The 54,009-nt window shown below is 43.3% G+C and overlaps 3 protein-coding genes across 4 annotated transcripts; 1 reads left to right on the top strand and 2 right to left on the bottom strand.

The window, feature by feature from the left end:
• Window positions 1-2,176: 2,176 nt before the first annotated feature.
• Window positions 2,177-14,113, bottom strand: CUZD1 (CUB and zona pellucida like domains 1). Its single transcript, XM_048218763.2, has 9 exons — window positions 14,032-14,113; window positions 11,667-11,817; window positions 9,514-9,728; window positions 7,991-8,141; window positions 7,440-7,657; window positions 6,780-6,952; window positions 5,345-5,736; window positions 3,975-4,243; window positions 2,177-2,518 (listed from the first exon to the last, which is right to left on the bottom strand). Exons 1-9 carry the CDS (start codon window positions 14,111-14,113, stop codon window positions 2,343-2,345), a joined length of 1,827 nt encoding a protein of 608 aa, XP_048074720.1. The 3' UTR covers window positions 2,177-2,342.
• A 3,794-nt stretch (window positions 14,114-17,907) lies between these two features.
• On the bottom strand, window positions 17,908-22,207 carry FAM24B (family with sequence similarity 24 member B). Its single transcript, XM_048219060.2, has 2 exons — window positions 19,180-22,207; window positions 17,908-18,215 (listed from the first exon to the last, which is right to left on the bottom strand). The coding sequence occupies exons 1-2, from the start codon at window positions 19,269-19,271 to the stop codon at window positions 18,029-18,031; spliced, it is 279 nt and encodes a 92-aa protein (XP_048075017.1). The 5' UTR covers window positions 19,272-22,207; the 3' UTR covers window positions 17,908-18,028.
• A 7,698-nt stretch (window positions 22,208-29,905) lies between these two features.
• LOC113249440 (ATPase PAAT-like) lies at window positions 29,906-53,657 on the top strand. 2 transcript variants are annotated; one of them, XM_026490949.4, is made up of 6 exons: window positions 29,907-30,278; window positions 30,957-31,160; window positions 32,580-32,652; window positions 34,987-35,193; window positions 40,276-40,730; window positions 52,457-53,657. In XM_026490949.4, exons 1-6 carry the CDS (start codon window positions 30,115-30,117, stop codon window positions 52,689-52,691), a joined length of 1,338 nt encoding a protein of 445 aa, XP_026346734.2. In that variant the 5' UTR covers window positions 29,907-30,114; the 3' UTR covers window positions 52,692-53,657. The 2 variants fall into 2 exon arrangements, with proteins under 2 accessions (XP_026346735.2, XP_026346734.2); XM_026490950.4 differs by lacking the exon at window positions 34,987-35,193 and having other exon boundaries at window positions 29,906-30,278.
• The last annotated feature ends 352 nt before the right edge of the window (window positions 53,658-54,009 follow it).

Here is a 54,009-nt window from a genome sequence, read left to right as displayed (position 1 = left end):
TCCCTGCTCAGCGGGGAGGCTGCCTCTCCCTCTCCCTCATGCTCTTTCTCTCTCAAATAAATAAATAAAATCTTAAAAAAAAAAAAAGCTCATGTCTCTTGAGTATAGCATAGAGTCAGAGTTGAACGCTGTGAGACAGTCTGAAAATCCTGCTCTTTTAGGAAGTGAGCATGGATCCGCTCTAGTGTGGCACCCACATCTCCCTCCGGTGGCATCAGTCATCCTTCAAGCCGCCGGGAGTGCCGGTGGCTGATGGCTCCCAGCCCCACTGCTCTGCAGGGACTCCCTCAGCTCAAGGCAACTGCCTTGTCCACGCTCACAGCCTTCAACCAGTGACTGCTCGACAGAGACACTTCGTGAGGCCGGGGCACCAAGCCCCGGTGTGGGGGCATCTCTGAAAGGCCAGCCTGGCCCAGGACTCCAGGGGGTGGGCCGGGCTTTTTGCTGCAGTCGCTCCACCGTTCACCAACCCCCTGCCCAGGCCTGCTTCCCTCCCCACTTACAGGGCTGGAGTCTAGGCACGCGCCCCAGGGATCCTTGGGCACACAAACCTCTTTCCCAGGGCTTGTCTCCCAGGACCCGACCCGTGATGGTCGGGGCCCGGTGTGGTCTGAGGAAGCAGCTTCTGAAACAGGGCTTGGGGGCCGCCCATGGGGACTCATCACCAGCAGCGAGTGGAACACAGCCCCCAACCACAGCTCATTTCCTCATTTAATCCTCGCAGTGGCAACACTGGGGGTTGGGGGGGGGGCAGCTGCTTCCTTCCCCAGTTAAAATTGTGGATGGAGATCAAGGCTGAAAGTGACCTGGCCAAGGTAACCCACCAGGGAAGTGGAGGGACTAAAACCCGGGCCACCAACTCCAGATCTGGGACCTTTACTTACTTTACTGCAGTTTCTCCCGAAGGAAACAACTTTCTGCTATATATTATTTTATACTTCTAACGCATCAGTAGAGCTCAATAGCTCCACTGCAAAGGGTCTTTCGATCCATGCTGATACCACTTCACACTGTCTACTGAGTCCCGCTAGGTGACAGTTTTCTTGGTATTAACACTGGTGCCCAGCGTGCCTCTGAGCAGCCCCCAGGCCCGGCCACCCTCCCAGGCTCGGTCAGTTCCTGACAGAAAGATGGCAGGTGGGCCAGGGACCAGGCAGTGTTTAAGGGCTGTCTTAGACTGAATTTGATCTGCCTGTTCTAATTACGTTCTTAAGTGCTCTCATGTTAGGTTAGAAAAGAACTTTGCAGTGGCTCCCTTTAGTCGTACGGACGAATGCCGAGGAGACGCGACTGCATGGCCACTTGGGGCAAGTGCTTGGAGGATCCACGCGGAAATATTACAAAGAAAATGGGGAAGATCTGTTTTCATTTGGAGCTGGAAACCCAGCAGGCCCCTAACAACGTGCTCGAGGAGGGTCGAGGTGCTGTCTTACTGTGGTGTACTCCCTGGGCAAACTGGGTCACCAAGCCATGTGTCTGGGAGTCTGGGAGTCCAGGAGAATGTCCTTGGGCGTTCAGAAATGTGGTTGCCTCTTTGGATGTATATAAGAACCTGAAACCATGGTGGGGTTGGGTGAGGGGGTAGAGCTGTACTGTCCAACTAAGACAGAGAATTCAATATGATGTTTGGTGCGTGTAAGAGCGGCGCACATCGAGGCCCCTGATATCGTTTAGCCACAGTAGGTAGGAAAGTGTCAGTCCGAACAGACTACTTGTCAGGATTACATTTGGCTTTGGTGTTCGACGGGAGATGGGAGAATTGTGTTTTCATTCCTTCACCTAGAAACTACACAGGAGGCTCTCCTTTTATACTTAGGTTCTCCTTTCCTGTTCTTAGATCATGAAATAGCTTTCTTCTTTCCAAAGCCCTTTTCTGAGATGGGTTTAAGTTGTGAAATGCTGAGAATGTGCACTACAGTGAGGCGTGTGAATAAACGAGACGGCAATTCTCTCTGTCACGCTTAGTTTCAGAAACTATAACCCTCGTAGATGTTTCAAAAGGTAGCATATTTGCATCTAGGAAATAAACACATCTAATGTGGAAGATTTAAGTAAAAACAACCTTCTTCTTTTCACCTAATGTTTACTGAGAATGTTTCATGCTTGTGAAAAAGGACGTTTCTAATTCACTTAATATTTTGGTGTCTTTAGTTCCTTAGCATGGACATAGGCTGGTTCGTTTCAATCACCCCTGCAAGGCGGCCTGCTCTGACCGACCGGTGACAGCAGGACCTGGGTGTCGCTGTTGTGAGGCTCTTCCTAATTTATTCACAATGTGTAGCCCTGTCGCAGCATTTCCTTTGGCATTCAGGAGAAATGTGTCTCATTGAAGGCTGAACCGCTTAGTTGATATTCTGAAGCTTCTGGTATTTGTAGTCTGCTCTCTGATTCACGAAACGCCTTGCTATGAGCGCGGCCACAATCACAACATTCAGAGCAAGCGCCATGAATGAGAACAGGTGCAGGCTGTCGAAAGGTTGATTCTGAGTTTCTTCTCTGTGTATTTGATCCTGAAATCCTGTAATTGGAAACCAGATAAAAATCATTTAAAGAAAAGTATTCACTTGGCCTTACAAAATTTTCATGAATGTGTATCTCTCCACAGCCTATGAATATTTCGCATCAATGAACGTATGATAAATAATGCCAAAGCAACGTATAGGAACACAGGAACTGCTAGCAAATATTTCAATTAGTTTATGTTTTTGTGTAATTTAAAAGACAAGATGTCCTTACATTTGTTTGTTTAAGTAGTTAATTTGTTTTCCTGGCATAAGGTGAGAAACTTATGGAACTCAAGCATCAAAGTTGAATTTATTGATTTATTGATGGTCACTATCTCCCATAGTCACCAAAATATATTTGATCAATGGAGAAACAACTAGTTTCTTCTCTTCAAACAGGAAAAGGGTACTTTTCTAATGTACATGATATTTCTATAACTTCACTCACAAATTTTCAACTAATTTAGACTAATATCCATAGATGTATCATCTTTTTAGTGACTGTTTATAAAATTACTGGATTTAATTCTTGTTGGTGTTCTTTCGTTTTTGTCATAGAAATATTTTGCCATGGGGCACCTGGGTGGCACAGCGGTTAGGCGTCTGCCTTCGGCTCAGGGCGTGATCCCGGCGATCTGGGATCGAGCCCCACATCAGGCTCTTCTGCTATGAGCCTGCTTCTCCCTCTCCCACTCCCCCTGCTTGTGTTCCCTCTCTCGCTGGCTGTCTCTATCTCTGTCAAATAAATTTAAAAAATCTTAAAAAAAAAAAAAAGAAATATTTTGCCACAAACTAGAATTCTACTCCTTCCCAACCCATTCAAATAATAATAAAGACAGAAGTCACGAGATTCTTTTATGCCAGGATCATTTTCATATGAGATAAATTCTTATAAACAGTGTTCATGTAATGATGGTCTATCAAAGCCATTCAGCCATGCCTTGTCCTCGGGCATTCGCCATCACCCTGTTATGTGACCTGGCAGGGCTCATGTTTCCATCCCTCAAAAAGAAGCAGGGCTGTGTTGAAAATACAGTATTTTCTCTGTTTTAGAAAAAAAAAATGCTTTTTTTCACCCAAAAAAGTGATTTGTACGGGATGCTGGTTCATCTGATTTTACTCATTTAGGAGTTAAAATACATTGCTTTTGATTCTGTTATCTGCCATGGTGTCTATAATAAGAAGTCAGGAATCTAAGAGAAACTGTCGTTTTTAGAAGGAGGGACATTACATTTACCCCCAAAAGCCATGTGAATAATGGTGAATTATCAGTGCATCATATACTTAAAATGTACATGGTTTTCATTTTATCAACTAATAGAAAAATTAAGCTTGTGTGCTTACCTTATTTAGGGCTTTGTGACAAATATCATAAATCTCTAAACCGTACATGCTTAAGAAGGAATACATTTGAGCAGAATTTCATGAACCATGAGGTGTTCTTAGATCATGAAACAGCTTTTTCCTTACCTGGATTTCCACTAGCACTTCGATCCTTTTTCAGACGAATAGGTCCTATGACAGAATCAGTCTTCCATTTGTATGAAGAAATGTCTCGTTTCCTCCGAGAGACACAGCCTTGGTTGCAACGAGACTGTTGGTCACTGCTATCACATATCAAAATCTTACACTGTAGATATACGGAGCCCAGACTTCTCAAGAATTTAAAGGCATCAAATTGGAATCTTCCATAGTGTCCAGATAAGGGATACACCTTACAAGTCTCATCTTGATTACATCTGGAACAGAATACGGCACATTTAGAAAATGTACAGTTCAGTCTCTTCAATGTTGATAAGACAGGATACACAGTTCTTTGAACGGTCTGATTCATGGGTCAAAAATTTCTCTAGAAAGACAATGTCTTCCATCTAAGTATTAACCAGGCCTGACCCTGCTTAGCTTCTGAGATCAGATGAGTTCAGGTGTGCGGTATGTACGAGATCACTAAATTCTACTCCTGAAACCAATATTACACTCTATGGTAACTAGAATTTAAATAAAAATTGGGAGAGAAAAAAAATTAAAAAAGAAAAAAAGAAAGACAATGTCTTTAGCTCAGACTATAGTATGCTGAGGTTAACAGATCAGATTCCTGGGTAGAATAAAGCTCTCTCCAGCAATAAAATTTCTAGTCCACATGAATTAATTAGAAAATCAATTCGGATACAGTAGAGCTCAAACACCTTACTTTATACACCTGCTATGAATGTGCCCATATGGTTGATGCAGTTAAAGTCCATCAGCTTATAGAAAAAAAAGGAAAACTTTCCTTTCAAAAAAATTACTTTAAAAAAAAATTTTTTTTTAGTAAGTAGGCTGCAAACCCAATGTGAGGCTTGAACTCACGACCCTGAGATTAAGAGTCATATGCTCTACCGACTAAGCCAGGCAAGCACCCCATCACTTTTTTTTTTTTTGAAAAATGCCGCAGAAATTTACAAATTTGCATTACGTTTGTGTTCTACAGCTGGAACAAGTGAAATAATCTTTGGGGATTTGAAAATAACCAAAATGTGGAGGAAAAAAGCAAAAATGAAAACATAAAGCCTTCTTGACAAAAAATAAATTTGTTTCTGCCAACAAATATTTTGGAAATAGACTTAAAATCTAGTGGATATGGGTTGTGGCTGTAGAAATGCTTTCATTTAAATTATTTGTAATTAGTACACAGTCACTGTATTTCGTAAAATGATTACATTTACTAAATTCCATGGTAGCAGTACTAGGAAAAAATTATACAGTATGCATACATGAATCCTGTAACCATGCACAAAATATATTACCTCGTTCAGGTCACTATTAATCCTCAGAAAAGCATGTCCCCCGGCAGTACGTACCCACTCTTGATTAGGTCATAGGTTGGAGATGCAAAGTCAGGTGTGGGAGAGGCGATGCAGGTATCCAGAAACACCACCAAATTTGGATCTGAGGTGCGCAGACTGACTTGAACGAAAAGAGTTTGGTTCAAATCCACATAATATGGTGACTCCAGTATAGGCTTTTCAAATGAATTGGATTCAAAGAGAGCCATGCTGGTGTTATATTTGCCCACTCCGCTTTGATTTTGTATTACGTCATCCTCTGTTATGTACATCATCTCCACGGTAGAATTAGATTCCATTTCACACTTCAGAATAATCTGGAGATGTTTCTGACGGGTGATCACTTCAGACGTGGGGGACGGAATAAGAATGATTATATTGGTGTAAGTCACTGAATAATCTTCTACCTGCAGAATGAGATGGAATTCAAACGTTGTATGTTAGGTCCAGTAATAGTTTGGAGCACAGACATGAATCACATCTGCAAGTTTCTTAAATCACAAGACAGCAGCTTTCATGCCAGGATACTATAAGGCTCCAATATGCTTTATTTAAGACACATTCTGGGTAGATGAGAGATAGAGCTTGGCTTAGAAAGACTTGAAGACAGAATTAGACAGAACTTTTTTCAATTATGTTAAAAAAACAATTCTGAATGCAAACTTCCAGCCCTAGAGAGACTTGAGACCCTGTAACGTAAGGCCTTTTTCCGTAAGTAGCTTTGAGTTAGTGTGGCTCATGGGGCGGTTTCCCCAGTGTCTGCAGACAGAAGTCTTGCAATAGGTTCTCCCCAGGCTACCTTCCCTAGGAACGCACAGATAATAGCCCAGGTGTTCATCTGGAGCAGAAAATAATGATTTACTTCTATCCTTATCGATTCTCTGGAGTAGCTGCCATTCTTCTCAACGAGGCTGTGGTTTAAGGACATGAGTGGAACGTTTAGGGTATACACCCTAAAGGGACCTACAGGGTGCAAATGTTCGAGATCTTGAAGTTCTAGAAAATGGAAAACAAATCAGCAACTTATGTCCTTCACGTTTAAAACAAGGATCATGTTTTTACCTTCTCCCTTTACAGGGGAAAGAAGAAGATCCTAACGATACAGCTAGGTTCTTGCTAACATGAGATCTAAGCATTTTCTATACAATATTACTGGGAGGACCCAACCCCTGCCCCACCTAGTCTAGTATGAACGTTCTTCAGTGAGTTTCCAGAGTTCTTCACCTTTTGGGAACGATAACCCCCTCCAGATACCCTGAAAATAAATGTGGTAATTTGGCATTTGTGTTTAAATGAGTGAGTGCACGCGTATGTTCACACAGCCTTACCATGCGTTAAGACATAAGGATTCGGGAGTCGGTCGTGAAAACCACCAGCAAGTACTGCACTGCTAGCATTACCCAACACTCCGTTGGCATGCGACAAAACCCAGCTCGGTGTCTCACCTTACCTTTTTGATTGTACCACATCCATCAAGAGGGATGGAAAACTCCACCACATTTGATATCTTTGGTCTGCAAGTTGGGTCATTCAGTTGTAAGTTATTCTCATTGTATTTAAACGAAGCCAGGTAGGATTTACTTATGATAGCTCTCATCCTGTCAGAGGAGCAAATTAAAGATGCTGTTCAGAAAAAAAAACAAAAAACAAACAAGGAGGATTATGTTTATGTCAGCTAGGAACTGTGGATCTTGAAAAGCTATGTGTACAGAAGACTACATAAAAACTCAAAACCCTTTTTGCCTTAAACCGTAATCCGAAGCCGGAGACAGCAGAGCAGTTGACCCAACTTCCACAATGGTCACTGTGATCTTGTCCGCAACTTGAATCTCTAAATGTACTATTTTTAATTGTGCCTTTAGAGAAGGCGTTACAGGAAACAGTCCATATTTTCTACAGAAATCTTTTTCCAGTTAATAAAAGCAGTAATTTCCTCTCGTACTAAGCAATGCACAAAACTGATTCTCAAGCTTCAGATTGTGAATATTGATTCCAAAGTATGTATGACAGGCTTGCAAATAGGGATAGCGTAGGTAGGCTAAGAATTAAGGAGCAGTTTCTATGGACACACTCTTCAGCGAGCTCAAAATAGCTAAGGAACATGACTTACTAGTGTTGATATTTTCTGCATAAATGGAAGTGTAGGAAGCAGAAAAGCCCCGGTAGGAGTTGGCGTAATCTGTCGACAGCACCACGGTCAAGGAGTCTGACGAGGACTCGAAGGTGGGCTTCGCATAGCCACACACTTGTCCAATCAGGCCAGAGGTGGTGGAAGAGCCGTCATAGACAGCAATGAAATCAAATCTGCAGTGTTCATCCGTTTCTAAGCTAGAAAAGTAGGGCCTCTGGTGAAAAAGCTTTCCAAACCAATTCAATTCTCAGCAATTCCAGTCTTAAGTGATTAAAGATTTTTCCTCACGATGGTATCTCAGGTATAGGACAAACCCGGCCCTTTGCCAGTCCCGGATGTGACCTCAGAATCTTCAGAAAAATAGATGACTTAGTTCAATGCAATAGTATTGGTGTTTTCTCTATACACCAGTTCTGCGAAAAGTGCCCAACTATGAGGGGGGTTCAGGTCATTTCTCTTCCCCAAGTTCCCCCCCGTCAGGCAGGCTCCCCACATTTCTCCCAACAGCAGAAATGGACCACAGTACTTACAAAATGTCTTTGAAGTTTAATTTTATCTTGTAACCTTTCTCCACTTGTATGTGCCACACGCAGTAAGCCAGCTCAGGATGTGGGTTTGGGTAATTGGGGCTGGTAAAAGATCCTTCCAAGGAGTCCAAGTAACCACCACAGTCTGGAATCGCTGAAAGGGATGCGAGGGTGACCAAGAATGTAAATCAAGAGAGAGACTTCATTTAGTTTCTGTGCTGTGCACGGAGCTTAATAAACAACCCCCCACCCCGCCCAAATTTTGTTCCATTGCCCTCTTTCGAATTGGTAGCACACTGAGATTCTCATCCTTCGTTATCACTGGATTTTCTGATCGCTGGTGCAGATCACTGTAAGATCTGTCCCAGCTTTAGAGACCCTCCATCACCTGGACTAAGCCACAAAAAAATGGCTTCACACTCTCAGGACTGTCATTGGAGGCTCTCCCTCACTTGGCCCCAGCCCAGCTTTCCAGCCTCATTAGCCGCCTCCATGTGACCTGCTCTTCCAGCCTGTCCTTTCTTCCCACAGCTCATCAGACCGATGGTTCCAGCAGACAGGAGTCCTCTTCCTGTGGTTCTCCCCTCTCCCTGCCCTACACTGTCCTTCCAAGTCAGCTCAGATGCAGCTGACAGGAAGCTGCCCTTGGTCCCTCCCTCCCCGTCGGGAAGCAAGCAGCTGGACCAGAGAAACACAGACAGGCAACACTGAAGGCTCTCTTTCGGGGGATGTAGAGCAGCTGAGGTCGGCTAAACCATAGGATACCTGTCAGGTAGTGGCCAGAGGTAAGGCCTGAAAAGGTGGCCTGGGTCTGGCTTTGGAGAACCTGGACTGTGCCACTCTGGAGATTTGTGTGGTTTAAGAGGAGAGTGACGTGATCGGCTCTGGGCCTCAGAAAGCAAACCAGAGTGGAGCTTTGCTCAGGAATCCACTTGCAGAATTTCTTGGCATTCTGCTTTGCGTTGCAGTGGAACCTGGGTGCTGGGAATGCGGAAGCAGGGGCACATCGGATTGCCTGACAGGTTAGGTCAGCGAGTCTCATCATCTGCTCTCCAATCTTTGTCAGAGTCACTTGGGGAACTTGTCAAACGGGAAGGTTTCTCGAGCCCTAACGCAGATCTTCTGAATCAGACCTGAGGGAGGAGTGGTCCCTGAGTGGGCATTTCAAAGGATCTCAGGGTTATTCCACAACAGGCCGCACCTGGAGGGTCTGCTTTGGTCTGTAACACAGTGCACCCCAGCGCGCAGCCATCTGATCAGCCCCTTCCATCTGCCTCACCTGGGAGCTGGTTAGAAAGGCAGTCATGGGCTCCATCCCAGAACCAGGGAAGCAGAGTCTCCGTGGGGCGGCCCAGGAATCGGATTTCACAAGCTCTCCAGGTGATTCTCAGGCACACAAGTTAGAGAACCTCTGTTCTCATCAACCGAGAACTCAGACTCGAGGTTATAAAAGCCCAAGCAAGACAGTATGTAACCTTCTATGCTCATAGGCGGCACGTGTGTGGTATGTATAAGTGAGAACTCACAGGTGCCAGGAGAGAAGAAGTAGTAGAAGATGAAGACAGTTCTTTGAATTCTCACAGAGTCGGTGACGATTTGAATCGTTAATGTATTGGAAGATGATTGAAAAACAGGAATGTAGTCATGTTTACTGCAGAATTTCCCTAGCAGAGACCCCTTGGTAGAGTTTCCTTCAAAAACTTGAATGTGTTCACTTTCACACCCTCCATCAGGATCAAGCCTGTGAACAGAACACACCGGGGTTAGAGACGAGCCACCAGGCAAGGGGGGTTCAGAGCGGAGTCCAGTTGTTCACATTGGCATCCCATTTTCCAACGCCATGGCATAGCTATTTTCATTTCAACCTCTCCAAGACCAACCACCCCCCACCTCCCTCCACATCAGACCACACACACCAATCTATAAATGCTTCAGGAAGCAGAACTGTGTTGCCAACAATTCTATAAAGTTGGGGCTGGGGGGGAGGTGGGCCTGGAATCCAAGACCCCTGTCCTTCCACTTCCCTCTCTTCCATTCCTCATGCCCATGTGGAAATCGTGGGGTGGGATCTTCTTATATAGAATTCATTCCCCTCGAGGTTTGAAATCCAAGGCTGTTGAAAGGGGAAGCAACTCCTCTTCCCTGGCCCCCTCTCTCAAGTTAAGCAAATTTAGTATCTTCCCAGATGCCCCTTCCTTCCCTCACATCCTACATCCTCATTCATAAGGACGGTCCCAGGCCCTGCGTTGGGCAGGGCAGCCCAGGATGACTGTTTTCTGCCCATTCTGACAGCGTCTCTCCAAATGCCCTCAGAATCCCGACAGAGCGCCAAGGTGCCCTAGAGGGAGAACACAAGGGTGAACACACCCCAATTCCCCCTCCGCCTCAGTCCCTCACCTGCTGTGTAACTTTGGATGAGTGGTTTACTATTTCCTTTCCTCACTCTCTCTTCCGTAAACGGGATGTCACAGCCTTCGTCTGGTGTGGGGCTTATAATATTCTGAACAGGAAGCCCCCAGCACAGGCCTGGCACAAGGGAAGCGTCTAAGAAATGTGATATGTTCATCTCCCCTCCCTCACTCTTGCCATGCCGCCGTTCTCTCTTTCTCTACAAACCAAGAATAATGTATAGGATTCTTAGTAGCCCTAGAAGTCCAGGAAATATGGAAGTCCCCCTTCTCCTTTGTTTCCTTGAGGGCCAAAGAGAAGTCCGTTCCACCTTCTGGGGCCTAGGGCCACGCGTCTCCCAGTGTCTCGCCTTGATCAGCAGGGGGAAGCAGGTACCGCTCCTGGAGGTTGTAACCTCTGCACACATGTTCTCAGGCCCAGCTGCCCCCATCTGGATCGGAATCTGGGCCCAGGGTCGAGCAATTATGCTTTCGCAAAACCCTCCATCCAGGTGCTCTGAGACTCCCCAGCTTTAGAACCACTGGGATTGGGTAAGACTTTGGGCCCTGGAGCTGGGTGGCTTGGATTCCAGTCCTCTCCCACCTGTATTAGTCTGTGACTTTGGACACATTAAATGACTTCTCTGGGATTTCTTACCCACCGAGTGGGATTAGATTGCATAACCCCAGAGGGCTGTTGAGAGGTTTAATGGAGGAAGCTCTCCTGGAGCCCTGAGGCAGGCTCCTGGTGCAGGGCCCTGTGCTCGGCTTGGCCTCACCTGCCATGACCTGGGCACTTAGAGAAAACAGCTGTGAGTCTATATTGATTTCAAAATGAAAAGTTAAAGAAAAAACCCCCGATGGCCTAGTTCCCACCCCCAGGGATTCCGATCTAATTCTATGGTATTCAGCCTGGGAATCTAGGTTTTGGGAAACGCCCTGCTGATTAGAATGCATAGCAAAGTCTGGGACTCCAAGTTTAGTGTTTTAGGGCCTGGAATCTGGAACTAGACTAGCTGGGTACTGATGCTGGTCATTCTACTTACTATGTAACCTGAGACAAGTTCTCCACCTCCCTGTGCCTGTGATAACCATACCAACCCCACAGGACCTCTGTGACCAGAGCCAGGGGCCCAGTCATCAGTCAGTGACTATCAGCCATTATCATCATCATCATCGTTGTGGTCATGGGAGTTACCATTACCTTAGGACCTGCTAATTTTTTCCGACACAGACTCCCTGGTGTGGCCAGAGTTCAACCACCCTCATTAGAAAGGTAAGCCTCTACTTACTGGAAATGGGAAAAGATGAGTCTGATGCTTTTGTTTTCTGGTCTTTCTAGTGTCCAGGTACAGTCCTCGTTGGGATTGAGTTGCAGGATTAGGGCCCTGTGGGCATCAGATTGGCTGGAGCCTCCCACGCTGGCCTGGCAGCTTGATTTGCCTGGGAGAGATCACAGTTGACATTGACGAAAGTCAGCTGCCCCTGGCCTTCTCCTCCAGGGATTAGGAATCTACCCCCACATGTAATATCCATACAAGCGTGGATGTAATTGTGATGGTATTTAGCTCATTTCAAAGTAAGCCGTCAGTCATTGATTTGCTCCTCTTAGAGCCCTTGGGGAGAAGATATTTATGATTTCTCTATATATGGTTCATAAAAAATAAAGACTATAGGGGCACCTGGATGGCTCACTTGGTTAAACACCTGCCTTCAACTCAGGTCAGGATCCCGGGGTCCTAGGATCTAGCCCTGCTCAGTGGGGAGCCTGCTTCTCCTTCTCCCTCTGCCTGCCACTCCCCTTACGTGTGCTCTTTCTCTCTCTCTTACTCTGTGTCAAATGAATAAACAGAATCTTTTTTAAAAAATTAAATAAGTAAAGACTATATTAGGGCTTAAAGAAAGATGGTTTTAAAAAGCTTTATATCTACAATATATAAAGTACTCTTATAACTCAACAATTAAAAGACAATCCAATAAAAAATAAACAACAAAAATAGATGTTTCTCCAAAGAACACATAAAGGCCAATAAACACATGAAGAGCTACTCAACATCATTAGTCATCGGGGAAATAAAATTCAAAACCACAGTGAGATACGACTTTACACTGTTTAGGATATGAAACAAAACTAGAGTCTAAAACAGAAAATAAATGAGTGTTGACAAGGATGTGGAGAAATAGGAACCCTCCCGCAAAGCTCATGGAACGTAAAACGGGACCGCTGCTAGGAAAATCGTCTGACAATTCCTCAAAAGATTAAACAGGGAGTTACCATAACCCAGCAGCTCCACTTCTAGGCATATTTCCAAAAGGAATGAAAACATCTGTTCACACGAAGTTACACTAATGTGTATTTGCAGCAGCACCAGCCAAATAACAAACAAGCGGAAACAACCCAAATGGGCATCAACTGATGAATAAATAAAATGGGGTCTATTCAATGCAGGATGATTCAGTAATGAAAAGGAATGAAGTCCCGATGTATGGTACAGCGTGGATGAACCTTGTAGATACTATGCTGAGTGAAAGACCACAGATTAGAGGATTTCATTCGTAGGAAATGTGCAGATTGGGGAAATCTATAGAGACAGAAAGTAGATTAATGGTTGCCTTCGGCTGAGAACATTGGGGAAAACGGGGAAAAAAGCATTAGTAAATGCTAATGGGTATGGAGCTTGTTTTTGGGGGGTGATGAAAATGTTCTCAAATTACATAAAGGTGATTTTTGCACAATTCTGTGTGTATACTAAAAATCAGTAAATTTTACATTTTAGAAGAATGGATTTTATAGCATGTGAATTATATCCTAATAAAGCCGTTACTAAAGAAAAGGAGGAGGAGGAAGAGGGGGAGGGGCAGCAGCAGCTATAATGGAATGTGAACAAGAAAATCAAATACTTCATAATGGAACCCAGCGAATGGTTAAAAACTCCACTTAGAAGCAAAAAGATTTCATTTTCCTTTTTTTCTGTGAGTGATGAGTCATGTCCTCATAACCCTAGTCTCTTATTTATTTTCCCCTAACGATAACTACTATTATGTTTATTAGCAAAAAAATCAGAAAACAAAGAAAAAAGTATAAGCCCACCCATCCAGAAAAAAATCACCATTAAAAATTTCTTGTAAAAACTTCCAGACCTTTCCTTTCTTCATCTACTTCCAGATTTTTAAAGATGTTCCAATGTATGTATTTTAAACAAAAACACAATCATATTGTACAAATTTCAGGTAAACTTTTCTCTTAAAGTAGATCCTGGGCACCTTTCTCAGGATTTGTAAGAAATCGCCGAAGTATATACTTTTGTATGCCTTTAAAACTTACAGAAAAAATGAGGGAAATTTACATTGCTTTTTACAATTATGTAAATGCACAGTGTGTTTGTGTGCATTTTTACAATTATTTCCTAAATATTTAATGCTCAGTAGTAAAATTACCAGATAGAATTCTTTACCCTTTTACATTTTTATGTATATTGTCCTATAGGCCTGAAGAAACCTTAGTGCTAATTCAAGATCACATCAACAGCATACAAATGAACGTTCCCTGTATTTAAGGCCATTGGCAGATATTAAAGCTTCAAAAACTTTCGGCGGAGGCCTCTTGAAAGGAGGTCTCCCTATTTTGATAGGAAACCACGGGTTCAATTTTTTTACCTTCAGACTCGGTCGAATTCAACTCTGCCAAACACGGCACTATCAAAAGGGCCAAGAGGACGCGTCTTCTCACAGCCCCCATCCTTGTCAGGGGAAGAACAGCCTGAAGGGTGAGCAGGCTTTTATACCTCCCAGGGCTCCATATCTGGTTCCAGAGCTTTCTGGAGACCTTCAGGGAATGCGTCCGTTTGACCATGCGAGGGCCAGATTTACGTGGGAACGGGGCAGCTGTGTGCCCGACTTATTATCAGCAACCCCTAACAGCGAGTGTTCGCTCCCCCAACTCATTCCTGGAACGTTGCAGAAAGTTCCCACGTGAAGCTCTTCGTAGGGGATCTCCAACCCGCGGCACAGTAAGCACCGAACAATTCTTCCTGGCGCTGACTTGGCGTCGAGCCTTGTCCCTCCTGTTTCTGCAGATCGTGAAGCGGGTAGCACTACTGGTATCTTAAGCCTTCACTGCTCTTCTCTAAAAATTGAAGACTTTGGATTCTAAAGGCAGATGGTATGGCACCTGGGCAAACTCTGGGTCCAGCAGGGTTGCTCAGATCCCCTGTCTGGGTGCTGACATTGAGGAGGGGGTGGCCCAGGATGGGGGGAAAAAGAAAGTGCGGGTCCAGACTCGGTTGCCAGGAATTTCACACCGTTATGCCCAGAGAGCCTGGAGCAGGGGAATTAAAGTCCCCGAGGCACTGTGTTTTACAGATGACAGAAAGGAATCCTGGTGTCCGAGGTGAGACCAGTGCTATAGTGGCAAGGCCAGCACCCGTGACATCAGGGAGTCATGCTCACAAGAAGCTTGTACATGGGACTGTTCTCTTTTCACTCATTCATTTTTTCAAAAATATTTGTTAGTTACTGTTCTACAGTCTGGGGATTTGGAATTGAACATGAGAAACACAGTCCCTGTCCCCATGGAACTTACTCTCTAAGTGGAGGAGACAACAAACTAAAATAAATTACAAGTAATGAGAGGTACTATGAATATAAGGAAACAGGGTGATGGGATAGATTGCAGGGGGGATGCAATATTGGGGTGAAATTGAGAAAGATAAAATTTGAGCAAACAGAGAGAGGCATTCATTTGTGATCTGGGCTTAGGGGATGCATTTTAGGCAAAAGAACAGGCAAGTGCAAAGGCCCTGAGGCAGGAATCAGTTGGGCATGTCTACAAAGTGAGGAAAGGTAGGCCAGTGTGGTGGATGTGAGTTAAGGAGAGGGAAGTGGGATGTAAGGTGAGAAGAGGGAGGTAATGGCCCAATTGTGAAGTACTTATAGGTCAGATGAGGCATTTGGATTTTATTCTAAGTTCAGATGGAACTTTTTAAGCAGGAAAATGATGGCCAATATTTAAGGAAACTTCCCAGCAGCTCTGTGGAGGTAATAATGGTGGCCATAGACTGAACTTCTATCTTAAAACCCTTCCTGGGTACCCTCAACTTTCCTTGTCATTCTGACTGTCCTGCAGCCCAGAACCTTTACTTGGCTCTAGGACACTTGGGTTCCTGGGCAGGGCTGTGACCCAGGAGGATTGTTCCCAGTTAGGCCCCTGGATAAGGCATTTGGCCTCATACCAGTGCCACAGTGGCAAGGCCAGCACCTGCGACACTGGGAAGTTGTGCTCACAAGGAGCTTGGACACTCACCAAGGTACCTGGCACAGCTCCACTCGGTTCCTGTCGGCTCAGAGCCTTCTGGGAATACCCACGTGGCAGGTGGGGACTGGGTGTCCTGGTGTGAGAGTGAGCAGGGGGCAGGACTCTAGGGTAGGGACCCTTCTGATTACTAAGGGCCGCTCACCCTCAGCTGTGTCCACAGACCCCTACTCCTACCCCCACCTTCTTCCTAAAGCCCTCTCCCTGTCTCCTATAGATGTGATCTCCTTGCTCCCTGAACCACCACCATTGGAGTGAGAGCTCTGTGGTCACTGTCCTGGGAGGGGGACAGGGACTGGCAGAGGGCAAAGAACCCTGGGTTAGCAATCAGGAGACAGGCAGTTCGGGCCAGGGGCAATTTACCATGAGATCACAGGACCCCAGGGCCTGTGGAGTTGGCATGCCTTATCTTGCTTAATCCTCACCATCACCTATGCAAGCCCCCAATTTACATCAAGAAAAATGAGGCTCAGAGAGGTTAAGAAAATCCCCCAATGGCACATAGCTAATGAAAAGCAGAGCTGGATTTGAACCAAGTGTATCTGGCTCTGAAAGTCACGTTACTCACTGTCCCTACTGCCTACAAGAAGGGTGTCTCTAAGAACCCTTGCCCCCATCCTGCCTCCTCCATGCATCCTGGGATGCCTGAACTTCAGGCGTATTCCCCATGGAATTCCTGTATAGAACGTGCTTGTGCTGGGCCTCCAGGGTCTTGGGCTCTGTGCTGTCCACTGGGTGAGGTTCAGAGGGAAATGGGAGCTCACTGGCAAGGAGAAAATTGAAGCACACATGAACACCAAAGACAAGGCCAGAGCAGCAGATGGCAGAGAGGCAGAGAAAATGCTTCAGGAACTCAAGAGGGACAGGTCACTTCCAGATGGAAGGTCTCCGGGCAGGATCCAGGGAAGATGCAGCCTTGAATTTGCCTCCAGAAACTCACACTGGGGCTGGAGGACACTCAGCCACCATGGATTTTCTTGGCCATTCCAAGGGCTGCTCTGTGACAGCAGATCCCATACTCCTTCTGGCAAATTTCTCCACCACTCACGTGCTGAAACGCCCTCATCAGCCAAGCCTTCTGCTGAGAGAACTGAAACTGCTTATCGCTCTTCCCTCTGTCAGCCTAGAGGTCAAAGCTGTTTCCTTCCTTCATTCCTGTCGTCCCTTTTCTCCCCTTAGTAGCTAACCACCTGTTACTAGTTAGCCCTTTATATTAAGAACAACACGTGATGCTCACAAAGCAAGGGTTTTGTTAAGAAGAGAAGGGACAAATTGTGGTTATGGATGGGGAGCCTGTGAATGAATTAAAAGGGGTCCAGAAGGCTCAGCAGAAAGAGCAGGAACAGAAGGGGGCTGATGAGCACAAGTGGAGAGGAGTACATCCTTCTGCCTACTGCTCAGATCAAGAGAATCCTGGGCTTTGGCATTCAGCTGGAGACTCCTGCTAGCACTTAAAGACACTGGCAGCAGTCAGCAAAATCTGTGTTACGGTGACCTGAAGAGGAGGAAACCTGCTTCCGGAGACTTGGAGAATGGCAGAAGGAAAAATCTCAGGTTTTTTGAAATGTCTTTTAGACACCGTCGGGCTCAACCCCATCATATAAGGTCACCCTAAACCCAGAGATGTCCCATTTGTCTGTTCTCGCTCTACGATGACAGTCGTTCTCCTTCAGGACAGTGTCACATAATTGTCTGCGACAGAGTAGCCCGATGAGAGTGAATGGAGCCCTCACAAGGAGAAGAGCCAAGTGAACTACTCCAGCTTGGGAGTTTTTGATGAGTCTGAAACTGGAAACGCTCTAAGATCAATATATAGTTTTCTTCTGGGGTTGGAGATGTACTGGATGCTTTTATTTTCTACTCTAACTCTCCTCATCTTGCAATATAATATTGCAACATAGGTGCCCCAAGTCCCAAAGTGGCTAGTCCACAAATGTAAGTGCATTTATTTTTTTTATTTTTTTTTTAAAGATTTTATTTATTTATTTGACAGAGATAGAGACAGCCAGCGAAAGAGGGAACACAAGCAGGGGGAGTGAGAGAGGAAGAAGCAGGCTCATAGCGGAGGAGCCTGATGTGGGGCTCGATCCCATAATGCTGGGATCACGCCCTGAGCCGAAGGCAGACGCTTAACCGCTGTGCCACCCAGGCGCCCCTGTAAGTGCATTTATAACTAACAACAAACACTGGAGGCAGAAGATTATTTTCAATATTGCCTTTATTCAAAAGTACATAAATATGTTCTGTAATACATAACGTAAACACTACAAAACTTGACTTGAATAATAAAACATTCTACTAAAAAAGAAACACTGCGCATGCAGATACTTGTGCCCACCCAACTCAGAGTCCCTCATTTACGTCACAGAAGCACGGTGGCAGGTTATCGAAGTCGGCATACAAGCTACATTCGTCACAGCACTGGAGGTTGGGATAGGACCCAGCAGTGAGGGCTGCGGCCGCGGCGACCTTGTCGTCAGTGAGTATGCCTGGATTTTTTAAGGCCAAACAAAGAGGTGCCTTTGGAGGTCTTAAGAAAAGACATACACAAAGCATGGAGTTAGAATTTTTCTTCTTGGTCCATTGGTCACAATCATCAGGGGTATCTACGAAGTTTAGGCCGAGAGCCAATCAAATACGTAACAGTAGCCCAGAACGAGAGCTCTCTGCCCCTGGCCCGAGCTCCTATCTAATCCCTTCCTCTCCCAGGATTGCTAGAAATGTAGACTCAGGTCACAGCCAACAGGGGAGAGGGAACTGCAAGTGTGGATCAGCCGGCTGATCGCTGCAGGCCCAGCAGGTGCAGAGCGGGATCGCGAATGTGCCACACTTGGCCGTGCCCCGCGTTCCGGGATTTACCTTCTAGCTCACAGCTTAACTCCCCTGGGATGGGAACGGCACTGCTTCTAACGACCCATCTCTCCCAGATTGGAAGGTTCCTCTCCCCCAAAGTTAATTCTCTTTTGTCTGATCGACCCTCCCTTGTCAGGTGTCCCCCGGGATCGTCACACAGCTCCGCTTCCCCATAGTCCTACAGGCTCACCTCACTGTCCCCAAGCCCATGCACAGTGATGGAGAGAACACCGTGAGAGCTCCCCCAACTCAGCTAAGAGGAGATCAATTCAGCCTGTCCTCTGCGTGAATGTGAGGCACAGACTCACTCCCAGCCTCCCTCCAGTCTGCAGTGCCTGGGACGGAGGGACGGCCCAGCCAGTGTGCGGAGTCAACAGCTGAGGGTCCGCTCAGTGAGAGTAAGTGAAGCAAAGCAGCACAGAGCCCCCCAGCCGAGAACATTCTACTTACGAGCTCACAGCGCCGAGCCAGAAGGGGAGAAAACCAAGATTCTACACTCACCTGCCCTTACCTTTCAAACCTACCTGCTGTTCCTGACCTCACCCTGTGTAGGCACAAGGCAAGGAATGACCTTGCTCAAGCAGAGAGCCCCAGGGATCCTATTTGAGGGGGTATTTTTCACTCTTACCCACATCACTCACTTCAGTGCGTTGGCTACTTTGTAGTAAAGACAGATGACAACACCCATCAGCACAAGAATGGCCACCAGGATACCGCCAGCAATGCAGAACATAATTATCGTGTTGACTTTAGAAGACTTAGCTTTATCTAGGCAGAGAAGTGCGGGCAATGAATGTGGCGTCCCTCCCCACCCAGCCACCGCAACACCTCCACAGCTTCCTCTAGTGGAAAGAGAGTTGAATCCCAGACCACAGATTCTTGTGCGCGTATACAAATGAATCCTCCCAGGAAGGCATAGGACCCTAAACTGGACCAAAGAGAGGGAAAGGGTTTATTTATGAATGAGATGAGACTGAAACGCAGAACCCAGAGAGAAAGAAGCTGAGAATCTTTTTCTTCCTTTCGCAGGCAGTAATGTGCAGCTGTAAGTAACAAAACAGGCCTCAAACAAATGGTTTTACTCCCAAATACCTGGGCGTCCTGCAATACACTCACTTTCAGAATCAGAATTAAGTCGTCACTCTACATCAGGCTTAACAATTTCCTATAAGGATGACTAAGGGGACAACTCTTTAAAAGTGTTATGTTCAACAATGCTGAGAATATACAAATCCATTTTGTAAATAATACATGTTTCAGGAAAAGTCTTCTATTCTTCCACTGACAACTGCCATTTTTCCTCCTCAATCCTCCCAGGAAATCAAGTTTTTCTGGAATAAGCAATTTGTTTAATCTCACTCCCTGAAACTGGGGGAAAAGTGAGCAAGGATTGAAAAACGATCTACTGCCAAAACATACTTACTAGTGTCAAAGTCTTCCATGCTCGATGAAGGCTGGCAGTAAAAAAAAATGATAATTAATATAAACTTTAGGGAATAGTACATCTTATCAGGAATTTCTCAAACTTCTAATTTGAAAAAGAAAATTCTAATTATCCGTTAGGAGTAATTAAGATATAAATCTCAAGAGCTTGCTTTTAGATGCACAGACTCCACGCGAGCTACCAGAATGCACAGCCCTGTCAGCTCCAACTTCTATGCCTGTCAGACCAGAGGCTGTGTGACATCAACACTCTGGACACCAACTCCCTTTCGTGGAGTTCTGAATTCTATTCCATGTTCAGATGTATTTTAGGACCAGTAGAAATATGAGTGTCCAAATACTACTCTGTGTCATTTACTCTCAGTCTCACCTTTTCAAGTTTTGTTCCCTCAGAGAACCTTTTAAGGTTTGACTGTTAATCAAAAGCAAATCTGGGATTTCAACAAAATAAAAGGACAGTAATGTGGTGAGGCTAATATCTAAAAATTCTCATATATCTAAAAGTTCAACTATGGAAGACTGGTTAGACTCTATGTCGCAGCAACACAACAGAATAATCACATAGCTGTAGTCATTTAATAGGACTCAGATGTAGGTTCACTGACTTCAGAATATTATCAGGTTTTATGGCAAAGACAAAAAGAAATTCAAAAAGCAATATGAATAGGAGGTCTGTTATAAATCAGATTTCTATTTCTATTTCACACCTAGCAAAGCTGGTTCAATTAAATGAGGACATTATTTTAACTGTGGAGGGTTATTCCTTATTGCCCTGGCTAAACCCTGCGAGAAGTCACAAACAGCAGGGGATTGATTTATCCACAACACTAGTGGCATAAGACCTCTGAAAATTCTTTCCTCTATAAAAGCAATGAAAAATCTGGCAGAAAAACTGTCTTTTTCAGACTCTGGAAATTAAAAGTTTGCTGTAGCTCAGGAAACACTTATTTTTAAGAAAACAACTGAATCTCAGTATGAATAGCAGGCTCGTGGCATTGTTCCATCATTCACTGTCCAGCTCCATGGCAACCTTGAAAATAAAACCCAAGCTCCAATGCAGCTACCAAAGGGCAAACAGAGGCACAGCTCTTTCAAAGCCTCATTCCCGAAGAACTGTCATTATTTGACCTGTCTTCTGGTTATCTGGAAATCCTCTCTTGCAAAGCTATCTGTATTTGACCTAACTTGGAGTTCTCCTAATGCAAAAAGTCTTCCTCTAAGGGGATTTTGGCAAAAACAATTACAATTGTTTTAACTTCTTGGCTGCTTGAGGTAGTGCATAACATTTGGGGCAAATCACAGAGTAGCCAAAAAGCTTAAAGGAGAAGCTGGTAAATTAGCTGTCCATAGGAGTTTTGAAAAGCTCTGACATACTCCTGAGACTCCAGGCCATGCACGTGTGCTGTGTGCGTGTCTAAGGCTGTGAGTATCCTCAAGAGAGACACAAGATGGCCCTAAGCATCCACCTCCGACTGACCCTAAGGCTTTCTCCCAAGCCAAAAGTGAAGGCTGTGGCAGAGTTTCCAACTGCTTGGCTGATTGTTGAAGGCATGCCCCAACATGCACATAGAGCCCCTCATGAAAGACTGGGAGATCTGTTGGTTCCAGGCAGTTAAGGTCATCTTTGTCTGATCATTAGCTCATCACTAAGCTAATCAACAGAGACTTCAGTGTCAATATACAACAAAGAATACAGACTTTACAGAATTTGTTGAGAAAAGTCACTGAACAAGAACAAGCCTTGGAGAGCGGGGAGAAACTGATTTCTAGAGTTGCCATATTATATTAAATGTCTAGTTTTCAACAAAGACTCTAAGACATAAAAAAGAAAAAACAAAAGGAAAAAATGAAAGAAAGAGAAGTATGACTGATAAAAGGTAAAGGAAAGCAATTAAAAACTTTCCCTAGGAAGCGCAGACATTGGCCCTAATAAACACAGTCCTTCTTTTCTTTTCTTTCTTTCTTTTTCTTTCTTTCTCTTTCTTTCTTTCTTTCTTTCTTTCTTTCTTTCTTTCTTTCTTTCTTTCTTTTCTTTCTTTCTATTTCCTTCTGTAAGATTTTATTTATTTATTTGACAGACAGAGACAGCCAGCGAGAGAGGGAACACAAGCAGGGGGAGTGGGAGAGGAAGAAGCAGGCTCATAGCAGAGGAGCCTGATGTGGGGCTCGATCCCAGAACGCCGGGATCACGCCCTGAGCTGAAGGCAGACGCTTAACGACTGCACCACCCAGGCGCCCCATTTATTTATTTATTTTTAAAGATTTTATTTATTTGACAGAGAGACAGCCAGCGAGAGAGGAAACACAAGCAGGGGGAGTGGGAGAGGAAGAAGCAGGCTCATAGCAGAGGAGCCTGATGTGGGGCTCGATCTCAGAACCCTGGGATCACGCCCTGAGCTGAAGGCAGACACTTAACGACTGCGCCACCCAGGCGCTCCTAGACACAGTCTTTAAATCAACTATTTAAAATATTTTCAAAGGAATCTATGTCTAAAGAACTAAAAGTATGAGAATAATGTCTCCAACAGAGAACATCAATAGAGAGAAATTATTTTTTTTAAAGAGTCAAATAGAAATTTTCGGGTTGGAAAGTATAACTGAAAAAAATTCATTAGAGGAGCTTAACAGCAGATCTGAGCAGGCAGAAGAAATAATTGGTGAACTCAAAGACAGATCAATAGAGATTATCCAGTCTGAGGAACAGAAAGAAAAAAAGAATGAATAAAAATGAACTCAGAAATTCCAGTTCCACTACAACATGTAAAGAGCTTGGGAGTTGCCACCCTCAAAACAAGAAAAAAGCTGAACAAACTTGATAGTCAACATGTCTTCCTAGGTCAACCACAGCGTGGAAGTAACAGAGCAAACGAAAGTAAAGAGACAGGTGAATACAGAGAATTGCAGCTTCTCAGGAGCAGAAGCCACTGCTGGAGCCAGCAACTCTTTGGAACACTTAAATGGTAAGTGATAAACTGCTGGAGGCTGAAGGAGGACCAGCATGAGAGAAAAAACTTCCTGGGGGCCCAGGTTTTTCTAGGGGGGAGAGCCATGTTCATGAATTTTACCTCAAGGAGCTCAATGAGGTTCTTATAGTGAAGACTGCAGAAAAATCTCCTCATGCTTTGGTCTCCACACCGTAGAGGGGACCCTGCTGCTGCTGGGAGATGGTCAAAGTCCTGAATTTCCAGTAAGCCTCCTCTGATAACCAACCCCCCGGCAGTTAGGTGAATTGTGCCTCATTACCACTGGGTCAAGGTGAAAGCTCAGACTTCCCAGGATCTCCACTGACTGGGAAGGTAGGAGTGTTATCACCCGGTCTTCTCTGATACTACACTGGCAGGAAGGGGCGATTTGGAACAACTCTTTATATCACCCAGTCTTCTCTGATACTACACTGGCAGGAAGGGGTGATTTGGAACAACTCTTTATAGCCTGGTGAATGCAAGCCTAGGCTCTCCACTTCGTCCTGGCTGGAGGAAAGGCTGGGCTGGGGGTGGAGCCACAATTTTTTCTGGGATATTTGACTGGAATACAGGCTCCCTGGCTTGTGAGGCTTCTGAGGCTCCCTTTTTCTTGGGCCTTTGGCTAGAGACAGGAGGATTTTCTTGGGAGCTTTTCTGTCTGCACCCATTGGTGTTCCCAGGTTGCCGGCTTCTTCATCTCCAAGTCTGGAAATCTGAGGCAAAAACAAGACCCAGGGAGTTCACCACCATGTTCCTTGGATTTCAAGTCTCCTAGCTTGTCTGATTTCTTCCCACCACCTGTCAGGGTCTTGTGTTTGTTTTCTACATAATGTCCCGGATTTTTGGTTGCACTTGGTAGAAAGCATAATAAAAAGCACATCTGCTCCATCTTCCCAGAAGCAGAAGTCCCTCGTACAGGAGGTCCTGAAATCAATCTTCTACTTGATGGCCACAGCCACGTGCTGACCGTACTTATCTGACCCTGAGAGTAAATGCCTTCTTAAATTGTGTGTCCCAGGCACCTCACGTGTCATCCTAGACTGGGCCAAACACATTTCAACATAGTTGAAATATCTTCCAGCTTCATCTCCCACTGCACTTCCCCATGACCCATGTATTTTCATGCCTCTGAGCCTTGACTAGATGGCTCTCCCAGCCCCTCTCCTCCTCTAGCTGCTATAATATTAAGCCTGCAAGATTTCACTCAGTGCCAACTCCTCTGTAAAATCTTCACTGATTCCCATGTTAATTGCTGCTTTTCCTCTGTATCTATGCCATTTGCTTGTACCTCTCTAAAACCCTGAATTTCATTTGTCATAAGGATTTCTGATTCCTGTTCTAACTCTGAGCAAATATTTGTCTTGACTACAGGAACCTACTATGCTCACCCTCACTGAACCCAATACTCTGGAGTTGAACTTCCTGCTTTGTACCTCACTCAAAAATGGTTTATTTTTCCAAGTTTCTTTTCTATGCCCTCCATCAAAGCAGCAACTATTCTGAGGGACATGGCCTTGAATGAGCTTAGTCATGATTAAGGAGACAGGTTATGCGGTCCTTCCCTACAAAGATGACTGCTTCATTTCTTGGTTTCCTTTTATAATTGTGGTTATTTGACTGCCCTGTTTGATAAGTCTACACATTGAAAAGCTGGTTTTTTTCAAGGTGTGAGTTTCATTAGGCAGAAACTCAGGATCCCCAATATCAAACAAAGGGCCAAGCACCCATGAGGTGCTGACACATTTCGTGGGCAATGACCCGAATATGAATTTTGTCAATCTGATAACAACTTTCCTGATCCAAGCGTCTAAATTCAGACAGAGCAATAAATTTAGACGTAACAGGGGTGCCTGGGTGGCTCGGTTAGTTAAGTGACTGCCTTCAGCTCAGGTCATGATCCCAGGGTCTTGGGATTGAGTCCCACATCAGGCTCCCTGCTCAGCAGGGAGTCTGCTCCTCCCTCTCCCTCTGCCCTTCCTCCGGCTTGTGCTCTCATTCACTCTCTCAAATAAATAAAATCTTTTTTAAAAATTTCAGACATAACAGTAAACCAAGACCATCATTACTTCATTTACTGATAAGAATATTGTACACATTTCTTATAAAGCAGCAACATTAAGCTACTCACCTTAATACTCCCAACATGTGTATCTTTCTAAGTTTCATGGCAGAGGGCCAGAAGACAATGCAAAGACTAAGACTCTGTTTGACAGATGAGGAAATGGAAGCTCAGAGAGCAGAAGTGATTCCCTAGGGTCACCTAGCAAGTCACCACAGGGCAGGAACTAAGGCCTGGTTCTGTGACCTATTCCTCCAGCCCCCTCCTCACAGGGCCCTTCCACCCCCCTCAACCTTTCTGCAACCCTCTGACATGAAGTGTTGTTCCCCATTCCCAGTACCCACTAATTCTATCATACAAAGGCTTTGATTTTGGCTCTGAGCAGAAAGATATGCAAAGAAATCCAGTTGCATTTCATTTAGGGAAGGGCCTGGGGATTGATGATATTTTCATCCTAAGTGTTCATTGGAAATTCACATGTAGTGATTAGTCAAGAGTACTGAGAGTGATGGGAGGGGCCCTGTGTTCCAGATGGCAGAGTAGGCAGCACTTGTATACAGAATCTATGAGTTGAACTTTGTGGTGTGATCCAGGTTACAGGGCCATTTTCCCTGTGGCAAATTCTTAGTAATTCACATACACAAGGACTTTCACCCAGATCACCTATTGTGCCAAGTGCCCATCCTGCGACTAACACCTGGGGCAGGTGGCTGCAAACACCCTTCTACTTGTAAACTGCGTATCTAGTGGCAGAAGGCAGCCCAGATCCCAGGTTATTGGGAGTAACCCTGTGAGCCCCCCTTACTTGACCCAAGTTCCATCTCTGTCCCTCTTCCACAGCTCCTGCTCTGCTCCCAGGATTTTCATATTTACTTTCAGGCTCCTGCTCCGCTGAGGGCTTTGTTGTGGTCCTGGCAACCGCCCTGAGAAGAGTCCCGTTTTGCCTTCGAGAGGGAGGATCTTCCAAATTGAAATCCTATTCTAGCAATACACGCTACTACAGCATAGTATAGAATCTATACATGTTAGTTTAAATTCCCGGATAATCCCAACACCTGTGTCATATGTTAATACTGGTTCTAATGCTTGCTTTGTCTCCTTGGCATGAGTTTTTCTTGCCTTTTAGTGTGCACTGTAATGTTTTGTTGAAAGCCAGACATAATGTAAATGGAGATATGCAGAAGAACCGAGGTAATCACGTTGTTAGTGTGGAGTTTTATGTTAATCTGCTTAGGAGTTAGGCTCTGTTTAATGCTTGCTGTAACTATAGGTGCCAGAGGCTTCAATTTCCTCTAGTATTCTTGCTTTTGTTCCCCCTATTGTCTTTTGGTTTCCCTAGAAACTCCTTTTAAAATAGTCTGCATCCTACTCTCTTCATTGTAATCTACTGTATACCGGAGCCCTGCTGATGTGGTGGTAAGGCACTGGGGAAGGAAAGAATTGCATAATCTTAAGACTAAATCTGTCTTTAGCAGACCTGAGTCCCTTGCTTGTCACCTTCAAAAGTGTTTGTCTTTTTTTTTTTTCCCCTCCCTCTACACGTGACAGGAAGGCTAAAGGGGCTGGAGTTGTCTAACTGCTCATCCCCCTAGGTCACAAAAGCCTGGAAGTTTCCCCTGAGAGTAGTAACCTTTGTTAAGGAGAATACTGTGGAGTGTATTTCAAAATGGTTACTTTCCCCTCCCCCCCGCAGACAGCATGAGATTCTTCTCCAATCTTCACTGGGCAAATCTCGTGGGATTCCTGGAAGTAAAACCCATAAAAGTATGGGGCCTCCTAAAAGTGGGCTCCCAGGAGTATTCATCTCTCAAGCTAGTCCACACTCAGCCTCCAGCAATTCATCAACGACCATTTAAGTGTTCCTCCCAGACTACCGCCTCCAGAGGATTCTGTTCCTGGTAAGTGGATCTCCATTGGGATTTTCTGCATTTACCGATCTCTTCAGTTATCAGAGTGGCTGTTTGCCCTGTGACATCAATTATCTGGTGGATTTTTTAAAACGTCATTGATTTTCAGTTTGTTCAGCTTTGTTGTTGTTGTTGTTGTAAAGATGGTTGTGATAAATTCTAAACTCTTTTCATGCCAGAGCTGAAGCCAGAAGTGTTGTTTTTTTTTTTTTAATTAGTAATATAAACCCACATAAACAAAAGCTCTTGGAAGTATTCAGCATACGAGCGGAGCATGTAAGGGGTCCTAGGCCAAAAGTGTCTGTGAACTACTGTGTTACAATACACCATCAGTCATGATTCACACTGTAAATCCTAAATTAACAATAAATTGCTCTTTAAAATAGGCAAGCCAAAAACTTACATTGTGATACTGGTGGGAAGTTTTCAAAAACATGTTATATTCTTTATTTACAGTGGAGGGGGAAAAAAAAGCAAGAAGAAACATTTGCAATTCATGGTAACAATAATTTAGCACATTAAAATCATAGTAACCTCTGCACTACCACAACTCTTCTGGCTTTGAAAAAAGTATAAGATTGAATTTACTGATTTCTCCTTTTTCTGCTCCTTACATTGTAATAAAGTTCTGAACCCATACTGCTTTCCTTATCAATTCCATTCAACAAACTTATTCTGAACACGTCCGCCAGGTATAAAATAATTCCTGATCTCAATAATCATTCAGACGTTAGGGAACACAAATGTGAGAATCATTTTATACATTCCTGAACCACAAGAGAATTATAGTACCTGAAAATTCTTAGTCCAGAAAAAGTAGTCATTGATTCTGTAATACTGTGGAGTTCTACACTTGGTTTTCAATGATAAACAGATTCTTCCCTGCTATCCAAAAGAAAAGACACTGTAGGTAGAGAGGAAAGCTCGTGCAAAGGTAGAGGAGCCTGGGATGTACGCAAGAGTCACGAGTAGGGTGTAGGCAAAGTCACTAGAGGCTTTATATGCTGTGCTAACGATGGGCAAAGATGATGGTGGCTCAGGCACAGGAAAATCAGAGGATGGTGCACAGAATGAAAAGGAGAAGATGAAAATGGGAACTAATGACCAGTGAAGAAACTCCTGAAACTATCCGAATGAAAGATAGTGCTTGGAAACAGAAGAGGCAGAGATGGAAAAAGATAGGAAGCTTTGCCTTAAAAAAAAAATCTATCTATATAGATCGAGATCTATAGATATAGCTACCTCAAGACTTGGGGTGATTTACTAGATACATGGGAATGAAAGAAAGGGAAAGACTATAGCAGTCTAGTTTTCTGACCTGTGGCTTTCAGCTTTGTGCAAGGAAGTCAACACCCAGTTCATAGTATAATTCATCTTGTTCATTAACTTGCAGGTTGGTAATTCTGACGAAGAGTCTATGCTCCTTTGAAGAATGTCCAATAGATTAACGTGGATCTAAGTTAAGTTATGACTATAGAGGGAGGGCATACAGAGAAAACACACACACACACACACACACACACACACACACTGCTGTAGACAACTTAGAATAAGTCTGCAATACTAATCTCTCAAAACATTAAAACTAGGATACATACAATTAAGGACTTCTAACTTGCTCAATACGCTACATATCTGATCCTTTGGTGGGGTTTCTCTTTCAAACTTGGTGAATCCATCTAATACACACTCTGGATAACAGATTACTTACAAAAAAATTACATTCCAATTTTTCTAACACCACTCCACAGATTAAAAAACAATGAAACAGGTATTGTACAAGTAACTCCTGCTCTCCCAAAGTTTGCAGGACACCTTATGAAACACCAACGTTAACACAGTAAGGTTTTATTTTCATAAAAACGAAATCCTCTCCACCTTTCTTTTGGTTATCGAAAACAGGCACTACTGTAGGTCTCTGTAAAAAGCAAAGTGGAAACACTGCAACTTTTGGAAAGCAGAGGATGCTCTTCCCTTTATTTAAGCCATTTCGGCTTAGAAAAGTTTTTATAAGAACGCTCTATTTTCAGGTACGAGGGAAATCTGTATTCTCACTAGGTACATATCCTAACATAACTCATGTAAGACCTTAAGAAAAACAAAACAAAAATTATTTGGCACTGAACAACAACAAAACCAGAAAAAGAAGTCCTAAAACAAAATCAACATGAGACAGACTAAGATTTCTATTTTCTAGAGAGAAAGCACCATAAATACATGGTTGACAGCCCAAATTTGAAGAATGCTGACATTTCAATTTTATTTGAATCTAATCATCCAGTGTTTTCAAGGTGAAGTGGACAGGAAGGAGCAGAGAGGCACCAGTTATCTTCCTATCCCGAGGGGCAACTAGAAAGTTCCACCCGCTCCACTTTTCGGGACCCAAACGTTAAAAGTCCTTCAAGTCCCAGCTCACAGGCTGCTCCATCAGAGACCCGAGGCCCCGCTCCTGCTCGCTCCTGACAGGGCCAGGGGTGCGGGCCACGGCTGCGGCGGCCGCCCCTGGGGCCCCCGTCTCCCCCTCACCTCCCCTCCAGCGCCAAGGCCGCCGTCGCCGTCCCGCCCTGGCGCCAGCGGGTCACTGACACGGCCACGGCCGGCCCGCACCGCGGCCCCACTGTGACTCGGGGACAACGTGCAAACCTCCGCCTGCTACAGCCAAGCTGCCGGCAGCCACGCACCCACCGCCCGCTCGGCTGCTGTGGGCGGGAAAGCCGCGGCGTCCACTGCAGACACGGCGACGGTCGGCAGCTGGTCTTCGGGGCGCGTGCAGCCACCGCACCACTCCTACCTGACCACGGACTCTCCTCATTGGACCGACCCTCCCGGCCCGCCCGGCAACCGTCGTCTACAGCGCCGGCTAGGTCCGCGGGCCCACGTGCAAAAACCGCCCTGTTCCCGCGCGCCCGCGCCGCGCCTGCGCACAGTTCCAGCGGTGGGCCCAGCTGCCGTCGGGGCGCACGCTCCGCCCCCGAGTTCTTTCCCCCTCGCAGGTTTGGAAGCGCCTTGCTGCAGCCGGCTGGCGCGCGCACGCGTGTCTCCGGTACCTGGTTTTCTTCCCACTGGACAAGGAGCGGCGGGTCTTGCGTTTTTGAAGCCTGCCGAGCCGGAAGTCGCTCTGCGTCTTCGCCTCCCCGCTGCCCTGGCGGAAACGCAAGCCCTGGAAGAGAGGTTCCGGGCTCGGCCTGGGCTGGCGGCGGCAGAATGGAGACTGGGGCCGAGGACGCGGGACTGAGCTGCCGCCCGATGCTGGCCTCTTCCTGGGATGCCGCCTGCGGAGCCCTGACCCACAGCCTCCATCTCACCCGGGCTGACCTCGGCGCCCGGGACTTGGACTGGGAGGAAGCGCTGGCGCCTCCTGCCCCGGGGTGCGCCGGGCCGGCGGGGTCTGGGGCCGCGGCTGCGGAACGGCCGCGCTCCTGGGGGCGCCGGGAGGGCAGGCGGGGGCCGTGCGGGGAGAGGGTGTGGGCCTGGCATCCGGGAGCCCAGCTGGCGACAGGTCTGTGCGGGGACCGGCGTCGGCGGGGGTCGGAGGGCGGGGCCGGGGGCGTGAGTGTCGTGCGCGGGGCTGGCGGCCGAGGACCCGCACCTCCGCCGGGTCGGAACCGGGGTCCGCCTCCCTCTCCCCGCACAAACGAACCAGCGAAGGCCTCCTGTCACCCGTGTCCGCCTTAATAAATGTGACTGTCCAGAGTCCCCAGCAGCTTCGTTATGGAAAAGATAGGCGTTTGCCTCTGAGCGTCTTTCGTTTCCCACTCTGGTGCACGCAGTCGGTGCCCAGGGAACTTTTTCTGTTGAAATGAGAAGGGACTACAGGGGGTCGCGTCCGCATTCGAGGAAACAGGAGAGGGCAGAGCCCCGGTGTCCGGAGTGTGCATTTCCTTGGGAATCTGTATTGAGTGCTTGCTGGGTGCTTGGGAAGGTGCGGGGACCTCAGGGGTAGATGAAGAAGTGAGTTAGAAGGAGGACCCGTGGCCTAATAAGAGGGTCGTGAGCGGTGTTCGGACAAGTACACCGATGAATACGTTGGACGGTTTTCTTTGCAGCCAAGACCTGGTGGTTTTGAAGAGCAGCCTCAGCAGCCCCGGTGAAAAGCCCTGCTTCCTATACCTGCGATGTGACCCTAACGGAGGCGAAGAAATCGTTTCTGTGGGCATTTTAAGTTCAGCAAGAAATATGGAAGTATACTTAGGAGAGGAGTACTGTGGAACCAGTAGGGGCAAGACCGTTTGTGGTGACCCGGAGAACAGGTTTGTAACCTGTGAACGCGGAGGTGTTCTCGCCAAGCCGTGGGACTTTGCCAGCTTTTGTGGTATTTGTTGACTGCCTGACATTGATGCCGGGCACTCGGGGGGAGAAGATAAAAACCTACCAGCAGGAGTAGAAGTTTCTCCCTTTAAGGGATCTTTGAGAGAGTCTGAGCTTTCTCATTGTTGTTAATGTGGAAATTTCGAGCTAATTGAGGGAGGTGACTGGGTAGCGGGTCATATTAGTTAGTGGAGGACTTTGATGAGAGTTGAAGTTCTGATAAATGTTTCTAACCTGTCTTAACTCAGAGGGGTCTGTTTTCCAAAAATTAATTAGGCAATCAGTTGGAACTTTGAACACATTTTCTTGAGGAAGCCCATTAGCAATAATGCAGAAGTCCCAGACTGTCGTACCACCATATATAATCTGGTATTACACTTAAAAAAAAAATTTTTTTTTTTAATTCTTTTTCTTAGGGGGGAGGGGGTGTGGCAGAGGGAGAGAGAATCTTAAGCGTGCTCCACACCCAGTGTGGAGCCCAGGCGACTGGATCTCGCCACCCTGAGATCATGACTGGAGCAGAAATCAGGAGTCCAGCACTTTAACCGACTGAGCCACCCAGGCATCCCGAATTTTTTTTTTTTTTCTGAATTCTTTTTTTTTTTTTAAAGATTTTATTTATTTATTAGAGATAGAGACAGCCAGCGAGAGAGGGAACACAAGCAGGGGGAGTGGGAGAGGAAGAAGCAGGCTCATAGCGGAGGAGCCTGATGTGGGGCTCGATCCCATAACGCCGGGATCACGCCCTGAGCCGAAGGCAGACGCTTAACCGCTGTGCCACCCAGGCGCCCCTTTTTTTCTGAATTCTTAATCTTTCTTTATAACAGAACTCAAAATATGAACTTTTATATTCCATGTATGTTGAAAATAATGGGTATGTTTGTTGAGCTTTAAAATATGCTCTGTGGGGGTGCCTGGGTGGCATAGTCTGTTGACCGGACGGCTCTTGGTTTCCAGCTCAGGTCATGATCTCAGGGTGGGGAGATCCAGCCCCTCATCAGGCTCTGCACTCAGCCTGGAGCCTGCTTAAGAGTCTCTCTGCTTTTCGCTCTGCCCACCCCCCCCCCCGCAGGTGTGTTCATTTCTCTGTCTCTCTCTCTCTCAGATAAATAAATCTTAAAATATGCTGTGTGCTATATGATTATATGTTTGTTATCAAATTTAACTATCTTATATAGGTAGTAAGTGACAGATACAGTCTTTTTACCCAGTGCAGTTCAGTATGAAGCCACAGTTCTTTATGCCTCCCCAGGAAAACTGAATGACAGGATTTACGTGTTGTCCTGGAAAACTTCATTTTTAAATGTAACTATTAAAAGTGATAATATATGAAAATTTTAAGAAATTCTTTTTATTTTCAGTGAAAATGAAAAGATTATTTTGTACAAAAAACACCTAAAATTGGAGCCCTCCACACATGCTTGTAAAATAAAGGTAAGTAATCACTGAATTGTAACTAATTTGAAAACTACGGTTGTTTTTGTACTATATAAACATCTTCTGATGGTTGTAATGCGACATGTCCCACATGGTTCCCGGTTTTAGCTGAGAAATACTTAGTAAACATGTAAGAAGAAATTCTTCTCTAAAAAATTATTAACATTCTCCTTTTAAAATCTGAACATTTATTAGCTGTGGCAATGCCATGATGTATACTGTTGTTCTTACAGTAGTATTGTACTTTTAAGCCTTGGAAAACTGAGTTTAAAACCTTTTTATTTTTATGTAAAACTTAAGTGAAAACCACAAGCAGTTTTTGCCCAAAAATACCCACAAAGAACACAGAAGTTTCGAGCAAAGACACCACATAGTTAAAGGACTTGGGACTGGTGTCTTCAACATGAAAACTGATGTTAAATATTAATTAATTAATTGTTAATATTAAAGTGAACTTTAATGGTGTCATCAGAATCTAGGGAAAGAGTCCTGGACTGGAAATCCTAAGCCCTGACTTAAGGGAGCTTTGTTCCTGACTAGCAGGATAGCCTTGGGCAAGTTTCTTCACCTATTTGGACCTACGTTGTGAGTTATTTTAAAAGGCTGAAGACAATAAATCTTTGGATTATTTTCATCTCTAAATATTTTATCTCTGTGCTTGTTATTACTTAGAGAAGGTCACAGAACTGATTATTCCAAGATGTTCTTTTAGATAGTAAAGCCTAGTAGTGTCTAAAGTCATTTAAATGAAGTGATTCATTCATTCACCAAGTATTAGAGTTCCATTCGCTCCCAGATCCTGTACTAAGCATTTAGGAATTAGCAGTAATAAAATAAATTGCAACAAAGCCCTCACACTGCTAATATTATAGGGGGCAAGACAGATAATATGTAGATTCGATGTGTGCTATATTTAATAGACATGCTTGGGAATTAAAAAGCAGGAAAGGGATCGTAGGAGGTTGGCAGGTAGATGTATAAATTTAGTGAGAAGATTACTTAATGGTTGATGACAGTCTTATTTCTGCTACACTGAGTTTTTAGGTCATGGATCTCTATTCCCCTGTGTCTTTGTGTGATATATGGGATTATATGTCTGTTTAGGTGAATGTTTTTTGTAACTATTCTATGGAAGTACATGGGAGTGCAAACACTAGTTTCATTTAGGGGGATCTTAAGAAGACTTCTTCTGGAGCAAAACTGTATGAAAGTTAAAATAAAAATAAGAGCTACCAGTGCCTATTTTTGAGCCCTTAATCAGTGGTCAGTACTGGAAAGTTTAACAAGTAATCCTCAGAACAGCCATGTGAAACATTGTTATCACCCTCCCTCATTTTGCTCCTGATCAAGTTTAGGCATTTGCCCAAGGTCACATAGGCTGTACATTGCAGAGTCCTCATTGTATGCAGGTCTGTTTCTAAATCCTCTGCCCTTTCTGCTTCGCTACTTTGTTGTCCATATCACACAGGAAGTGTCTTTTGGTTCAAAAACATGGACAAAATGAGGCAGCATAAAGCATTGGGAAAACCACTGGGGTCAAAGCTGGAAGAACTAGGTTCAGAGCCCAGCCTTTCCTACTTGGTGTTGGACAAGTTAGAAAAATCACTCTTGAACTCATTTTTTTAATAAGTAAACAGTCAAGCTGTATTAGATCATCTTGACATTTCCTTACAGTTTTAACTTATAAAAGACTGACTTATATTTAATATTTCAGTAAGCACTTAGCATGGGCTCTAGGCAGCCTTATTTTGTATTAAATATATTTACACCGCAAGTTGCTATATGTTAAGATCTCAGATTGGTACAATTTATTTGCAGTTCCTTAAACTAAGTAAATGTTATTTCATGTTTTCCACCCGCATTTGCTGTTTTATGTATCATCTGTTAGTTTAAAAGGACTTTTTTATTTAAATACTTCTGAGCCTCATGATAAATTGGATTTTTTTTTCTGACCATGACTATGCTAGAGAAAACTTAAAAATGAAAACGTATTTAAAATTAATTTTTTGAGGGGCGCCTGGGTGGCTCAGTCGTTAAGCGTCTGCCTTCGGCTCAGGGCATGATCCCGGTGTTCTGGGATCGAGCCCCACATCAGGCTCCTCCACTGGGAGCCTGCTTCTTCCTTTCCCACTTCCCTTTGCTTGTGTTCCCTCTCTCGCTGGCTGTCTCTATCTCTGTCAAATAAATAAATAAAATCTTTAGAAAAATTTTTTTTTAAAAAGTTAATTTTTTGATTCTCAAATGCTTCAGTCTTAAGTAATAACAAGAAGTGACTGTAAATGATGATTGTTTTTAATATCATTATTTTCTGGAACTCTCGTTTTATAATAGTTGCTGTCCTTTGGTGAAAAGCTGTGTGTGTTCATCAGTAAAGTTGTGGTGCAATTGAGGCGGGTTTCAGCAAATTCTTCAACGAGCTCTCCTGCTCTAGGATCAAGGATAGACCTGCAGAGGGTCCAAACTCTCATGGAGGCCATGGGGTCAAAGCTGTCACCTGGTGCTCAGCAGTTGATGAATATGGTTAAGTTTCAGCAGCAGGTTGGTAGACATAGGTTCTGTCCAGGTACCATTAAAAATTTCCAAGTGTTGGCTTTTCATAAGGACATGTATTGGCTTAAGTTTTTTCGTTGAACTTTTCTGTTGATTTGACTGTTATCTTTATATGCTTTTGTAAAATAGCATTTTGTAGACATTCTCTTCTACAAAATACCTTACTACAGATCTTCACAATTTTCCATGAATTTACTCACTCATTTGTTTGCTCAGCAGATACTTATTAAGCACCTTCTCAGTGAATAAGACACTGTTTTGAGCATTTTAGAAGATTTTTCTCAAGAAGCTTAGAGATAAAGAGAAAATTAGAAGATGGCTGTGTAAAGGAATATTGGGAATAACAGAAGAATTTGTCTAGCTCATGAGACTTAAGCTGTTTTAAAAGAGTTTAGGCTGTTTTTAAAGCATGATCCATGGGACACCTGTATCAGAATCCTTTCCGATGTCTACAAAATGTGTATCCTGGCCACACTTTCTACCTACTCAATCTCAGAGAGTGGGATCCAGGAATCAGTATTTTAAATAAGCATAGTAGGTTAATTTTATGCACGCTGTGGTTTGAGAATAACTCAGCGCAAAGATTCTGTAAAGAAACAGATTGAAGGGGTGCCTGGGTGGCGCAGCGGTTAGGCGTCTGCCTTCGGCTCAGGGCGTGATTCCGGCGCTACGGGATCGAGCCCCACATCAGGCTCCTCTGCTATGAGCCTGCTTCTTCCTCTCCCACTCCCCCTGCTTGTGTTCCCTCTCTCGCTGGCTGTCTCTCTCACTGGCTGTCTCTGTGTCAAATAAATAAATAAAATCTTTAAAAAAAAAAAGAAAAAAGAAACAGATTGAAGATTTTAAAAAAATTTTCAAAAGCAAGAAAAGATTTTAGAAATAATCAGAAGAGATTAATGAATTAAATATTAACTAGTTCATTGACTGATTTCTATCTTTCAAAAACTTGACTTTGGGAAAAAAAGAAACATGGTAGATTATTTTGGAGGGGGGAACATGCCTTTAAACCTTAAGGTTTTATTCCTAAAATGCTACATTTTCTTTGCCATGAATTTGAATCAGTGCAGAAGTGTATTGAGTTTTCCCAGCTGTCATCCCATTCCCCAGAGGTAACTACTGATAACAGTTTGGTGTGTATCCTTCTAGAGTTTTCTGTCCACGTAGAAACAAACATAAACTGTCCCAGCCACCACTTATGGGTTAATACCATAGACACTGTGTTGTAACTTGCTTACAACCAGTAACTGCTAAGTCTTCCATGTGAGGAAATTTGGGGGACACCCTGTTCAATCTCCTTTTAAACATGCTAATGAAAGACCTCCTTCGTAGTGGGAAAGTCTTTATTTATGGAGTGTATCCTGATTGTCTAGGATTGATTATTGTTAACAAACCAGGGATCTCTAGATTTCTAAGGCATGGCTTCTTGGAAAATGCCACGTGAACCATTTAATTATCTGAGCATAAAATGGGACTGTTTCATGACCAGACCTACTTGTGTAAGTGGTTAACCACACACATTGTTTAGAGCCTTCCGGTATTAATCTGGACTGGGCCTGTACTGAAGGGGAAAAAAAGGACTTGGGGTACAAGTCCTAGACCTCTCCCCGTTTCACTTGTGCCTTGGGATTACTTTTTTTCTTGAAAGTTTTATTAAAGGTTAAACTCTGAGTCATATAGGTCTTATTTGACAATACAAACTTCTGTTTTATCACAGTAAATATTAAAGTTATTCCTCATTCCTTTGTATTTGAAATTCAGATTTGCCGGCTTTGATTGGTTTTTGCTCTAGTAATTTAGAAATAACTGAGCAGGATTTCTGTATCAAAGTACCTAACATACAGCTGTTGCTTAAAGTTATCTGAATGAAAGGATGTGCCCCATTTTCTCAAACATTAAGTTGTTCAGGATTTGTATTCTGTTACTTTTTCCTCTTTAAAATAAAAATGGCTTTATAATTTTATTTTTTTTCTGATTATTAATGGTGATACATGTTTGAGGTGTTTATAATAAGCAGTTACAGAAAATTCATACTTTTATAAATCCTCCAATATATGGAGAAATAAACTTAATTTTCCAGAAATCTGTGTGCGTATACACCTGCACATGGATGAAGTTATACACACACATAGCTATATAGTCATGTGTAAGTATATGGGCACAATTTTACGTAAATGCTTTCATAACGTACATGTTGCTCAGTAACATTTTCAGTTAACAGGATGTTACGGGCCTCTTCCTAAGCAGTAAATCTATATCTCTGTGGTTTCGTGGATATTCTGTGGTCCGTACTCAGTCCCCGATTCATGGGTATTTAAGTTTTTCAGATTTTTTTTTTTTTTGGTGGCATGACTGGCAGTACATAGAAGAAATTTGAGTATCTATTTTTGTACACTGGTTCAAATATCTCTGCAGGGTAGATTTTCTTTTTAAGGTTTTATTTATTATTTGAGAGAGAGCGCGCAAGCTGAGGGAGGGGCAGAGGGAGAAGCAGACTCCCCACTGAGCAGGGAGCCCGACCCAGCTCGATCCCAGGACCCCGAGATCGTGACCTGAGTGGAAGGCAGACGCTTCACTGACTGAGCCACCCAGGCGCCCCACGAGGGTGAATTCGTAGCAGTGGAATTACTTTGGCAAAGTCTGAGTCCTCTAAAGTATTTAATATATATTTAGTGTCCACTTTCGAAAGGATTTGATAGGACTTCAAAACAATATATGACAAGACAGTTAAAGACAAGAATTGAACAAACTCACATGAAAAGAAGCAGAAGAACAGCCACAGACACCTGGGGTTTATTCACTTCCTCTAGCGGCGTGTAGACTTACCTGTGAGTATTTCACCTGAAGAGCTCTGCAAAAAAAATGACTAAAAATCAGTGATTTTCTTACAATCAGAATATTAAGATGTGTCAGAAAAGGAAATTTTGCATAGCAAATACCTTTACATTTGGATTTTTCTATTACATTTTCTGCCTGATGAATGGTCATAATTTTGACACTGACCCTGATGCGAGTATCGTTACCGTTAATGTTTACTAGTTTTCTGCTGTACATTTTTTTTTGAGGCACATTAGAGAAATAAGTGAATTTTCCATTATGACTGAGTAAAACTTCTTTCAGCTAAAGGAGAGTCGTCTAATTCAAAATTTTGGAAATATAATTATGTATAATCCATCATTTTCAGGAATAATTTCAGGTTTAATCAAAACTTGCTTTCAGTAGAACAAGATAAATTGACAGTAGATTAAATTTCTGCTTAAAGAGGGGCGCCTGGGTGGCTCAGTCAGTTAAGTGTCAAACTCTTGGTTTCAGTTCAGGTCCTGATCTCAGGGTCATGGGATCGAACATCTCATTGGCCTCCGCGCTTAGTGGAAAATCTGCTTGATATTCTTTCTCTCCCTCTGCCCCTCTCCCCTCTTGAGTCCACCACACGCTCGCTCTCCTCTAAAGTAAATAAATCTTTTAAAAAGTATGTTTTAAAATAGTACTAAAATAAATTTCCCCACAAATAGCATTCCTCCAAAGAGCAGTTCAGTGAAAAAATTTCTCTGGGGACTTAACATTACAAAGCCCCACCCACCCACACACACATTCTTTTGTCCTCATTATTCCCCTTTTCTGCTTTATTTTTCCCTAAAGTATTTATCACCACCTCCATCCACGTGATCTTTGTCCTTCCTTTCTTCTTTCCTTTCCTTCCCTTTCTTTTTAGTCTCTCCCTGTGCTCTTAGCATGTAGGCTCCATGAGGTCAGAATTTTAATGTTTTGCTTGTTGCCATGTTCTTTTTCCAGTGCTTGAAACAGTGTCTAGCAGAGTCAATTTCTGGTAAATATTGAATAAACGAATGTTGGTTTAGCTCAGTCCAGAAATATTTTCTTAGAATATCTAGATAATTGTATGAACTGAGTTTCTTTAGCTAATCTCGAATAATACTTTTCAATCTGTCTCTCACAAACTATTATTTCTGTATTTGTTTATTTTTGTGTATGTATTATTTATGTGTTTTCAGGCCCCAACGCAGGGCCTGAACTCACAACCCTGAGATTAAGACCTGAGCCAAAATTGAGAGTCAGACGTTTAACTGACTGAGCCACCCAGGCACCCCTCTCACAAACTGTTGAACAGCAGGAACTATAGGATGATATATCCTGATAAGAATCGATAGTACAGTTCAGGGGCACCTGGCTGGCTCAGTCAGTGGACTGTGTGACTCTTGATTGCCAAGTTGTGGGTTTGAGCCCCACTTTGGGTATAGAGATTACTTATAACCTTTTTTTAAAAAAAATTGAAAGTACAGTTCCTGTTGTTTTGATTTTAGGATAGAGCCTTATACCTTAACACTGAGTTAAGCTAAAGGTTGTTTTGCTTTTCTTCTGTGAAAAAATTGAAGAGCATAACAGAGAGATATTATAGCCTTCTCTCCAAAGTAAGCCAGAATATTCTCAGAAACTAATACTGCATGAGAACTCCTATTGTCCTGGAAATTCTGAAAGAAACACAGCCAAAAGGTAGCTCATTTTGGTCATTGAAAGTGTCACAAATGTACCCAAAGTACATCTAACTTTAAATCTATGTAGCCTCCATGAAAAACTCATTGCAAAAGATATGCCTAAGTAAAATGAGTAGTTTACCATATGTGGAAAGTTGGTGAATGATAATTCTGAAAATTATCAATTACTATGCCTCAGTTGAGAGTACTCTCTTTTATTACCATAAATTAAGGAGGCCTTTGTAGTGGAGACATTAATGCTAATGCAGTTTTACTAAGCATGCTAATATTTAGTATTTCCTTTAGGAAAAACTACAGTGAGATCATTAAAAGCCTTGACTCTGGAGTTAGGGGGCCTGGGTTCACGTCCCAGTTCTGCCACTTACTAGTTGTGTTACCTTAGCCAAGTTACCTTTAGCCTTGGTCTCTTCAGCTTAAGATTGGGGTAGTAATCAGAGCCTACTTTGTATGGATGTTTTGAGGATCAAATGACAGAATGCACCTTGCTTGACTTACAGAAATTACCCCAAAAGTTAGCTGTCGTCACTGTCAGTAGTAACATGTATTTATTTGCCTTGCTTAGAATTGTGTTCCCACCGGAGAGCAGCTTCAGTCGGTTTGGGGAAATACTGGCCACAAACATATGGTCGACCTGCAGTCGTCATCTGCTTCCGGAGCCTCAGACAAGTCACCCTCCACACCTTTCCCTTTTAGAACCGGATTGACATCTGGCAACGGGACCGAAGACTTAAAAGCTTCCATTGATAAAAGTCCGCAGCCACCTGGTGGAGGAAATATTACAAACCTCAAAGAGTACAACATTGTGCCGCAAAACCATTCTCTTCTTGAGAATGACCTCAGAAATGCAGTTTCTTCTCTCCTCCCGAAGAAAGCAAGTGACAGCTCAAGTATACCTAAGTCCGAGCTGCTGCCTTTTCTCCAGAATTTATGCAGTCAGGTTAACCATCTCCGTGTGGGACACGACGCCAAGTGGCAGGAAGGCATCACTAAGGCCGGGGAAGGCGTTGTTGCTGTTGCGTAAGTATTTATTTTGAGACAAATGTGGTTTAGATGAGGTAGGTATGAGAATCAAGTGAAGGGAGGGGCGCCTGGGTGGTACAGCGGTTAAGCGTCTGCCTTCGGCTCAGGGCGTGATCCCGGTGTTATGGGATCGAGCCCCACATCAGGCTCCTCTGCTGTGAGCCTGCTTCTTCCTCTCCCAATCCCCCTGCTTGTGTTCCCTCTCTCGCTGGCTGTCTCTATCTCTGTCAAATAAATAAATAAAATCTTTAAAAAAAAAAAAAAAAAAAGAATCAAGTGAAGGGAAACAGCCTTGTCTCAATGTATATTGCCTAAAAATTTGTTTCCAGAGATAATACATTTTTCCATTAACACACTTACAGGGCATAACCATTATGCAGAGTAGAACTGGTCGCTTTGAAAGAGGTACCTAAAAGTGAAGGTTTTGAACACTTCTCAGGGATTTTGTGGAAGGGTTATAAGCATCAGATAGACGTTGGAGTAGAAAGTTATTTGTATGAGTGGAGAGGAGTTGTGGACTCATAAGCTTTACGTTTTTTGTTTTGTTTGTTTTTAAAGATTTTATTTATTTGGTAGAACACAAGCAGGCGGAGTGGCAGAGGGAGAGGGAGAAGCAGGCTCCCCCCTGAACAGGGAGCCCAGTGTGGGACTCGATCCCAGGACCCTGGGATCATGACCTGAGCTAAAGGCAGTTGCTTAACCGACTGAGCCGCCCAGGTGCTCCAGCTTTACATTGTCTTTATTTATGTTTGTAATTTTCTTTAGCTGGGTATGTTGAGCATGTCATTATAACAGAATTTCTTTGTGGATCCTGTTTGGCCTGGGCTAATTTTGGAATAACAAAAACTATATTGGGATGATAATTATAGTATGTAGGATCTTATCTCCTGACCTTATAATCAATCTCATGCTTTAGCAGCACAGGTTTGATTAAGAGACGGTTAAGAATTTAGTATGTTCCCTATCCTTTACATACATGTAGTTTGTCAAAATAGTATATTAGACTGGAATTCGGGACTCAGGTCGTAGATTTGGCTTACCCACTTTGTCTCAGTTTAATCTCCTGTAACTTAGAGTTTTCATCTGAAGATGAATAGTTTGGAACTAAACAATTTCATACCGGCCATCAGTGTCTAATTAACCTTTATAGAAGACTCCACCAAGAATAACAGAATACACATTTTTTTCAAGTACCAGTGGAAGAGTCACAAAGATAGATGATTTCTTGAGTTATAAAGTAAACTAACCAAGCACTGAAATCACACAAAGTATATTCTCTGACCATAAATGAATCCAACTAGAAATCAGCAACAAACACAACAACAACAAATTTCCAAACACTTGGCAATTCAACAACACATTTCTAAATCTGTGGTTCAGAAAGGAAGTCCCAATAGAAATTTTAAAAATACTTGGAAACGAATGAAAATACAGTAGACCAAACTGTGGGATGCAGCCACTAAACAAGTGTTGAGTGGGATATTTATAGCACTTATACATTAGAAAAGAGGAGAGATCTCGTAAAACTACAACTCAACATAGATGAAATAATCAGAATAGGCCTATATAACGATTAAAGAGGTTGAATTTGTCAATTAGAAGCCTCACAAAATGAATCCAAAGCAAGCAGAAAGAAGGAAATGACAAAGAGTGGAAATCAACAAATTTGAAAACAGGGAAACAGTAAAGAAAATCCATAAAGAAATTCAATGAAATTGATAAACTTTCAGTAAGATTGGCTAGCAAGACTGGCAAAGATGAACAGAGAGAAGACACAAATCACCAATATAAGGAATGTAACTGGAGATGCCCCTATACATCCTAAGTCCATTTTTTTTTTAATAATGATTTTTTATTATATTATGTTAGTCACCATACAGTACATCCCCAGTTTTCGATGTAAGGCTCGATGATTCATTAGTTGTGTATAACACCCAGTGCACCATGCAATATGTGCCCTCCTTACTACCCATCACCGGTCTATCCCTTTCCCCCACCCCCCTCCCCTCTGTAGCCCTCAGTTTGTTTCTCATAGTCCATAGTCTCTCATGTTTCATTCCCCTTTCTGATTACCCCCCCTTTCTTTATCCCTTTCTTCCCCTACTGATCATTCTAGTTCTTATGTTCCATAGATGAGAGAAATCATATGATAGTTGTCTTTCTCTGCTTGACTTATTTCACTAAGCATTATCTCCTCCAGTGCCGTCCATGTTGTAGCAAATGTTGAGAACTCGTTCTTTATGATTGCTGAGTAATATTCCATTGTATATATGGACCACAACTTCTTAATCCAGTCATCTGTTGAAGGGCATCTCGGCTCCTTCCACGATTTAGCTATTGTGGACATTGCTGCTATGAACATTGGGGTGCATATAGCCCTTCTCTTCACTACGTCTGTATCTTTGGGGTAAACACCCAGTAGTGCAATGGCTGGATCATAGGGTAGCTCAATTTTTAACTTTTTAAGGGACCTCCACACTGTTTTCCAGAGTGGCTGTACCAACTTGCATTCCCACCAACAATGTAGGAGAGATCCCCTTTCTCCACATCCTCTCCAACAATTGTTGTTTCTTGCCTTGTCTATTTTTGCCATTCTAACTGGCGTAAGGTGGTATCTCAGTGTGGTTTTGATTTGAATTTCCTTGATGGCTAATGATTTTGAACATTTTTTCATGTGTCTGTTAGCCATTTGTATGTCTTCATTGGAAAAGTGTCTGTTCATATCTTCTGCCCATGTTTTGATTTGTTTATTTGTTTCTCGTGTATTGAGTTTGAGAAGTTCTTTGTAGATCTTGGATACCAGTCCTTTATCTGTAGTGTCATTTGCAAATATCTTCTCCCATTCCGTGGGCTGCCTCTTAGTTTTTCTGACTGTTTCCTTGGCTGTGCAGAAACTTTTAATCTTGATGAAGTCCCATAAATTCATTTTATCTTTTGTTTCTCTTGCCTTTGGGAATGTATCATGAAAAAGGTTGCTTTGGCCGATGTCGTAGAGGTTGCTGCCTATGTTCTCCTCTAGAATTCTGATGGATTCCTGTCTCACATCGAGGTCTTTCATCCATTTGGAGTTTATTTTTGTGTATGGTGTGAGATAGTGGTCAAGTTTCATTCTTTTGCATGTAGCTGTCCAATTTTCCCAGCACCATTTAGTGAAGAGACTGTCTTTTTCCCACCGGATGTTTTTACCTGCTTTATCAAATATTAGTTGCCCAAAGAGCTGAGGGTCCATTTCTGGGCTCTCTATTCTGTTCCATTGGTCTATGTGTCTGTTTTTGTGCCAGTACCATGCTGTCTTTGTGATCACAGCTTTGTAGTACAGCTCGAAATCCGGCATTGTGATGCCCCCAGCTTTGTTTTTCCTTTTCAACAGTTCCTTGGAGATTCGGGGTCTTTTCTGGTTCCATACAAATTTAAGGACTATTTGTTCCAGTTCTTTGAAAAACGTTCTCGGTATTTTGATCGGGATAGCATTGAAAGTGTAGATTGCTCTGGGTAGCATGGACATTTTAACTATGTTAATTCTTCCGATCCATGAGCATGGAATATCTTTCTATCTTTTTATGTCTTCCTCAATGTCTTTTAAGAGTGATTTATAGTTTCTAGAATAAAGGTCCTTTACGTCTCTGGCTAAGTTAATTCCAAGGTAACGTATGGTTTTTGGTGCTATTGTAAATGGGATGGATTCCCTGATTTCTCTTTCTTCGTTCTCGTTATTCGTGTACAGAAATGCACCTGATTTCTGAGCATTGATTTTGTATCCCGCCACGTTACTGAATTGCTCTATAACTTCTAATAGTTTGGGAGTGGCTTCTTTTGGGTTTTCCATATAGAGTATCATGTCATCTGCGAAGAGAGACATTTTGACTTCTTCTTTGCCGATTTGAATACCTTTGATCCCTTTTTGTTGTCTGATTGCTGTTGCAAGGACTTCTAGTACTATGTTGAATAATAGTGGCGAGAGTGGGCATCCTTGTCGTGTTCCTGATCTTAAGGGAAAGGCTTCCAGCTTTTCCCCATTGAGAATAATATTTGCAGTAGGCTTTTCATAGATGGCTTTTATGAGATTGAGAAATGTACCTTCTATTCCTACACTCTGAAGGGTTTTAATCAGGAAAGGATGCTGTATTTTGTCAAATGCTTTTTTGGCATCGATTGAGAGGATCATATGGTTCTTGAGTCTTTTCTTGTTGATATGATGTATCACGCTGATTGATTTGCGAATATTGAACCACGCTTGCATCCCAGGTATGAATCCCACTTGATCGTGGTGGATAATCCTTTTAATGAACTGTTGGATTCTATTAGCAAGTATCTTGTTGAGGATTTTGGCGTCCATATTCATTAGGGAAATCGGTCTGTAATTCTCCTTTTTGAGGGGGTCTTTGCCTTGTTTGGGGATCAAGGTAATATTGGCCTCATAGAATGAGTTTGGTAGCTTTCCTTCTGTTTCTATTTTTTGAAATAGCTTTAGGAGAATAGGTATTATTTCTTCTTTGAATGTTTGGTAGAATTCCCCAGGAAAACCGTCCGGGCCTGGAGTTTTGTTATTTGGAAGGTTGTTTATCACTGACTCAATTTCTTCGTAATTAATTGGCCTGTTTAAGAAATCAATTTCTTCCTGTTTCAATCTTGGTAGTTTATAGGTTTCCAGGAAGGATTCCATCTCTTCCAGATTGCTTAGTTTATTGGCATATAGCTGTTGATAAAAATTTCTAATAATCCTTCCAATTTCAATGGTGTTCGTCGTGACCTCTCCTTTTTCATTCATAATTTTAATAATCTGGGTCCTTTCTCTTTTCTTTTGGATAAGTCTTGCCAGTGGTCTGTCAATTTTATTGATTCTCTCCAAGAACCAGCTTCTAGTCCTGTTGATCTACTCTACTGTACTTCTGGTTTCTGCTTGATTGATTTCAGCTTTAATTTTGGTCAACTGCTTCCTTGTGCGTGGATTAGGCCTGTCCCTCTGTTGCTGTTCCAGCTTCTTGAGGTGAGAATATAAAAACTGCATTTTAGATTTTTCTATTCTTTTGAGTGAGGCTTGGATGGCTATGTATTTCCCCCTTAGGACTGCCTTTGCAGTATCCCATAGGTTTTGGACTGTTGTATTTTCATTCTCATTGGTCTCCATAAATTGTTTAATTTGATTTTTGATTTCCTGGTTTATCGAGTCATTCCTGAGCAGGATGGCTCTTAGTCTCCAAGTGTTTGAGTTTCTTCCAAATTTTTCCTTGTGGTTGAGTTCCAATTTCAGAGCGTTGTGGTCTGAGAATATGCAGGGGATAATTTCAATCTTTTGGTATCGGCTGAGACCTGTTTTGTGTCCCAGAACATGGTCTATTCTTGAAAATGTTCCATGGGCATTAGAATAGAATGAGTATTCTTTGGTTCTGGGGTGTAGTGTTCTATATATATCTAAGGGGTCCAACTCATCGAGTATGGCATTCAAAGCCTTTGATTCTTTGCTTAGTTTTTGCCAGGGTGTTCTGTCTATTTCTGAGAGTGGAGTGTTGAGGTCCCCTACTATTAATGTATTTTTATCTATATGTCTCTTTATTCTGGTTAAGAGTTGGCTTGTGTATCTTGCTGCTCCCCTGTTGGGGGCATATATATTTATAATTGTCATATCCACTTGTTGAATACTTCCTTTAAGAATAATATAGTGCCCTTCTGCATCTCTAACTATAGTCTGTAGTTTAAAATCCAGTTTATCTGATATGAGAATTGCTACCCCAGCTTTCTTTTGAGGTCCATTTGCGTGAAAGATGGTACTCCATCCCCTTACTCTCAGTCTGAATGCATCTTTGGGTTCGAAATGAGTCTCTTGTAGACAGCAAATGGATGGGTCATTTCTTTTTATCCAATCTGCAACCCTGTGGCGTTTAAAGCAAGAATTTAAACCATTAATGTTAAGGCTGAGTACTGAGAGATATGATTTTAATTCTGCCATGTTGTCAGTAAAGTCTTTGTTTGTATTGGCTGTGACTTTCTGTTTTGTATCACTCTTGGGGCCTTTTTACTTTTATAGAACCCCCCGTAATACCTCCTGTAGGGCTGGTTTCGTGGTTACGAAATTGGCTAGTGACTGTCGATTCTGAAATGTCTTTATTTCTCCATCAATTCTGAATGACAGCCTTGCTGGATAAAGGATCCTTGGCTGCATGTTTTTCTCTCAAAGAGCTTTAAAAATGCTCCCCCAACCCTTTCTCTCATTCCAGGTCTGTGTAGACAGGTCTGACGTAATTCTGATGCCTTTGCCTTGGTACGTGAGAAATTTCTTTGCCCTGGCCGCTTTCAATACTGTATCCTTGGATCTCATATTTGCGAAATGCACTATGACGTGACGTGGCGTAGGTTTGTCGTGGTTGAGCTTGGGAGGGGTCCTCTCTGCCTCTTGGACACGAATGTTTGTTTCCCTTGCTAGATTAGGGAAGTTTTCAGCTACAATTTGTTCAAATATCTCTTCTAGACCTCTGTTTTTCTCCACCCCCTCGGGGATGCCGATGATTCTAACATTGGATCGTTTCGTTGAGTCAGTAATCTCCCGTAGCCAACATTCGTGGGCGTGGATTTTTTTAAGACCATCTTCTATTTTTATTTTTTCCTCTATTAACCCATCCTCCAATTCACTAACCCTTTCCTCTGCTTCGGTGACCCTGGCCGTCAGAGCCTCTAGTTTTGCCTGCATTTGGCTCATAGAATTTTTAATTTCTGTCAAATTCGCTCTCATTTCCGCCCTTAGGGATTCTATATTCTCAGTAACATTTTCCTTAATACTTTTTTCAAGTCTACTCATTATCTTGACCATTGTTACTCTGAATTCCATTTCTGATAATTTGGTTACATCCATATCCGTTACTTCTGTGGCAGAGGCCACTGACTCACTGTCTTTTCTTTGCTGGGTGGGGCTTCTCCTTCTTGTCATTCTGATGAGGGGAGGTTGCGGGGTTGTCCAGAGCCCAAAATTATTGAATGGGTCCCAGGCCGTGCCCCTTGTTTTATAGGGATCTTAGAGATGTGGGCTTCTTCTTTAAAGATTTTATTTATTTACTTATCTGAGAGAGGGAGACAGACAGTCAGCAAGAACGGAACAGAAGCAGGGGAGTGAGAGAGGAAGAAGCAGGCTCCCAGCGGAGGAGCCCGATGACGGACTCCTTTCCGGAATGCTGGGATCACGTCCTAAGCCGGAGACAGGCGCTCAATGACTGCGCTACCCAGGCGCCTCCGGTTGTGGGCTTCTTGATTTTTCAGCCTGCCTTCTGGGGTAGGGGCCTGCCGCACCGATACTCAGGCAACCCTGTTTGGGTAGAGTCTCCGTGTCCCCTGCGAGGGGGGATGGGGATGGGCACGCTGTGAGCCGGTGTTTCCAGGCTTTTGTTCTCTGGCGGCTTTCCCTGGCGGTTTGCTGTGCCTCTTCTGAGGGTCAGAGCAGCAGAGGCTGCATTGTCTCAGAACAGAGGGATTGCGGCCCGTTCTCCACTGATGTTCTGGCCACTTTAACTCTGTTACTGTTGGTGCTGCTCAACCCTGCAGCGTCCCGGGATGTGCGCACCAACCCGGCGTCCCTGCCCTCACTTCGAGGGCCGGCACGTCTCTGTCCTTTGTGTTTCTAACGCCGCCAGCCACCGGCCCGCCCTGCATGCTCCCAGGTCTCCCAGTCTCAGTCTATGCCCGGTGAGCACACCTCGATTCCGGAGTTTCGGGAGAAGCCTGGTGGCGCGCGCACCCGGTTCAGGGTCTCAGTCTGCTGTTTCGCGGGTGCTGACCGCGAGTCCGCCCGCTCCCCCGTGCAGGTGGCTGCCGCTTCCCGGCGCCCGAACGTGGCGGCTCCCTCCCCCTTCCGTTTATCTTCCGATATCTGTGCACGGTTTACAGCTCCCCTCTTCGTACCTCAATACTCAGCACTGGAGATGTTCATTTGTAGAGATCCAGATGCATCATCCTGCGTCTCAGGCTGATCCCGTGGTTATTTAGGCTGGTCTGGTACCTATCCAGCTCGACTCAGGGGACCGGCTGAAAAAGGGGTCCCCTACTCCTCCGCCATCTTAACTCCACTCCCCCCTAAGTCCATTTTTAAAAGGGAATATTGTTGGGGCGCCTGGGTGGCACAGCGGTTAAGCGTCTGCCTTCGGCTCAGGGCGTGATCCCGGCATTATGGGATCGAGCCCCACATCAGGCTCCTCCGCTAGGAGCCTGCTTCTTCCTCTCCCACTCCTCCTGCTTGTGTTTCCTCTCTCGCTGGCTGTCTCTATCCTGTCGAATAAATAAATAAAATCTTTAAAAAAAATAAAAAAAAATAAAAGGGAATATTGTAAACAACTTTATGCTCATAACTTTAACAATCTGGAAAAAAATGAATTCCTCAAAAACCACACACACTACTAAATTCAACTGAGATGAAATAAACAAAATAGTCCTATAACCACTAAAAGCCCTGAATTCATAATTTGCAAGCTAACATAAAAGTAATATCTAGGCCCAAGTGATTCTACTGGAGAATTCTACCAAACCTTCACAGAACACCAATTATAAACACTTCCCAAAAAAGAAGAGAAGGAAAGACTTCTCAGCTCATTTTATGAAGCCAGTATGCCCTGTGAACAAAATTAGATTGCTCCAAAGAAAAGGAAATACATAAAAATACATGTAAATTCATGTAAAATATATAAATCTATTAAAAAATAATTACAAAAACATAAAAATTAACAAGACATAGAATCTGTAGACTGAAAATTATAAGATGCTGATGAAAGAAATCAGAGAAGACCAAAATAAATGGAGAGACATACCATGTTCATGAATTTGAAGATTCAACATAATAACAACATCAGTCTTCCCCAAATTGATGCATACGTTTAATGCAATTCCTTCCAAAATTCAAGAACGTCTTTTGTAAATGTAGACAAGATTATTCTATAAAGTGGAAATGGAAAGAAAAATGAACTAGAATAGCTAAAACAATTTTGAAAAAGAATAGAGAAATCATTATTTCATTTCAAAACATATTACATAGCTACAGTATTTAAGACTATGGTATTGGTATGGTATCAGAGACACAGATCAATAGAATAGAGCACACAGAAATAGCCCTAAACAGCTATGGCCGACTGATTGTTGGCAAAGGTGCAACAGCAATTCAGTGGAGAAAGGGTGGTCTTTTTTAACACATGGTACTATAGCAATGGCGTATCCAAAGGACAGAATGTGAACTGTGGCCTAAACATGCCTAGAAATGGATCATTAATTTGAAATGGATCATGAACTTAAAGCATAAAGCTATAAAACTTTTTTAATATGTAGGAAACACTGTGGAGACCTACGACTAGGAAAAGTGCTTAGATGACACCAGGATCACTGTAATGGAAATAATATATTGGATCCTATCAAAATTTAAAACTTCTACCTGTAAAAGTCCCTGCTACAAGGTTAAAATACAAATTACAGACTGGGAGAAAATGTTTGCAAATTACAAGTCTAACAAATGACTTATATTTAATAGATAGCTGTCAGAAGTCACAGAAAAAAAAATCAATCAGAAGGTGGGCAATTGACACAGACATTTTACTAGAAAGGGTACACAAATAAGGGAAAAGATGGTCATCATTGACTTCATGACTACTAGGGAAATGCATTTTAAAACCACAGCAAGATACCACTACACAGTTATTCTAAAGCTAAGATTTTTAAAAATGGTAATAATACTAAGTGCTGATGAGGATGTGGGGAAACTGGATCTCTTCTACCTGGCTGCAGGGGGTGTAGAATGCTACAGCCACTGTAAAAAATACTGCGGCAGTTTCTTGAAAACTAAAAAATAGCATTTACAGCGTAATCTAGCAATCCCACTCCTGAGCATTTATCCCAGAGAAGTGGAAACTTATGTCCACACAACAAACTATGCCCAGTTCTTCATGCAAAGCTTTATTTCTACATAACAGCCAAAAACTGCAAGCAACCAAAATGTTTTAAAAGAGAAGAACAGTTACAAAGTGTGGGATATCCAGTCACGGGATGCTAATCAATAGAAGGACCGAACCGTTGACACACCCAACAGCCTGGATGGCTCCTGAGGACATTATGCTGAGTGACAAAAGAGACTCTCAGGAGGTCACGTGCTGGATGATTGCATCTGCATACCATTCTCAAAATGGAGTTGTAGAGATGGAGACTGTATTGGTGGTGGCCAGGTGTTAGGGGTAGAGGGCGTTAGGGGAGTGGATGTGACAATAGGGGGTGGCAGGAGGGAGGTCTTTGTAGTGAAGGAATGGTTGTGCATCTCAGTTGTGATGTTCACGTGAGTATCACGTGTACGTGTGATAGAACGGCCTCCACGCACACCGTGCCAATGTCAGTTTTGTGCTGCTTTATTCTACCAGAGTTAGGTGAGATGTAACCATTGGGTGAAGGGTCCTGGGGAACTCTAGTATCTTTACAACTTCCTGTGACTCTGGAGTTACTTGGAAAAAAATAGTAACAGTTTTCAAAACCCCTCATACAGTCTAGAGTGGGATTCTCAACTTTTTGGTCTTTACACTCTGAAAAATAATTGAGGACTCTAAAGAACCTTTATGTATGGAGAGTATATGAAAGGAGTCATCTGTTTAAAAATAACAAACCCACTGTAGAGTAACATAACAATTTTTATGAGAAATATGTTTTCTAAAAAAAACTTAGAAGGGTACTCTGTGCAGTGCATGGAGTCCATGTTAGCGTCTGGTTGCATCTCATCTGTGTCCGTCCAGCACGTAGCATCAGCAGCTAGTAAGCCCGCAGAAGTACTGAGAACAAGTGGGCTTAATCTCCAAGGAAAATTTGATACCCTAAATTTACTACCTTCGGAAAGTCTGAGAAACGGAAGAATACTCCAGCACAACTTCTGTTGATCACCTGAGCAGTGACATTGCACCTCGTGTAACCTCTGGAAGGTGTCACTGTACATTCATGAGGATCTGAGGATGAAGCGTTCAGAGACCCTCTTGGTGGTAGTGTAAGAAAGCTGCTCCTTCGTGGAAGCTGAAAGAGTCACGGCGACCCCAGGGTTTCGTGGACCATGCCCTGAAATTCACTGTCCTGGTGTTCATTGGTTGTGAACTTGAGAAACTGGAGTGCTTTTTACTGATTTTTAAAAAGATTTTATGTATTATTTGAGACAGCATGAGCCGGGGAGAAGCAGACACACCCCCCCCCCCAAGCAGGGACCCTGAGCTTATGACCCCAGCTGAAGTCAGACACTTAACTAACTGAGCCGCCCAGGCGCCCCTTTTAACTATTTTTTTTTCTGTCTGCCCATTCCAGTTACATTCATTTTTCAATGTTTTCATATTAGTGAGGTTGTGTGGGTGACAAAAGACAAAACTTGAAATCGCAGGGTTGTTTGGGGAGGTTCTTGGAACACATACGTAGAGACCTTAAAAAAAATTGGGCCAGCTCAGTTTTGATTTGGGGCTCAAAACCAAAAGACCCTTTGTGGAGACTTGTGCTGTGAGCGTAGATATCATGTCTTGGTTCTGCCCTCATGTCACTGGTATGCCGAAATGTTGGAAGAATCAAAGATACACAATGCTCTGGGCATTCCGGGTTGTGGTCTCCTGTCATCGACATGTTTTGGCGACAGCGCTGCGGAGACAGGTTTCCGCAACATACATTGGCTGCTTGCTTGAGTTCGGTTGTTTCTGTTATGGTATCAGGGATAATTGTTATGTTGGTGTTTTAAATTTTATTTTTAGAATGGAAGAGCAACCTGTGTGCGCTTACTTGGAAAAGATTCTTACTAAAAATATGGAACTGATGGAAAAGAAACTTGTGGACTACATCGATCAGCGACTGTCCAAGCTCCAGGAGCACATGGACGCCAGGATGGCTCTGTTGGCGGACCTGCTGCGGAATCCCTCCTCCCCGCCCCCTGGCCCGGCCCTGAGACAGTGGGACTCCGGAGAGAGACTTTCAAATGGAGAGAGATGAGTGCTCGGCACGTAGGGTGTACTGCAGATATTTATTACATATTTATTGCAGAGCCTAAACCCCCAAAGCTCAAAGCAAGTATTTAATGTCATTTGAGGATCATCGTCTTACTTACATCCGGTGACCTCAGTTCGTTGTAACCGTACTTGTTGCTGTCGATCCAGGACTGTGCGCTAAGATGAGCATGATAGGGTCGTCCGTTATTTTTGTTGCAATAGTGTTTACTCTTACAGAAATTTATGTGTATTTCGGGTTAAGTGTTTAAAAATGTTAAAGATTTTTAAGGAATTTTGTGAGTCTGTGTTGTATAACGTGTTTGATAGAAGCACAGTTTTTATTTAGAAAGGGGTTTATTTTATAGTCTTAGGAGTATGAAAAATAATGCTTAGAGTGATAATTTTTCTTTTCCTAATTGATTTTTCTTGGAAAATTGGATACTTAAGACTTAAAAACCTCTTCCTCAGATCACTAATTTATATTTTGTAGTGTTTAATTCAGATAATGAGTAAGATGGCAATCTTTGACGATGTACAGAGACACTGGGGCCGCTCCTGGGGCTGCTGTTAGGTGTTTCCATACACTAGCGGGAAGTTGGAAAGTAAAAATCAGAACTGGCCTATCCTTGTTGGGATTATTACTTTAGATTTAGTGATTGATGTAAAATGGGAGCATTCATCTTGTTTTAGCTCAGTAAACACAAAGTATAAGCAACTCTCCCTTTTCTGAGCTGCGACAGGTGCTTCCCAGAGCCCTCCTCTGGTGCTTTGAAAGTGTGATGTGCTGCGGTTGTGCACGGAACAATTGAGGCATGTGAATGGAGAAGATTGCGCTTCTCTCTGGCAGATGTCATTCAGAAATTAGACTGTTCTGTATGTGTTGACGAGTGATATATTTGCACTGAAAAATAAATGTATCCACTTCGGAAACTCTGTCTTAAGTAAATAGAAATGCTTTATTTTCAGTGAATCTTTGCCTACAATGTTTTATTTTTATGAAAGTGGGGCATTTCACACTCATTTACTGTTTTGGTGAATTTATTCTTTGAAATAAGGCTCATTTCGATACTCTGTTCATGTTTCCATAGCACAGCGGAATTGCCCTCCAGGAAACAGGCTGTAATCACAGTCACTCGAGGATTTCCATCTCAACTTTTCTAGTCTTTTCTAACTTAGGGGACATTCACAGCATATATCACAATAGCATCAGATTTCCTTTGTCATTGAGGAGGAATGTGTCTCACAGGGCTCACATTAGGATCACAATTTACCAAGTAGTAAAACTCATTGAAACCTCTCGAACGTTAACAGCCACCATCACC

Source organism: Ursus arctos, unplaced genomic scaffold (genome assembly GCF_023065955.2).
Source record: "Ursus arctos isolate Adak ecotype North America unplaced genomic scaffold, UrsArc2.0 scaffold_7, whole genome shotgun sequence".
NCBI classification, from domain to species: Eukaryota; Metazoa; Chordata; class Mammalia; order Carnivora; family Ursidae; genus Ursus; species Ursus arctos.
Note: the sequence above shows the minus strand (reverse complement) of the source record. Positions and strands in the feature narration are given on the sequence as shown.

Excerpts from the sequence above, each read along its gene's own strand:
- LOC113249440 (XM_026490949.4), top strand. The coding sequence starts at position 30,115 with ATGGAGACTGGGGCCGAGGACGCGGGACTGAGCTGCCGCCCGATGCTG. Across the intron at positions 31,161-32,579 it reads TGTGGTGACCCGGAGAACAG|TGAAAATGAAAAGATTATTT; the intron begins GTTTGTAACCTG and ends TTTTATTTTCAG. Across the intron at positions 40,731-52,456 it reads GAAGGCGTTGTTGCTGTTGC|AATGGAAGAGCAACCTGTGT; the intron begins GTAAGTATTTAT and ends TTTTATTTTTAG.
- CUZD1 (XM_048218763.2), bottom strand. The coding sequence starts at position 14,113 with ATGGGGGCTGTGAGAAGACGCGTCCTCTTGGCCCTTTTGATAGTGCCG. Across the intron at positions 6,953-7,439 it reads TGCAGAAAATATCAACACTA|CATCTTTAATTTGCTCCTCT; the intron begins GTAAGTCATGTT and ends TTTTCTGAACAG. Across the intron at positions 2,519-3,974 it reads AAGTGCTAGTGGAAATCCAG|GATTTCAGGATCAAATACAC; the intron begins GTAAGGAAAAAG and ends TTCCAATTACAG.
- FAM24B (XM_048219060.2), bottom strand. The coding sequence starts at position 19,271 with ATGTTCTGCATTGCTGGCGGTATCCTGGTGGCCATTCTTGTGCTGATG. Across the intron at positions 18,216-19,179 it reads AAAGTAGCCAACGCACTGAA|ACCTCCAAAGGCACCTCTTT; the intron begins GTGAGTGATGTG and ends TCTTTTCTTAAG.